Below are 72089 nucleotides of genomic sequence, written 5' to 3'. Positions count from 1 at the left end.
ATGCCCAACTGAGACACTCAGGTGCCATTGCCCCCCACCAAGAAACTTTTATATCCATCCCTTCTCAACTATACTTCTGTTATTAAGTCATTACTAGTGGGGGTTCCTCATGTATTATGAAGCACTTTACTACTTCATGATTTCCGGATTTCTGCACTTGCTTATTACACAATCAGGCCTCAATAGGGCTACCAAACCAATACATATAACACTTAATAAGCAATTGTTTGGGCACTATAGAAAAAGTACGTAAAATGGAGGTAAAAAATATAATCAGAGTATGATCTTCATGCTTAATTTACTTGAAGTTTACTATTTTATTATTTCTGTGTTGGTAAAAAATAGGTTCCCCAGAATAGTAAATAGGTATTTGATAAATTTCAAATATAGAAAAAAGTGAATGGGTGAGATGGGAAGATTCATAAAAACTATAACACAAAACAGTTCTCATAAGTGCCATAAATGATGCAAAATATAAAGAAAAGCCATGGAAGCAGAACTGTGGTTCTAACTGTGGGATCAGAAGGGCCTTCTTGGGAAGTGTTCTTCACCTTGCACTTTTGAAAACAGGTGTAAAATCATGCCCTTACATTTCAAAGTCTCATTGATCAGGTCAGTTACTTGGTTTCTGCTCCAGCCGTTTCCTGGAGGTCAGACAATGGATCCAGGTAGAGAAACACATTTTAAGCCATCTTCTCCATTCCCATTCAAAAGTCTCTGACTCATTAAGGGCTTCTTGTTCCCAAACTCAGCTCAGGTACATTTGAATCCTAACAACAAACGTAGTGTGGGCTCAATGTAGGAGCGCCACAATCACCACAACCACGCAGAATCTCAGAGCTGGAAGTGAGTTCAATGATCAGTAGAAGAGGTAATGAACACAGATTTTTTTACACCAAAACACCTGAAGTTGGATCTCAGGTTAATCCTTCTATATTGTGTGAACCTTTGTGCTTCAGTCTCCTTTCTAGAAGGGGTAATAATAATAATAATAATAGGATTGTTTGAAAGATTAAGATACTTGTTATGTTAATAAGAGGCAAACTTATTTTAACAAAGACATTTAAAAAGAGAGTAAATGAAAAAATAGTTTATATTTCTTTTAGGGAAAAATCCAAAAAACAGGTAAGTTGACCATTATGGTTAGAAAGAAGACTCTTCTCCACCAAGTTACTTTGAGCCTAGGGAGGAAGGTCAACTTTGTATCCTAAACATGTGTCTTTCATCTGGTTCTAAAGATGCTCTGACAGGAAGGGCTGAAAAGCAAGTAAACTGCGTGATCAAGAAGATTGCACAGAAGCATCTACATCATTTGATTCCTGTTTCGTTGTCCAAACTTACCCATGCAACCATACAGAGCCACGGGGCCTGGGACTGATGTCCTTTGCTGAGTCTCCTCGTGTTATCCAGAGATTCCATTACTCATTGTTTGAAGTGAGAAGTAACTGTTTGGGGAAGGTTTACCAATCCCTCTGTTTCTATAATCTGCTGAAACAAAGCCAGGCACATCCTCTGTGCCCTGAGAAAGTACACTATTATTATTCTCTGCTTATCATTGTTTTTTAATCATCATTCTCATTCTTATTATCTGCCTCAATTAAGTATTTAAACACCTTATGAGTATTCCATGTCAGTTGATTGGCTAGATGCCTGATGAATTTCCGTAGTCTATTACAATATCCCAGGTTCAAATTTGGACTATTTTAAAAATTTCCCCTTACTTTGAGCAGAAATCTAAGGCTGTGCAATTCCTTTCTGTTGGTCTGAGTCCTAACTGGGGCATGAAGAGGTTCAGTGTTTCTTCAGCATGGCATTATCTCAGGTATACGACAGCAATATGTGTTCTTTCTCCTCCTCAAAGCTGTATTTTCCAAGAACAGGTTCCCTTTGGGAGTGACTACCAGTTCTTTGTATTATTTCTCCTGAGAACATCTATCACCAAAAACTTTTTCAATCACTTCTCTCAAAATACCTTTACTCTCTTCAGCTTAACCTTTGTTCAGAAGAAAAACTCGTTGTCCACATCACTCTGAATTCCAGAATTAAACCCATTATTCATTGATATTTCTTACAGAATGGATCAGCCTCAGGTTTCTTTTATCTTTGCACCTAAAGCCTTGAAACTCTACAGCCACGTGGCTGTCATCTATCGTTGCATGTGGTCTCTCGTTGACCTGCCTACAGTATAAACAGCACCATCTTTCCCTTTTGTTATATGTCTGAGACTATTAATTTGGAGACATGAAAACAATCACACATTGGGAAGGAATGTTATTGAAGTTAGAAAGTAGACTGCCTCTATCCCAGGAAGACATGCTCTGCTTCTAGATATCCTAGAAATGACTATGGCAGAGGGAATTGAATACCCAGTAGGGACACTGTGTAAGTTGTGCAGGGAATCTGAGCTCCCATACAGCTGCTCGGGTGACATGTGCTTTTTCTGATTGCTAGGCGTGTACTCTGTGTCTGCAGGAGACTCGGTAATAGGGAATTGTGATTTTGGCCTGGGTGATGTTATGTTGCTTTCTGGTCACCAATTACTGGATAACTGAGGCCTTGCTTTCTTCCCTCAGCTCATGGAGCTATACACAGAAGGATGCAGTGTCAGAAGATGGATGGTCGCTGTGAAGTTGAGTGCCTTTCCTTTGAAGATAAGATTGGGGGCTGTAGAGCTGAATTGACACCACTTTGCTGCAAAAAAAGGAAAAATAATTAAAAGCCAAGCAGGAGCTACAGAAAGTGAGAAGCAAAGATCCTTTGGCTGTGAGCTCCATGCAACAAACATCTCTGGATTTTTCTCTCTTGACCTCCAACATGGGCATTCTATGAATGAAGCTGTCAATCCAGCTTCTGACACTGCAGAGAAATACCCTCTGTAGGCCTTGAGGGGCCTGGGGGAAGGCACTGTGTTATGTTGGCCTTTGGAATCCCCACTTGCTGGTAGAGGCCTCATTAATTATTTTATGGATTGATAGAGTGAGCAGATTAACAGATGAAACAGGTAGAATGGAAAGGTGGAACCATGGTTGAAAAGTTCTAAAACCCTGGCTTCAGACAGAGGTGTAACCCTGGGTCTTTGTCGTTCAGACTCTGGTGTCTGTAATATGAGACGACTCAACCACATAGTAACTGGCCCATGTGATCGACACAAATTGTGGCCGCCTTAGCAGTACTGCTGGCTCATGCTTCTCCAGCTCCTTCACAGATAGCTGTTAGCATGGCTTCCCCTCCCTCTTCAATCTGGGACATCAAGTGTCATAATGAAAAGGGCCTGTGTCAAAGGTTAAGCTGGCCAAAGATTGGGTAGCATCTTCATGCTGGCCACTTGTAGTGAGAATGTAGCAGTCATGGCCTCTTCAAGAGCAGGGTTCCTAGAGATAGTCTAATTCAACACCTTCATTACAGCGGAGGAGATAGAGACCCAAGCAGATGCCACTGTTGCCGGGTTAGGCACAGCAACACTTCTGGCTTTTGGTCTTATGTTCTTAGCATGTCCACAAAATGGGGCCCTGGCTGAGAGCAGAAGCCTGAGCACGGAATACTTTTTCGCAGCTCCAGTGAGCAGCTGGGTGGAATAAGAAGTGGAAACAGCTGCAGAAGAATTGGACACTTCCCCAGATCCCTCCTGTGACCCTGTGATTCTTGCTTTTCTGGGCTGATAGTAATGGCAAACAGGCTGTAAAGTAAGAAATAAAAACATGTTTTTAAAAAATGTTCTGGCGCAGCTACATATCTTCATGGCTAATGGGCTGATTTTTTTATTCTGAAAACCACGCAAGAGCCGAGTGGGTAGAGAAACTCTCTTTTTGCATGTAGCACAGGTCCTGGGGTCTTCCCAGAAGTTGTTTACCCAGGCCTCAGATAAAACTAACTGCCTTTGAGAATCTAAATGTATTTAGGTCTCATCCCCTGCTCTTTCTTTTTTTTTTTTTTTTCTCTCTCCCCTTTCCTTGCAAAATTAACAGTGGTGTGTATAATGTCTTCCTCTGCTTCTCGACTTACAGAAACATTCTCTACTGGGATTTCATGCTGCTGGGATTTCTCTTAATGAGGAGACCATGACCTCTTAGACATGTGTCGGTCACCATGCTCTTTGTAAAGACTCCAGGGGCACCCTCAGCAATCGATGGTTGGTATTTTTTGTTACCTTAGTACTTTCGTGAGCATTTCGCCATGTGGTCTGTCTCCTCCTTCATTCCTGTCTCCTCTGCCCTCGAGGATAGAAGTCTTCCAGCTACTTTCTTTCTCTTCTTCCCTGTTCTCCTATGTTCTCCCTTTCCTGGGATTGTGCACACCCTGGATGCATCAATCTTCATATTACACATGTCTCTAAGCAATTCCATGAGCTCCCGTGGTTTCAGCCTCTCCTGTTGATGTGGCGTGACCTACTCACCAGCCTTTCCAGGCTCCAGGCCTCCGTTCTCTACTCCACTCCACGGCAGTGCATGGATGCCCTGCATACTGCATCTGCTAGACCTGGAGACCAGTTGCTCCCCATTAGCCCGTTTAATGGAAGACATGGCAGTAGGCAGGAAATTAAGATGAAGGGTGAAGACTCTCCCTTCCATTTCCAGCTCTGGCAGCAGCACCCCAACAGCAACAGATGGTTGGCTCCAGGCTCCAACTCCTTTGGCTTTCTCAGAAGCCTTGCAAGATCCCTTGAAGGAACTAGCAGCACCCAGGGGGTGCACCCATTAAGAGGGCAGCGGGGCCACAACCTGTTTTGCTGCGTACCCTGGTTCTCTATGGCCCCTGTTTAGCCGTATCTTCTCCTCAAAAGTCTGAACATTGGCTGCAGGATGTCCACACCCCACTTGTCTGGGCCCCAGTCTTGGAGCACTCCTTCCTTAAAGTCTTAAGCATCATTCATGCGCTGCTCCTGACTTAGAGGTCTGAGCACCAGCTGTGCTGTGTCCCATACTCATACATCCAGCCCCAGCTGTAGGTAGCTAACACCAGGATTTCGGACCCTGCCGCTGAGAGCGCCTTTCCCATCTGCTCCTCCGGGCCCGTAGTTATTACTCTCTGTGGACTTTTGACCATCTGCTACCTGTGTAGCAATCCTTTGCATTACATTTCGTGTTCTGAATACCCAGCATGATTTCTGTTGACCTAAATGAGCTTTGTCTGATAAAAATCCTACACTGTATTTCCGACTTTAACTTCATGCTAGAGTTTTACAGGGCATTGGTCTTCCGTAACTGGATCTCTGATGGGCACCCCTAAATAACTAGTTTTTATTGCAGTTTATCCCTTCCTTTCCAAACCTGATCTTCAGTTAGTATTCTAGATCTTAGTAAATATTGTTACCACTTATTGAGGCACTCAAGTTAAAAATGACTTGTTCGGCTTACTCTCCTTACAAATCACACAATTCCCTGACAGCATAAATGTACATAGATTATTCCCCAGTATGTGCAAATTGTGCCATAACTTTTCCTCCCTTCTCTCTAACATTGTTCTCATTTACCTAGATTAGGGATTGGATATCATTCTACATTTCATGCTGCATACAATGCCTATACACACACACACACACACACACCGTGTTTGTTGTTCAATCATAAAAACTAAGTATAAGTGTCACACTCAGATTTACAAGAATTCTTAGAATGTTAAAATGTTAGAGCTAGAAGTGGCCTTGGAGGCAATATAAATCAGTGTTTCCAGATCCAAATTGATTCTAGTCACCTAGGGATGCATGGGTGGCTCAATGGTTGAGCATCTGCCTTTGACTCAGATCATGATCCTGGGGTCCGGGGATCGAGCTCCCCATAGGAAGCCTGCTTCCCCCTCTGCCTGTGTCTCTGCCTCTGTCTCGTTGTCTATCATAAATAAATAAATAAAATCCTTTTTTAGAAAGTTGATTATAGGGATCCCTGGGTGGTGCAGTGGTTTAGCGCCTGCCTTTGGCCCAGGGCGCGATTCTGGAGATCCGGGATCGAATCCCAAGTCGTGCTCCCGGTGCATGGAGCCTGCTTCTCCCTCTGCCTGTGTCTCTGCCTCTCTCTCCCTCTCTGTGTGTGACTATCATAAATAAATAAAAATTTAAAAAAACTATAAAAATAAAAAGTTGATTCTATTACCTAGAATATTTTTGAAAATCAGAGGTCTGTCCCCGAGTCTCACACTTTCATATTCAGAATTCTTAAATTAAAAATCTGAATTTTTAAAACCACATGTCCAATCAAATTTCCTGTATAGTGATGTTTGTCAACTATAGATCACCGACCAGAGGAGCATCTGAGATTTGAAAGTGCCCTGGTTCTGTGTCCCACACTTCCAGTTAGAAGCCAGAGTGGAGCTTCAGAACCCAAATCTAGAAGTTCTACTGTTGAGCCCAGTGGTATTTCACTGTCCTGCACTTTTTGAATAGGAGATATTGAGAGGAACTGAACAAATGGCTCACCTCCTTGCTCGGTGAACAGAAGTTCAGACTTTATAGATAGATTTTTATTTATTTATTTATTTATTTATTTATTTATTTATTTATTTATTTTTAAGTTCAGAGAGAGCTGGCATGCACAAGTGGGAAGGCAGGGGCAGAGGAAGAAGCAGATTCCCTGCTGAACAAAGCGGAGCTGGATCCCTGGACTCCAGGATGATGACCTGAGCCAAATGCAGATGCTTAAACTGTTGAGCCACCCCGGTGCCCTAGAAGCTCAGACTTTGATTGGAAGATACATGTCCAGCAAACTAACATAGAACATGGCAGTTTCCACAGCCTGATGGGAAGCCTGTGGGAGCTCACAACAGAATGACTGAGTTTGACTGTAGTTAGCAGAGTCTGAAACAAGTTCTCAGACAAAATACCCTGCCCTCGTTCAGACCAACTTCTTGTCAACCTAGTCAAAATCACTTTAACTGACCTGAAAGATTGCTGTTCCACTCTATTGCCAAAGTGTCCGTAGCTTATGTTCCCATTTGACAATTACTTCCATTCAAAACTGCCCACTTCCATGAGCATCGAAAATAACAAGGACTCTCTGTCCTCCTTTGAAGGCCGTTCTGCTCTCATAGGACACCCCTGTCCCCAGATACCTGTAGGAAGGTATTGAAATGTCCTCATTATGCAAACAGAGACATTCTACTAGTCTGGTGAGCTGCGGACTGAAATGAAGACATTTTCCACCAGTCTGTATGGACACCTTCACCCATGAGAACCATGATCATCTTCCTTTGCCAATCTATTCTTTTTTGAACCAAGTCTCCTCAGGTCACAAAACAAATCTCTAAAAGACTTATTCAGTTTGAGAAGCTGAGCACTTGAGACAATCCTACACATAGGCCAAAGTCTCCACTATTTACACTACCTACATCCCACTAGACCTGTGGGATAGTCAGTGTTGGAGAGAACCATAGTTCCCTGGTACCTGAATGCTCCCTTCTGATTGTGTGCATCACACCCTAGGTCTGGTAAGATCGATTTGGATGAACTGCAGTCAGGGCCTTTCCAGGTGTTTAGAACCATCTGTGCTTTATCACTGAAACAGAACAGGATATGGGTAACAGAAAATGGGGCATTTTCCTAATAGTGTTATTTGTCTCCAAACCTCCTCTGCTTATATTCTCCAAGAGTTAGTGACTTTCAGATAATAGCATGACAGAGCCATGATACCGCTCTTGGGCCCAGGCAGAGGGAAATGATAAGGATCTACTTATAAGGAAAACTGAGTCTAAGAAAATTGCTCCATACCACTGATCTTTGGGGCTTAACTATTTTTTTATGGCTTTATTCCACCGTTGGCTCCCCCTGTTACCTTTCAACTCTGGTCTTCTCAAATGGATTCCTCCTGAGATTCCAGCTGACTCCCCAACCGAATGTGCCCTCTACATTAAGGGTAGAAACAGGAACTAGAGGTCTTAACCATCCTGTCCAGCCATGCCTTACCATAGCCTGCATCAGACTCCCTGCTTTTGACCAAGGAAATAACTGGAAGTATAAAAGAGAACAGCCAGTATCTAAACGTCCTGGCCAAGGATATTCAAGGAGGAATAAGCAATATTATTACACTTGATTAGGATATTTATTCATTTGTTTTGATGAACAGAAACCTAGGGTTTGCTGAAATGTAAGAAGTAAACACAGAGGTAACAACAGCGCTTAATTACCAAAGGTAGTAACTCAAAATGGGGGAAGAGTAATGATGAAGGTGGTCCTGGAGTTTTTTATTAACACACATTGCAGACATATGGACAAATGGGGCACACTCTCTATTCTCAAGGAACCTACTAGATCTTCAATGAAACAATTTTGTATACATTACTTCTATATTTTCTCCATATATAATTTTACTCGGCAAAGTTATTTGATTTTAAAGAACCAAGGCCAATTGTGAAAACTGCAGCAAAATATTTTCATCAAATGAGACAATGAAGTATGTAAGAAACATAGTGAGTCCCCAGGGGTTTCTCCAGTGAGATACCACTACACGACTATAAAAATGACTCATTGTAGGTTTTAGGCCTCCATACTTGTAAAAAAAAAAAAGATATATTTTCTATTGTTTTTACATACTATGTGTATGGTAATTCATTACAGTGACAATAGGAAACTAGTGGAAAACTCAAGAGAACACTCTCGTGGGGATCCCAGGATGAGAGCCAAGAGACATCTCCACGTGCCAGTGAGCAACATGCACAGCTGGCAACAATATTGGTTGTGACACCTCAGGAATCTCTGAGACAGAGTTCTACAAGATGAAGAGATTGATAGACATACCTGATCAGACTGAACTTTTTAAGAGGGTCAAACAATAGGCAGAGAGATTGGGATTGAAACACAGAAAAAGGGGAAACAAAATCAGATATATTAAAAATGAGAAAAGAATGAGCCCTGGGGAGAATGACACGTTGAGCAGGACAGGAACTCTGTAGCGCTCTCTAGACAGCAGCACTTCCAAAGCAAGCACTGACCTCAGCTGTGCCTGAACACCCAGGGGAAAAGGACTGGGGGCAGGGGTGAGGGGTGGGGAGATGTGCTTGTCTACTCTGACAGTTGGGGTTGACAGTTGGTCCCTATTCATGGAGCTCAGGTTCCCTCCCCAAGTAGCTCTACCTTCTCTTTTTATCTCCTCCATCTCTACTGCATCCTCATTTCAGGGAGTTAACTGGGCTATGCCTGGTTTTCCCTCTGAACCCCTCCCAGAAACCCTCTCTACATAGCAAGCTGCGGCCATTTCCGGGCATCCTTGGTCCACCAGAACCTCCACAAAATGTTTAAAGAACCCTTGGGAGCCCAGGGATCACTCGCCTCCGTGAAGATGATGGAGAAAGTTATCCTGAACTGAAGCATCCTCAGAATTATCTGCTTCAGCTCAGACCCTGAGAATCGATCCTGTCAAAATTGATTCCAACCAGGCTTCCCGTGATCTAACTGAATCTCTAATAAAACTTTATGAGAGCTCCTGTTGGTCCAGATAACTCCTGTGATGAGCCTGAAGACATAGGGATTTTGTTCTTGGATGGCCAGAGTCGTCAAATGTTTTTGAGTCTACTTGGGAACCAAGGAGCAGCTCTTGTCTTCCTGGAGAGGTTTCAGTTGACACCTGCCCAAATATCCTTAGAATTTTGTACTTCAGCTCAGTGTCAGGGAACCTGATTGGGCAATCTCAGCCAGCTTGAGTCCCTGGAAATGTTTAAAGTCCTCTCCTTGTTCCAAAAAAGGGGAGCTTGTCTTTGAAGGCACTGGGTGGTGACTGCCCACCTACTCCAGCAACTTCAGCACTTCCTAGGTTCACTCAAAAGCAGTATGAAACTCCTCTGCTGGCCTTTGTCACCCCTGCTGGTCTGGTTGACAGAGGCTCACACTCCAACAGCCCAGAGCCTCTATATGCAAATATGGTTACCTGGACCTCCAGTCGCTGTATGGAAGAGGTGGAAGAAAGGCAATGGGATGCTAAGGCTAAGAAAATGCTGGGGTTTAGTGGGAGTCATAGCATGGTTCATGGACACTGGCTATGGGTCTGGCCCCTGCCTTCTTTGCACGCACCCAGGGCTGGCCAAATACTTGAAATCTGATGGGTATCATGTGGCTGGCCAGCCCCAGAGAGCCCTCCTTCCACCTCCATTCTTTAAAGCCCCCCCACTGGGATATGCACACAAGTTCCCAACATCCCCAATGACCTGGACCTAGTTGGTTTCACTTTCTATGCCACAGGCTGCCTGTTTTTGCCTTATGAAATAATTTTCTTGGTGAGAACATAGGGCTCAGAGCCTGAGATACCCCAGGAAGAAGGTCCTGATACCTTGTCATTTGACAAGGAATTTGAGAAATATGTACTGGAATCTCCCAACTTCTTAGGTTTGTTGTAGTAGAACTGGCAGTATTAATTGTTTTAATAGTGTTAAAGTCATTGTGATCATCCTCCTATCATTACATTGCTCTTCATTATTACTTTTACTGTTACGTCTCTTATTATGGATTGTTCATGGGTTGTTGTTATAAAACACTGACTACATTTTCTATTCAAGAGGAGTGTCCGATATGTGGAGACCATTTCTAATTGTTCCCCAGAAGATTTCACACAACGAGGCTACAGTTCTCCCACTCCACTGCTTGGTTTCCTTTCATGCGGAAACCCTCTCAGCATGTTCCACATTTCTCTCCTGAGGCATATACCCTCCATGAGGGCAGGGAAGCCAAGTGGATAATGTCCCCAGGTTGGCAGATCCTAGAAAAATGTACACGTTCCGTCCACAGAGCAGCACCATACCCTGTAGACCTGGGAGACTCACACAACCCTCCTTGTCTCACTAGAGCCAGCATAAAATTGCTAATGCCATTTGGGTGCCCTGGAAGTGCTCTTGCAATCCAAAAATACTGGAAAACAAATTAGCAGGGGCCTGAGCACCCTCAAAATTTTGTAACTTAGCTCAGAGCTCAGGGCCCAGCAACGCCAAAACTGGAGTCAAAGAAGGGAATCCTAAGCCCGTCACATCCTCTGCAAGTATTCATGTCCCCTCGGGGCCCCGGGAAATGCCCACGCTGCAGCCCAAGGCATGGAGAGGCAGACTTACCAGCCTGAGCAACTGCACAATGTCCAGTCCTCCTGGAAAACTAGGGAATGCTTCTGCTGGCCAGTGGCGCTCCCTGCTGGTCTGAGAGCTCCGTGCAAGACTCCCTCTTGTGACTTCTGGGGATCCTGAAGGCAGGTGTATGGACTTCATCAGGTGTGGGTGGAACACAGAGCAGAAGGTCATGCAGGAGGTGCCAGCCGCAATCATGCAGGGAGCTGAAGGGTTGCTAATGGATGTCCCCATGAGGTCCATGTTAAACACTACGTGTGTGTGTGTGTGTGTGCACGGGCTTGTGTGAATGCAGATGTAATTCCAGGAGGAAAATGTTAGATAACAAAATTTCCACAAGTTGACTGACATTTGTTGATTTTTCTGTGGAGTTTTCCTTCATGGCTCACGTGCAGTGCACCGATTTCCATTTTACCAAAGTCTGCTCAATTAAGGTCAAAACAACAATAATAAAACTGATATCATTGGATAACTTCAATCCAGACTTGAAATCCATATGTCAATTTAAATTCTTCGAGTTACAAAATGAAATGTCATAAAGGCCATCTTGGTTACGATTCTTTTTTGTTTCTGCGGATGCATAATCAATTACCAAAAACCTGGTGGCTTAATAATAGACACATTTATTTTCTCACATTCTAGGGGCCAGACTGAACATCAAGAGACCAGCAGGGCCACCTCCCTTTGAGCCAAGTCAGTGATCGAGGGCTGGAAAAATGCTCATGTATTTCTTGGCCTCTGTTTAGCAAAGAAGAGAAATAGACTGTGGTTCCCCCTTTTCTAAGATTTATGCATTCTCAGAAACCTCTCTTCCATTACAGTTTCTACAGTGCACCACGATACCTCCTTGTCCAAGGGAACTGATCATGGTCACAAGTAAGAAATAACTGTCTCATCCATTCAAAAATATTTCAGCAGACACTGCCCATTATGTAAGCTGAACAAGACATACTGACACATTCAGACCACAAGCTCAGCCCAGTGCATTCCTTCCTGCACATTCAAACACAAAAGCCATGATGTTTACAAACAGCACAAGCCTACAACAAACACCAACTGAAACAAGAGGACATAAAGCATATGGCTGTGGCATTTCCAGAGGGAACAGTGAAAATTAGGCAAATACACAGTGGATTAGGATATATACTCATGTAGGAAGGAGAGATTCACAAGAAATGTCTTCCCAAGAAGTATGAAACCAGCCACTGGATTTCTATTGTTGTAGATTCCAACCCACAACTAGGGAGAAAATCACATTCATCAAAACTTTCATAATCTTTGTAGATAGGAATCGTATTAGCAAGAGATGGAAGTGTAGAAACAGAGCTAGGGATGCCATATTCTTAAATTGTGATTCTGAATTCGCTTTCTGACACTGAATTGTAAATCCAAATTTTGTAACTGTGGGAGAGAGGACTGTTTTTGATTCTTTGTTTTGAGGTGAGTTTTTCCTTCTAGTTATTTTGCTCACTCCGGAGTGGCCAAAAACAAGTAGTACTGGAAAAAGAGGAAAAAGAAAAAAAAAAAAAGAAGGAGAAAGAATAAAAAAGGAGGGTGGGGAAACAACAGAAAGAAACAGAAGAAAAAAAGAAGGGGGAGTATCTTTGATTCTATACACTGTAAATCCCTCCACTTCCCCTGGAACTTTCCACTGCTGCTTGGTCAATAACCGGCTTTCCCCTGAACGTCTAGCTGGTCTTCTGGGGGAGGGGTCTGCTGTGCCGGTTCTCAGGTGTGTGTACCTGGGGAGCTGCCCCGCCCCTTGTCAGGTGTATGGCTCAGTGGGAGTTGTTTATCCTGTGAGGCCCCTGCTCAGGCCCAGGTACAGGGTGACACCTGGAGGGACAACCACAGTGGTGGCGGCCAGCTGTGCAGCCCTAGAGTCATCTCCCGCAGTAACTACCACAGCTCCCAGTGCGCAGGGGCCTGAGTACTCTGGGGTCGGGGCGTGATCTGCACAGCTCTGGGTCCAGCGGCAGGAGTGACCTGGCTGTCCTGTGTCCTCCCAGCTTTTGCGTGTACCAGGGGAGCACCAGATCCTGGGCTGTGTCCCCCGTTGCCCTGGGCTCCGGGCCTGGCACAGTGTGACAAGACCTAAAGTACAACGATGTATCATTTAAAAGCATCAGAATCAATTTTGTGTGAAGTTAAATTATCCTTTATTACAATAAAACTCATAAGCCATTATACAGGTTAAAGAAAAACTCAAAATATAGAAACAGTGAAATGTCAGGGGAGGGCAAGCCTCCATTGGGCTGCAGCCATCACGAGCCCTGTGGTGGGAGCTGGGGCGGGCTCCCGAGGTGGTCACGGGGCTGTTCAGGGGTCGATGCCAGTTGTTCCGCGGCAGGTGGTGGCTCTGGCACTCTGAGGACCCCGATGGCAGGCACCGGGGCCTGCTCCTCCTCTGGGGTGGCCGCGGGTGCAGGGGGCTCCTCCAGAGCGGAGCAGTGAACTAGAGCAGTGACCACTATCTGCAGGGGCTTCGCCTCCCCAACGGGCGCCTCAGTGTGGGCCGAGCCCTCAGCCCCAGCTGCCAGGACGGCCTCGATCCCTTCAGGCCCCAACGGGGCAGCAGGCCCCACGGTCACAGCTGGGGTGCACTCCTCAGCTTCAGGGTGTTTTCCTTGGGCCGAAGCTGTAGCTCCAAGAAGACAAAGTATCACCATCAGGACTTTCCACGTCCCTCCCAAGTCAAGGCTACTCTTCCCACCGCTCAACGTGTGTGAGGGCAAGAGCCCTGGGAGGTGTCCCCAGCCTGCAGCCCGTGGGGTGAGGTGTGAGCCCACCCCCTGCTCCTGGCCAAGCTGCACAGTGTTTCGATCCTCACCCCCCCCATCCCCAGCTCGGCCACCCCTAGGCGTCCTCACCCCCAGCCTCTGGCTCCGCTGCATGGAGGCATCTGAATTGCTGGAGGTAATGCTGGGCCCGGAGTTCCACGTCTGAGCCTGGCATGTGCTGTCTTAGGAATTGCAGAAGTTTCATAAGCGAGGGAAATTCTGGGAGCTGACAAAAGTCGTCCCGATAATAATCCAGCCATATTTCCAGCATGCAGGAGATGGCCCTGGGGAGGGACAGGCGGGCACAGGCATCAGAAGACAGGGTTCTGTCACATGCAGGTGTCCCGGGGAAGCCCTGCAGGACCTGGGGCCCCGGCCTCCCACGTGGTGCTGTCGGGGCCAGTCCTGCTCCTCGTCCCCCTGCCACCTGGCGGTCCTGCCTGCCACTGGCCTGCTCCCCGAGGAGGGGCTGGCACGCAGCCTCTGTGCGGGGAGCCCACACCGAGCGGGGTGACCATCACCATCTCTCCTGGGGAAGCGGGGCCCTCCTCAGCCTAGAACCTCCCCTCCTGCCCCAAGAGTCTAGCGGCAGACGTCCGGGGACGGGGGGCGTCTGGCCTGTCTTTGCCCTCACTGCACACACTGTGCCTCTGGGAGGCGCCAAGCCAGGAGGGCTCGGGCTCTGTGTCCTGCCAGGCCTTGCCAGGAACCGCCCAGAACTGCCACCTTCCCTCCTGTGGCTCTGTGCTGCCTCCCTCCCGAGGGGCCCCTGGGTTGTCCTTCCCCTGACTCTAATCTCCCTTCTCCCACGGGGTGGGGGCCGCCTGGTCCAGGAGCCCTCACCGGCCCTCCTGAGCACCTGCTGTGCCCCCGGGTCCAGGTGCCACCAGATAGGGGAGTGTGAAGCTCCCCACCCCCTCTGTTCTGGGTCCCAGGTGTGGGGCAGAGAGAAGGTTGGGAGGCTAATGGAGTTGGTCTCCTTAGGGGTCCCAGTGCCTCCCAGCAAGCCCGCACCCCATCCTGGATCTCCTTTGCTGTTTTCCAGAAGGGGCCTTAGACCTCTACCCTGTCACGGGAATTGCAGATATATGGGGTGAGGGTGCAGCCCCCCCGCCCCACAGCCCCCTCACTGCCCTCCTGGAGAAGGAAGGCCCTCCTGCAGGAGACGGAGTCACTCACAGTTTCCAGCGCTGCAGGACCGCATCATTGTCAGCACATGCAGCTACGATGCACCCATACCTAGAGGAGGGCAGGGGATCCCATGAGTCGTCCTGTGGATACCACCTCTCATCATGGGGGCTGTCACTCTCTGACCCTCAAGTAGGCGGGATCCCTGGGGGCCGTCAGCTCTGTGCATGGGGCCGCGGGCAGCTCCTGGAGAAGCCCCCGCACCTGCGGAGCCTCCTGAAGGCTTGAGCATGAAAGGGCTCCGGCTAGGCCCATGGCCCATATCCAAGTGGGCCCGGGGCATCCCAGGGTCCCCCAGTCTGGTTGCCCCAGGACACAGACCCCCGATGGACTCTCAAACCTCCCTTTCAATGGGGAAACAGGCCAGCTCAGGACCCTGGTAACGGGGGGGGGGGGGGGGGGGGGGCGGGGGGAGGAGGAGGTGGCACAGGCCTGGACACGGGGGAGGAGGACGGCTGCTGAGCACAGACACAGCTCTTCTGGCCGACCTGCCACCAGCCAGGCCCGGGTATGCTCTCCAGGACCCCGCGAGGGCCTGGGTGACCCTGCTCCAGGCGAGGGAGCAGCCCGAGGCCGGGAAGCTCACACCATCCCCAGCCTCCCCACCAGCAGGTGGCCTAGCCCTGGGCTGCAGAGGGGCAGGTGCTCACTCGGTGAACAGCAGGTCCAGCACCTCGTCCGTGGTGGCGAATCCACGATAGTCGTCTAAGAAGCTGCAAATGGAGATGACGTCCCTGCGCTGCAAGGCGAGCTGCAGTTGTCGGTCTTCGTGCTCCAGCAGCTCTGTCCGGCTGGGCTTGGTCGGGCAGATCGGACGCCCCTTCCCAGCCGAGGCCCCTGCACCCTGATGTGGGACAAAGGGGACGTGCAGCCTGCAGGGAGCCGCCGGGAGGCCTGGGATCCTGCCCTGGCAGGCCCTGCGCTGGGGGCCCAGTGGGCTTGAGGAGCTGGGGCTCCCTCTCCCGCTCAAGCTCCCTGCCTGTCTCTTACACAAGCAGGACAAACTATCTAATAAAGAAACAATCTTAGAGGATAAATGTTCAGAATATTTGGATCAATACAAGGACCTCAAGATACAGAGAGAAAGAGACGGAGAGAGGCAGCCACACAGACAGAGGGAGAAGCAGCCCCGTGCAGAGAGCCCAGGCAGGACTCCAACCCGGAGCTCCGGGATCAGGGCCTGGGGGAAGGCAGGCGCTTATACCCGGGCGACCAGGCCTCCCCTGAAGGCTCTATTCTGATGTTCCTACACATCTGTGTGCAGGGACTCTGCATCTGGCCCAGGCAGGGGCAGGGCCATGGGGGGTCAGGTGTGGGGAGGAGGGGATCCAGACTCATGTGGGAGCAGTATTGTAGGGGAACCCAGGGGGTAGCAGGCTGGCTTCTGGGACCCGGGGTCCTTCCTGCCGCATCGGGGCCCCGGGTGTCGGGGGGCCCAGCCCCTGTACTTACCTTGAGCCCGTGCTTGCCTCTGTTAGCTGCGCAGGGCACCTCCCTGCTCCTGGAGGCTGTGGGGCAGATGACCCATTCCTCCAGCTCCCGCCCCATGTCCTGGTTGGAGCTCTGTGGAGACAGTGCCCGGCAGCCAGGCAGGAGGCCTCAGCGCCCGGTCTGGCCCCTCGGCCGGGCCCCACCCCCAGCTGCCTCCACCCAGACACACCACATCGCAGGCGGCACCCACCTCCCCTAGGGAGAGCAAAGGGATGCGGCTGCAGGGCCTCGGGGTGACTCGGGGGTGGGTAAGAGGACCTCAGGAGCCCTGTTTCCCCCTGCCCACCGTGACATCCTTTGCGTGAATATAGCACAGCACATTCTTGTGATCATCCTCTCTAGGGATTTGGGTCATTTTTAGCATAGTTATCCCGTAAGTCAGCCCGTCCACTCCTCACTCCGCCCTCAGAGTGAGACACACATGTGCACCCGTAAGCCCCAGTGTGCACGGCACCATCACTCACAGCCCAACGCTGAGAACAGCCACAGAGACTCTGAACCGATGAACGGAACAGCCACAGAGCGGAGCACGTTCGCTGTAGGCACAGTGGGGGTCCTGGGGTGGGGACAGTGTGCAGTCCCCGTGCGCAGGACACCGAGGGGACGGAGGCGCGGGAGCACGTACTGTGGGACCCCGGGTGAAACACCACTCCAGGGGGAGCGGGGCCTGTGCTTGGCAGGCCCAAGAAGGAGGGCGGGACAGGCCCTGAGGGGGACGCAGGGATTGGTGCTGCAGGTGCTGCTCTGCACAGTCTACACGGGCTGGCGGGTGTGGCAGAGGCAGGTGGAGACCACAGCCCCCACGCGGGCACCGCCTTCCTTGTCCCACGGTGTGTCCCCGGCTGAATTGGCCAGCCACCGGCTCAGGAAAGGGAGCACAATGCAAGCCTGGCAAAAACTATCACTACATCATACAGAATTTCATGATTTTTGTATTTTCAGTAAGTGTAGATTACTTTTACAAACATTCAAAACTAGACAGATTGTCATGATAGACACCAGACAGGTATTCTCTACGGTTTTGACTATTGCACTGGTTTTATTAATGTTTTACTAAAGTGTATTCCTTGGGTATAAAACTGAAGTAGCCTCTGTAATTGACACCTACCCATGGGAGAAAGTTGGACGGTGAAGAAAAAAATCAGGAATCTGTTTCCTACTTACAGATTTTCCTGGGTTGCAGCAAAGCACACTGTGTTGCAGTAAAAATTGATCTTATTTGCTTCCCTCTCTTTGATTAACTTTTTTTTTTTTTTTCTCATTCACTTAATTTGTTATTTTTCCCTTCATGGCTGAAAATCTTTTGAAAGACTCGAGAATCCGCCCCCCGGTTTGTCCATTGTGACTACAACATGTAGTTATCTTATCCAGACAATAATTTTAAGTGCAGCAGAATATATGGCATTCAATGGTTAGAGGCTCCAGATATTGACTCGTTAACACAATATAATTCATAACAATTATCCCAAGTATTTGAAAAGAAGTTACTGTATAGAATCACCCATTCCATTTATAACATGGATTTTTTAGCATTCATAGCTTCAGTTAGAAGTTAAAAACAGAAACAAAAAGCCTAGTCTAAATGTTTTGATCTCTCATTTTTACAGCAATAAAACGTTGAAATTTAATCAACTTTATCAATTATAATAGTGATCAATAATAATACACATGTGAATTAAAACTCTTTTCTAACTGACGCTCAGGCTGTTATATTATGTGTTTTTTTCTAGACTTTTCTAAAGGAATGATAATGTATTTGCGTATCAAAAAGTGCATTTCCCTTATTCTAGTTACTATACTAGGTGATTAGATTAAGTGAATAAACATGAATGAGCAAACCAGTGTGATCTAATTTGTTTTAAAACTTAAAATAGCGGCGCCTGGGGGGCTCAGAGGTTGAGCATCTGCCTCGGCTCAGGGTGTGACCCCAGGGTCCTGGGATGCAGTCCGGCATCGGGCTACCTGCATGGAGCCTGCGTCTCCCTCTGCCTGTGTCTCTGCCTCTCTCTGTGTTCTCTCATGAATAAATAAATAAATCTTTAAAAAAAACAAATTTGTTGCTCAACAATTAGTTTTGGATGCAGAAGTCAACAGAAACACAATATGCTAACTACAGGGGTTTCAAAGGGTTGAAAGGGCAACCAAATAGGTACCCTCCTTGCTACTTCTGCAGTGGAGGATCATATTTCTCTTCCTTTGAAACCAGTCTTGTTTTCTGTTCTGAGCTACTGGACCAAGTACAGTGGTATTCTGGGTTTTCCGAGGCTACACGATACAAAATCCCACATCATTTGTCCATGGGCTTTAGGAAGCCTCTCTTGTAAGCGCTTCCAGATGAGCGCAGGTGCCCGTCCATTTGAACCAAGACATTAGAAACAAGTGGAGTCATCGGGCCCTACGGATCCCCTGTGCTGTCGGAAGGCCACCGTGAGGTTTCATTCAGTGCCAAGGGCTACAGAGGCCCCTGGCTGAGCTCTGCCCAAACTGGTCACCCAAAAATTGTGAGGATCAAAGAAATGGTTGTTGTTTTAATCTCCAAAATGTGTGCATTTAAGAAGCACTAGGTATGCAAGTTATGCATCTCCTCTTTAACCTTCTCCTCAATCACGTGTTAATAACGTCTGATAGTTGACTTGAAGCTGTATTTTGCAGAAAGTGCAATTTTTCATCTTATTCCTCACCAGTCTGCTATGACCCCACCTGCTATCCTAACTGATCATCCCAATGACTTCTTGCTAATCCCATGTCATATGGATGCTTTCCAAATTTCAGCCCTACTCTGCTGTATTCAGGTTTTCAGCATGTTATGTTGCCCGAATGGTCCATGACAACCCTACCATAAATGCACATAGAGACACACACAGGCCCAGGTAGGAAATGCGGTCACGGACTTTCACTAGTTACGGCCAATGCTCATTATTCACAGATTCCCTATTTGTGAATTGGCCTAATCTGACATGGATTTGTAATCCTAAATCCAACACTGCAGCACCTTTGCAGCCATCCCTGGACACGTGCTGAGTGAGGAAAAACTTGAGTCCCCAGATGTACATGTTTCCAGCTGAGGTTAAAAAGGCAACAATGCAGGCAGCCCCTGTGGCACAGCGGTTTAGTGCCGCCTGTAGCCCGGGGTGTGATCCTGGAGACCCAGGATTGAGTCCCGCTTCGGGCTTCCTGCATGGAGCCTGATTCCCCCTCTGCCCTGTGTCTCTGCCTCTGTCTTGCTCTCTCTGAATAAATAAATAAATATTTAAAAAATAAAATAAAATCCAGATTTTAAAAAAAGGCGACAAGGCTTTGCCTTGTTGGTTCTCATTCTGTAAAGAAGTGGTTTTGGTGGTCTATGTGGTCTCATTTTTTTTTCTTTAAAAAGTCCCCCAAGCAGGGCACCTGCGGGGCTCAGTTGGTTCAGCTCAGATCACGATCCTGGGGCCTGGGATGGAGCCCCGCATCAGCGTCCTGCTCAGCAGGCAGTTTGCTTATCCCACCCCCCTCCCTGTTCATGCTGTTTCTCTTTCTCAAATAAACAAATGAAATCATTTTAAAAAATGTCCTCCAAGCAGAGTGCAGTACCCTATTTTCCCTAAGCTCAAGAAGGCTACAGTGAGTCTCAAGGAGAAAATATACCTGTTAGGTGTGTTCCATTCAGGCACTAGCTATAGTCTGGGAGGTATGGAGTCCAATGTTAGGGAATCAGCAGCGCAAACTAAGTAAGTTGTTGATAAACAGAGACACTCATAAGACAAGAGTGTGGACTGATCCATTGGTGAGAACGTGTGGCCAGGGAGTGTGAGGAGGCAGCCTCGATCTACCGTAGGAGTCCAAGGTTTGATAATCCAACATTGGCCGGACTTCAAGGAACATGACCACCACCAACAATGACCCTCAACCGTACATCACAATTCACTAGAATTGCATATTTTGTTAGGGGGACAAAAGACAAAGACCAAGAAGACATCATACGTGTGCAGGTTACTTGATAAACCAAGCAACCTCAGAAGTCCAGCCATGGGTGTACCTTTGCTGACTTCCAGCTTGGAAACAGAAAAGAATCACACATTCTGTTTTTGCTCCTGCCAATTGGCTGCACACGGTTTAGGGATGAGAAATTCAGAACAGATTTGGCAATTTTATACATACTTCCTGCTGACACCAATCACAGCACCTTTTCATGTTTAGTTGCAAATAGATCTTCAGATAAATAATTGGTACATAGTCATGCTAAAGAAATTGTATTTATCTTCAAGCATTATTCACGCTACTATTGGCTCTCAATATTCAACTCTGTGACCTGAATTGTATATCACACTTTTTCAGACTGAGACTTGGAATATTTTTTAAAAGAATGTATCTACCAGATCGCCACGGCTATCTACTAGAGCTAAGTCACTTTTGAGGGCTAATATGAAGACTGCTTTCTGGAACTCGGAGGTTAACTGAGCAGGTGGCCTGGAAGGTCAGATAACTAGTTACCAAGACCAAGTGCCCAAGGATCACAGACTCCTAGGAAAACACCGATACAGGGTTCTCTGACATGTACTTTACGGCTTAGTACTCTAAAAAGTTGACCGCGTTTCATTATGGATGTTTGCCTGTATATCTAGCCTTTGTGGAGATTATTGAAGAATTTGGGAGCTGGAGAGACAGAAGAAGTCTTGGTTTAAAAAATCTTGGGCACTAGAAGTAACGTAGAAGTTTCTCAAAGTTGAAGAGAAAGGATGAGCTCTGAGATCATGAAGGCTTCTAGGAGGCCTTAGATCAGGGCGTGGGGGGCAGAGGGAGGACCCACAGAAGGTCCACGGTTTGGTTCTTGAATCCAATACATTTTTAAATCTAGTTGGAAAGGACCTTGGATGAATGCCAACAAGGATGAGCTTCACCCTGTGGGCTATGAGTCCTGATCAGAGTCCAGAGTTTAAAAAGGAGAGGGCGGGTATGAGCATCCCTGAGATCAGTCTTGAATTCCTACAGGAACCTAATGATCTCTCTTGAAGGCGTTAAGGTCTTACAACTAACTCTTACTTTTTCCAGTTGGCAGATGGCCTATCCTCCTGCCCATCACCTACTGAAATCACACATCAATGATCCTAACCCCCATGCAGCCTGCCTGACCCCCGAACAATGAGAAGGTGCAATGGATAAATGCCCCCCCTGCTCCTGGACGGCCCCGCTCTGGTAAACACAAACTTTCTCCAAAACGGACTGGACGTGCAGGTCATTCTTGTCACTGCTAAATTAGCTATTAAAAAAAAAAATGAGGAGGTAATCAATCTGCACCAGGGACTGTTGGGTAAGGTCAGTTTCTTCAAGTCCTAATGCCTTAATTAATCGTATCTCGTACTACAAAGGAGAAGAAAAACTACCGTTCTTGAAACAACATAGACAAATTCAGTAACATTCATTTATTTGAATAAAATTTTTTATGAACTATTCTTAAGTAAACTAAACTTTTATGCTGAAGCCATTCTTAAGGTGTGAAAACAAAGTTTGCATAAATAACCTCTGTTTTACAGGGAAAAAAATACATATATAATAATTAACCAAAAGTTGTATAACTGGTGGGTGTCAGGGCTTATGCTTGCATGGGTCTATGTCATCGTATTATTTTTTGAGGTGTTTAATGTGCTTGTTTTCAACTCCTGGTTTTGAGCCAGTTGTTAGTGGGGGAAGGAGTGTGGCGGGCCACGCTCGAGATGTTCAGCAGACTTGAGGTTTTGTGAGAAGTGCCAGTTGACAACCAGCCCTGAATGACACCCACAGACCTGCAGACACTTGCCCCATTTCAGCACTGGGGATTTTCTTAGCTCCCTTTGCAGACACCTTTTGATAAGAGAACTGCATCCGTATCTCACTACTCCTGCATCGCCGGCTCATGATGCGTAAGTGCAATGACGTGGTGTCATCGAAGAGCTAGAGGGAGAAAAGCCTGAGAATGTTTATCGCAACAATGTAGGCCACAGGCAGGGCTTTTCAACCTCCAAATGCAGTGCCGTCTACGAGGCACCTGACTATCTCCCTGCAGCCACAAGCATACCTGGATTTCCTGGGTTTGCATCAGCTACCTGGAGTAGGATTTTACCCTCCGCACCCCTGGAGCTGTAGGATTTCTAAGGCCGCCCTTCTGCATGGAAGCATCTCCCCTGAGGTCCTGAGGATGGCATTGCTGGGGGCAGACACCTTCTCCCTGCGACCCCTCCAGCACTCCAGCACTACCTTCCCCGGAGCACGCCTCCGTCCACACCTGGGTGCCCGACAGGTGTCTGGAGGTGACTCATTCTCTGGAGAACGTTTGTCTCCAGGATGTTTGGGAAAGTCCATTTAAACGAGGCCGCACAAAGTCAGCCTTAATAACCTTGAGGGTATAAATATAGTTTTGTGAAGCACAGAGCTCTGCAGAATTGGATCCTCAGCCTGGAGAGAGGCTTGCACAGAGACGAGGAGAAGGGACCTCATGCTAGCCGAGCAAGCCGTTTCAACGGTAATTTTGCCATAATACGGTCCTTGTGGAAAAGCCTAGGAGAGACTTTGGGTAGCTCTAAGGCCGTAGAGCAGTGTTGAAGAGGATAGAAAGAGGTTTTTAATTAATGTGATGGCAGAAAGCTGTGGTGGGCCTTTTCTTATTCGAATACCCATCTTTGTTTAAGCTGTCGTATTTCACTTTTTGCTAATTGAGAATGGTCATTTTATGCCACAGAATATAAGAATCCTGGTACATCAATAAGGAAAATGTGTTGGATAAAGGCTTCCTGTTACATGAAAGCTGGGAGAGAGAACTGGGATGACGAGAAACATCTAGCAATTTGATTATTGTTATGTGACTTAGAAAGGAAGCAATAATTACTGATTCTGTCCATTTAACACAAATAAAAATCAGGAAGACATTCATGACATTGAGATGTTTGTATAAGAAATTTATTTTGTGGTTGTGGGATAGCTAAGACACTGATGTGTCAACTCACCTTTCTCTTCTTGTTTTCAGAATTAAGACCCGTTGCCATTTGGGTTTGGCTGTGTCCCACCAAAAACGGACCTGTGGGAATCCTAACCCCCCAGCAACTGAGGATGTGATCTAATAGGCAACAGGGTCTTTACAAAGATAATCAAGTTAAACATGTGGTCTTTGGGGTGATCCGCCACTGACAGGAGTGAAATCCTTAACAAGAGGGGCATGAGGACATAGGCCTGCACAAAAGGACCATGACGGGACAAACGGTACGGGGTGATGGGGCCGCGAGGCAGAGGTGGCTGGGCTTCGCGTAGCTAGGACGGGAGGAAGGAGCCCCTTCCTCAGGGAGTTTCAGGCTCTTCGCCCATCAGCCCTCTGGTCCCAGACGCCCAGCCTCAGAAGGGCGAGACAACACGTTTCTATTCCAAGCCACTGGTTTGTACTCGCTAACGAGCACAGGGGCACTTAGGATGACCTAGACATGCGTCTTCGTTATGAAAATCATGTATATAGTCATAGGAGAGTCCTAAAAGCAAGACAACAGGCCCAAAATGGAGTTGCTCATGCTAAGCCCTATGTCATCAAACCAAGACGTAGTCCTAGTTAGGCCCTCCCCAAAACGGAGCCGTAAGCCAGCCAAGCAGGATCTCCTGATCATAGCCATGGGGGACCTCATCGATGGCCGGCGGCCGCCCCATGAAGGAAATGACCTTGTAGGAACCTGCCCCCGCTCTGCCTGGGACGCCTTCCCCGTCCCCTGGGAAAGTCCTTCCTTCCCTCCATATGCTAGATTAGATGCTGCCTGGTTTGAAGCCATTTTCGCCAAAACGAACTCTTAAAAACGTAGAGCTGTTCTAGCGCCAGGGAGAGAATGGAAAGGGCAAGGAGGAAGCAGGGGGAGGTGCCCAGGCGCCCAGGGACTTCACCTTTCCTGCAGGGATCGCAGGGGCTACCCAGGCCTCGCCCACCTCCGAGCTCAGCAGCTCTGGTGGGAAAGCTTCCAGACTTCACCTGAGCATCCGTTTTTCTGGATGGGGTCAGACTGGGTCTGCCTTTAGCTGGGCTGGGTCCAGCGTGGGCCTCACGTGACTCAACAGTGCTTTGTTTTAAGGCTGCACGTGCACGTTAACGTTAGCAAGGATAGTCTTGAATTACAGGGGCCCCCGGGGAGCACTTCCAAGCTGAGTACATGCATCCTTTAGGAGCTGTCCTAGAGCAGAAGGGGCCTCAGCTGGGCATAGCCATCAAGGGGACGAGAAAATTAGTTTTCTTCCTCTACCATTTCTGGGGGGGCCAGGATGGGACCTGTGAGGACACTGGCTCCAGAGCCTGCAGACAGGAACCAGGTTTTTTCCCAAGACCATTTATTGAAGAGACTGTCTTTCTTCCAATGGATAGTCTTTCCTCCTTTATTGAATATTAGTTGACCATAAAGTTCAGGGTCCACTTCTGGGTTCTCTATTCTGTTCCATTGATCTATGTGTCTGTCTTTGTGCCAGTACCACACTGTCTTGATGACCACAGCTTTGTAGTACAACCTGAAATCTGGCATTGTGATGCCCCCAGATATGGTTTTCTTTTTCAATATTCCCCTGGCTATTCGGGGTCTTTTCTGATTCCACACAAACCTTAAGAGGATTTGTTCCATCTCTCTGAAGATAGTCCAAGGTATTTTGTTAGGGATTGCATTGAATGTGTACATTGCCCTGGGTAGCATGGACATTTCCACAATATTATTTCTTCCGATCCATGAGCATGGATTATTTTTCCATCTCTTTTGTCTTCCTCAATTTCTTTCAGAAGTGTTCTGTAGTTTTTAGGGTTTACATCCTTTACTTCTTTGGTTAGGTTTGTTCCTAGGTATCTTATGCTTTGGGTGCAATTGTCAATGGGATTGATTCCTTATTTTCTCTTTCTTCAGTCTCATTGTTAGTGTATAGAAATGGCACAGATTTCTGGGCTTTGATTTAATATCCTGCCACACTGCTGAATTGCTGTATGAGTCTGAGCAATCTTGGGTTACTCAGGTTGTACTACAAAGCTGTGCTCATCAAGACAGTGTGGTCCTGGCACAAAAACAGACACATAGATCGATGGAACAGAATAGAGAATCCAGAAGTGGGTCCTCAACTCTATGGTCAACTAATATTCGACAAAGCAGGAAAGACTATGCACTGGAAAAAAGAAAGTCTCTTCAATAAATGGTTCTGGGAACATTGGACAGCCACGTGCAGAAGAATGAAACTAGACCACTCTCTCACACCAGACACAATGATAAACTCAAAATGGATGAAAGATCTAAATATGAGACAAGATTTCATCAAAATCCTAGAGAACACAGGCAACACCCCTCTTGAACTTGGTCACAGCAACTTCTTGCAAGATACATCCATGAAGACAAGGGAAACAAAAGCAAAAATGAATTATTGGGACTTTATAAGGATGAAAAGTTTCTGCACAGCAAAGGATACAGTCAACAAAACTAGAAGACAACCTACAGAACGGGAGAAGATATTTGCAAATGACTCGTCAGATAAAGGGCTAGTATCCCAGATCTAGAAAGAACTTATTAAACTCAACAGCAAAGACACAAACAATCCAATCATGAAATGGGCAAAAAACATGAAGAGAAATCTCACAGAGGAAGACATAGACATGGCCAACACACACATGAGAAAATGCTCCGCATCACTGGCCATCAGGGAAATAAAAATCAAACCCACCATGAGATCCCACCTCACCCCAGTGAGAATGGGGAAAATTCACAAGGCAGGAAACCACAAATGTTGGAGAGGATGCAGAGAAGGGGAACCCTCCTGCACTGTGGATGGGAATGTGAACTGGTGCAGCCACTCTGGAAAACTGTGTGGATTTCCTCAAAGGGTTAAAAATAGATCTGCCCTACGACCCAGCAATTGCACTGCTGGGGATTTACCCCAAAGATACAGATGCAGTGAAATGCCGGGACACCTGCACCCCAATGTTTCTAGCAGCAATGGCCACAATAGCCACACTGTGGAAGGAGCCTCGGTGTCCATAGAGAAGCTGTGGTCTCTGTATACAGTGGGATATTCCTCAGCCGTTAGAAATGACAGATACCCACCATTTGCTTCGACGTGGATGGACCTGGAGGGTATTATGCTGAGTGAAATAAGTCCTTTGGAGGAGGACAAACATTACATGGTCTCATTCATTTGGGGAATATAAAATAGTGGAAGGGAATAAAGGGGAAAGGAGAGAAAGTGAGTGGGAAATATCAGAAAGGGAGACAGAACATGAGAAACTCCTAACTCTGGGAAACGAAGTAGGGGTGGTTGAAGGGGAGGATGGCGGGGGGTGGGATTGACTGGGTGATGGGCACTGAGGGGGCACTGGATGGGATGAGCACTGGGTGCTATGCTATATGTTGACAAATCGAACTCCAATAAAAATATACAAAAAAAAAAAAAAACATGACCGATGCTAATTGTGAAGTTACATCAAACCCACAAATACGTATATTGTGCTTCAGCAGATACCTGTGGTTTTCACCGGGTTGATGTGACAAAATTATGGGCTTTTCTTATTGTTGACAAGACAGGTTGGATTCAGATTAAACAACAGCCCCAAAATCTTTGACCATGAGACATAATTAAAGGCGTTGAAACTCTCCAATGTGACAAATTGCAATGTCATGGGAGACAGCACATGGCAAAAACAGCACATGACGGTTGTTTCTGATCGTACGCTGCTGGGCTGGCAGCGTCTGTGGATCCTCACTGCTGCAATTATCAGTTACCCAGCGAGATTTCAGTGTTCCCAGCAAATACTCTGTACTATTTTGCAGACTTTGTTCTTTGTTTGGAGGCATCGATTCTTTTTTTTCCAGTGAAACAGACCTATTGAACCATTTGCTGTAAATCCTATACATATGCCCAGTGTGATTATTTCCTAATGCCTTACTTACTATAATTAAATGTAAAACAGTTATTTTTTTTAAATCAGAAATACACCAGAAATAAGGCAATTCCCCTTTAAACACCAACCAAGTGACTTTGCTCAGGTCAGATCGATAGTCACTGCACCGAGGAATTTGTGCTTCGCACCCGTTCACGCACGTTGACAGTGGTGGCCGGTTTTGAGCTCGTCGTTATTTGTGCACGTCGGATGCTGGGCTCGGACATGCTTCTTATTTTAATTAACATCTTTATTAAGATGTGATCGAGAGAGAAACACAGCCCATTTTTAACGTGCGTGGTGGGTGAGCTTGGGTGGGGACTATGCGGGACAACGTACCAGCACCATCAAGGGAAAGAGCAGCCCAGTGGCCCCAAGGGTTTCCTCCTGCCGCCGTGGGGGGAGCACAGCCTCGAGGGCGGGCAGGGCTGTCCAGCTCTCTGAGCAGCAGCAGCGCAAGCAGGAGAGCCTCCAGGACGGCGTCCTCCGAGGCCGCTGCCCGCCTCTCCTGTGGGTGCCCACTGGCAAGGTCCAGGCTGTCTGATGCCATCTGTCTGCTGTCGCCTCCGTGAACAGGGCTGCGGGTTCTGTGCCCCCCTCCAGCCTCGAGGTAAAGACCTGCACCCCCTCACTAGCTTCACCTTGGTTACCCTCCCTCCGTTGTGCACGGGAGCCAAGGTCCCCAAAAAACGTGTCCCGACTCCTGTGCACGTGGCCTCAGCCCCGCCTCCCAGAGCAGGTAAGTGCTGGTGCTTTGAGCGAGCTCTTTCCCGTCGCCTCGCATGAGGCCCTATTTCACAGATAGGAACGCGCTGGGTCTGTGCGAGTGTGCGGTGTGTGCGGGTGTGCGCGTGACGTGGGGATGAGACTGTAATGATGCTCACACACACAACCAGAAACCAGACCACAGCGGCATGTCAGTCATCCCTCTAGATGCCTGAGTCTATGCGGATCATACACGGGTCCTGTGACTGTGCACGGAGGTGACACGCCCGGGCTTCAGCACACGTGCTCCCCAGGATGCCCAACACGCAGCGGTCCCTCAAGAAGTGCTCCTGGTTGACACACATATGGGCTCGCCCACCAGATAGACAGCTTCCCGGGGCCGGGATCATTCAGTTTACTTCCACGTAGTATCTCAGGTCGCGTTGGTGGCCTAGAACTAAGGTCCCGACGGATATTCATAAAACTTCCCAAGGGACGCCACAGGTCACCATCGTTTTTTGAGCGTGACGGAAACCTCCGCCTTGTCCATTAAGAACTCTGCACTGCCTCCATCCCTCACAACAAAAGTGGCTTCTTCACGGCATCCATGGAGGTCCCCCCTCCGCTCGGCTGCCCCCAGAAGGCAGGTCCCCTCCCCGGGGCTTCACGCAGGTTGCTCCTCTGGGCCTGGGCCTGGGGTGGCCCTCGACCTGCGACTCCCTGCCACCCAAGGAGGGTCTGAGCACTCTCATCAGCGCAGAGGCCCACTGCTACCATTTCCCGTCTTTCCTTTTCTTTCCGTTTCCTTTATTTTTGCACATAGTAGTCATTGCCCTGCAACGTTCTATAAACTACAATTTTACGATCTGCTACTTGTCTCCCCAAAGAGAACAAAGTGTCCGTTTCCTTTACTGCTCTCGTCCTGGATTCGGAAAATGCATCTACTCTACAGTGCAGAACAGATATCTCAACAAATATTGGACAAATAGCAAGATGGGTAACCGTGCTAAGGACCCCAGGGGCCGGTCGCCCCGCAGTGTGCAGCCTGCATCAGCTAGAAGGTCATTAGAAGGGTCAGAGGACCCAAGGAAGGAGCCCGCTATTTTCTTTTCTTTTCTTTTTTGTTTTTTTTTTTTTTTGCTTTTTTCTTCTAATGAAAATAAATTAACATTCTTCTAGTTAAAATGAATTTCCCATATTTCTCAAGAGCAGCTTTCTGTGGATGATCAAGAACTTTTTCTTACCCAATTCATATTTAGAGGGTTTTTTATTATTATTTAATGTATTTTCTAAACATTTGAAAAATGTAATGTTTGCATTTTTTTTTTACAGCAAGATGAAATTACGCCTCTGACAGATTGCAACAGATTTCACCTTGAGGCCATGTGGGCTTTAAGGACGTTGGGGCTGAGGCATTGTTTCTGCACTTCGCTCAGAAGGAAATCTTGGGAGAGAAATCAGATGTAACAAAAGCACATCAGCAGCATAGATTGGCTCATGCAACCGTTTCATTATTATGGATGATTTTTAGAAAAAAAATGTATATTCACTTTATGGCTTCTTTCAGAAAACAAAGGTACTAAATGTGTGTATTTCTCATGGCTGAAATAAAGAAACAGAAGGGATGATCCCCTGTGTCTCCAAAATCAACCACCAGCATTCGGACGCAGCGTGACCCCTTCTGACACCTGCAGGAAAGGAAGCAAGTTCAGTTCTCATCCTCCCCATGATACGGTCGCCATCCATCGTGCTTGGACATCCCTCTCCTTTCATGGGTTGCGTGCAAGAGGTATTTCTCTCTGCATTTGACCGATCCCCTCTTTATGGTTTTAATGCTGTATGTAAAGAACTCTTCTTGTTTTAGGTCTCTGACGAAATGTTATTTAAAAATCGCATTCATGAAGCCATTTTAGTGACACGCATGACTATTCACCTACCCCTGAAGGAGAGGAGGAGGATGTAACCACTGCAGGAAACCGAATTTGACTTCAGAAGGAAGCCCAAGAAGGGATCTCTCAAACGTCCAATGTCCATCAAATTGTCCGCAGCGATTCGCTCTAGATTGAAATATTTTACATGAGTTCTATGCATGTTTACTTCTTTGCCAATGTTCTGTCCTATGCTTCTTTCCTATAAATTGCACCATGTGATACACAGTTGAAAAAGAACAAGAAACAAACCAGAAAAGGAAGAGAGGACAGGTGAGGCATTTCTGCAAACACCTGCTTAGTTGGTATGAAAGAGCGTTTCGGGCGGCGCCAAACAAAAGATGGGCATTCCGGCCGCCCAGGCTCTGGCTGCAAGAGGCACAGACGCAAAGTGGCCCCTGGTGGTTCCCACAGATGCCTGCAGCACCTTCCATCTCTCCTGGTCCTCGGCGACGTGACCTGGATGCTCCTCAACCAAGAAGTGAAGGCTGTACATCCTGCAGCGTTGCTGGGACAGTGGGCTCGTGAATCTCTGGAAAAGAAATGTTATGAGATGCTGTCTGGTTCCTGGGCCTACTACAGAGACGGTGATGCGGGTGGCACCTGGTCCCTGGGATCCTAGCACTTGGCCTGAAAGCTAGAAAAAAGATGTCCCAGTGTCCCGAGGCCACCCCCGTGTGAGGAGAGCAAGGGTCTATAAAGGCATGAAGGCCATTCTTGAGTCCCTCCAGCCCACGTGCCCCTGGAGGGGTCCGGGACCCCAACTTCTGGGCTTTCTTTGGGCCCGAGACCCTAGGCATTGTGTGTTTGAAGCCAGCCACCCTGCTGCAGCCCCCTGGCTTCCTGACACGGAGTCTGTGAGCACGACTAGTGTTGCTGTTCCATTGTCCCGACTCCGGGGTGGTGCGTCACACAGAAATACACCCTGAGCACGTAAGTCAAGCTGGATTAAGGAAAAAGGAATTCATTGATTGACCTCAGTCACTTATCCTGAAGCTTCCTTCCTGTGCACCCTCTCCACAGCCAAATGCCTCCAATTCCCTCGCACCTCGGGTCCTCTTAGGGCTTTCTGTTTTATTGAGTCACTTCTGTACCTCAGATGTGAAGAACTGTTCTCCCTCGTGCCCACCGCAGCATCCAATTCATTACAAATGACTTTCCATTTTGCATTCTGACTTTCCACCGGATTCTATTCTCTCCGTTTCGACACACCGTCAACAGACTCTTAACGACCTTCATCCCTGGATGCGTCTACTCTGCCACCCCTGTCTTGGCTTCCTCGCCACGCTTGCCATAGTCCTCATCACCATGAAGACCTCATCATCTTGCATTTCCTCGTACTCCTCAGTCGCCCCGCTCCATCCCTGCATGGGTACTGACATCCTTGGCAGGACTCACATGCCCTAAATGGAATCGAGCCATCTGTTCAGCCTGGTCTCAGCCTACTCTTGGTGCTGGCTTTGCTCTCATGGGACAGTCCCAAGGGCCTTCTATTTCTTGAATGAGTTACACCGTTTCCTACCATGGGGTCTGCATGCATGCTGCTCCCTCTGGAGCGCTCCCTCGCCCCTTCCCATAATGGGCTCTTTGACCTGGTTACATAGAAGTAATCTTTCAAGTCTCAGCTTCTGCTATTTGCTTGGAGACTTCCCCAAAACCATCTCCCTGAGTTTAAAGAAGAACAAAGTAATGTTTTATTCACTGAAGACAAAATTTACTGAAACCGGAGAAATACACCTTATTTTATGAAAAAAGGCTTTTCTTAGGAAAAAGCAAAAGTGCACTGACATATACGTTAACCCACAAAGGAATGCAGTTATTTTGAAGTCAGAGAGAAAATAAGCAGCCGGATTTTGATTGGCTTGCAAGAGGAGGAAGGTCTTTCATCAATACTTAATAGCCCACGTGGACCAGGCCCCTTTTTCTTTGAATCTGATAAATGCTGCTGATAGACGTCATTTGGATGAAACTCCTAAAGTAGAAATAGGAACATATGCAAATCTCCTGTGGCACTCAGTTGCGACAGCGCCTTGCCGTGTGGACACTGTCCTACTTCCGCCGCGGGCGCTGACGCCTGCCATCTTGTTCCTCTGCACCAGGAGATGACAGGTGGGCAGCTCTCCTGGGCTGCCGGGCTACCTGCCGCCACAGCGTCAACTTGGAAAGCAAGGATCAGCTCTTGTCTTCCTGGAGAGGTTTCAGTTGACACCTGCCCAAATATCCTTAGAATTTTGTACTTCAGCTCAGCGACAGGGAACCACCATTGGTCAATCTCAGCCAAACTGAGTCCCTGGAAATATTTAAAGTCCTCTCCTTGTTCCAAAAAAAAGGAACTTGCCTATGAAGGCACTGGGTGGTGACTGCCCACCTGCTAAAGCAACTTCAGCACTTTCTAGGTTCACTCAAAAGCAGTATGAAACTCCTCTGCTGGCCTTTGTCACCCCTGCTGGTCTGGTTGACAGAGGCTCACACTCCAAAAGCCCAGAGCTTCTATATGCAAATATGATTACCTGAAACTCCAGTGGTTCGATGGAAGAGGTGGCAGAAGGGCAATGGGATACTAAGGCTAAGAAAATGCTGGGGTTTAGTGGGAGTCATAGCATGGTTCATGGACACTGGCTGTGCGTCTGGCCCTGCCTTCTTTGCATGCACCCAGGGCTGGCCAAATACTTGAAATCTGATGGGTATCATGTGGCTGGCCAGCCCCAGAGAGCCCTCCTTCCACCTCCATTCTTTAAAGCCCCCCCACTGGGATATGCACACAAGTTCCCAACATCCCCCATTACCTGGACCTAGTTGGTTTGACTTTCTATGCCTCAGGCTGCCTGTTTTTGCCTTATGAAATTATTTTCTTGGTGAGAATATAGAGCTCAAAGCCTGAGATACCCCAGGAAGATGGTCTTGATACCTTGTCATTTGACAAGGAATTTATATCTAATCAGACCAAAATTAAAAATCAATTAAATGAGGGATCCCTGGGTGGCGCAGCGGTTTGGCGCCTGCCTTTGGCCCAGGGCGCGATCCTGGAGACCCGGGATCGAATCCCACGTCGGGCTCCCGGTACATGGAGCCTGCTTCTCCCTCTGCCTGTGTCTGTGCCTCTCTCTCTCTCTGTGTGTGGCTGTCATAAATAAATAAAAATTAAAAAAAAATATTAAAAAAAAATCAATTAAATGAGATGCAATCCAAACTGAAGGTCCTAATGACGAGGGTTAACGAGGTAAAAGAACGAGTGAGTGACATAGAAGACAGCTTGATGGCAAAGGCAGATACTGAGGAAAAAAGAGAAAAACATAGGCCATGAGGATAGGTCAAGGGAAATAAATGACAGCCCCAGAAGGAAAAAATCTACGTTTAATTGGGATTCCCGAGGGCGCCCAAAGGGATAGAGGTCCAGAAACTGTATTTGTACAAATCATAGCTGACAACTTTCCTAACTGGGGAAGGGAAACAGGCATTCAGATCCAGGAGATAGAGAGATCCCCCCTAAAATCCATAAAAACCGCTCAACACCTCGACATTTAATAGTGAAGCTTGCAAATTTCAAAGATAAAGAGAAGATCCTTAAAGCAGCAAGAGACAAGTAAGCAGTAGTTTTTATGGGGAGAAGCATTAGGACAACAGCAGACCTCTCCACAGAGACCTGGCAGGCCAGAAAGAGCCGGCAGGATTTAGTCAGGGTCCTAAATGAGAAGAACCTGCAGCCCAGAATACTTTATCCAGCAAGGCTCTCATTCAGAATACGAGAGATAAAGAGCTTCCAAGATAGGCAGGAACTGAAAGAATTTGTGACCACCAAGCTGGCTCTGCCAGAAATATTAGGGGGACCCTGGAATAGAAAGAGGAAGTCCAAGGAAACAATCCACAAAAAACAGGGACTGAATGACGAGACTAAATTCCTATCTTTCAATAGTAACTCTGAACGTGAATGGGCTTAATGGCCCCATCAAAAGGCGCAGGGTTTCAGACTGGATAAAAAAGCAAGACCCATCTATTTGCTGTCTCCGAGAGACTCATTTTCGACATAAGGACACCTGCAGCCCGAAAATAACAGTTGGAGAACCATGGACCATTCTAATGGTCCTCAAAAGAAAGCAGGGGTAGCCATCCTTGGAGAAATTAAAGATTGTCCCAAAGACTGTAGTAAGAGAAGAAGAGGGCACTATATCATCCTTAAAGGATCTATCCAACTAGAGGACCTAACAATCATGAATATTTATTCCCGAAATGCGGGAGCTGCCAAGTATATCAATCAATTAATAATCCAAGTTAAGACACACTTAGATAATAATACACTTATACTTGGTGACTTGAATATAGTGCTTTCTACAATCGACAGGTCTTCTAAGCACAACATCTCCTAGGAAACAAGAGCTTTAAATGCTACACTGGACCAGATAGATTTCACAGATTGTTACAGAACTTTATGTCCAAACACAACTGAATACACAGTCTTCTCAAGTGCACATGGAGCTTTCTCCAGAATAGACCACATACTGGGTCCCACATCAGTTCTTAACCGATACCAAAAGATTTGGATCATTCCCTGCATATTTTCAGACCATAATGCTTTGAAACTAGAACTAAATCACAAGAAATTTGAAAGGATTTCAAACACGTGGAGGTTAAGGACCATCCTGTAAAAGATGAAAGGGTCAACCACGAAGTCAGGGAAGAATTAAAAAGATTCATGGAAACTAATGAGAATGAAGATACAACCACTCCAAATCTTTGGGATACAGCAAAAGCAGTCCTGATGGGTAAATACATCACAATACAAGCATCCATCCAAAAACTGGAAAGAACCCAAATACAAAAGCTAACCTTGCACCTAAAGGAGCTGGCGACAAAACAGCAAACAGATCCTACTCTTAGCAGAAGAAGAAAATTAATAAAGATCCAAACAGAACTCAATGAAATGGAGACCAGAAGAACTGTGGAACAGATCCACAAAACCAGGAGTTGGTCCTTTGGAAGAATTAATAAGATAGATAGACCATTAGCCAGCCTTATTAAAAAGAAGAGAGAGAAGACTGAAATTAATAAAATCATGAATGAGATAGGAGAGATCACCACCAACACCAGGAAATAGAAACGATTTTAAAAACTGATTATGGGCAGCTATACGCCAATAAATTAGGCCATCCAAAAGGAATGGACACATTTCTGGAAAACTACAAACTACCAAAACTGGAACAGGAAGAAATTGAAAACCTGAACAGGCCGATAACCAGGGAGGAATTTGAAACCGTCATCAAAAACATCCCAAGACCAAAAGTCCAGGGCCAGATGATTTCCCAGGGAAATTTTATCAAATGTTTAAAGGAGAAACCATACCTATTCTACTAAAGCTGTTCCGAAAGATAGAAAGAGATGGAGTGCTTCCAAACTCGTTCTATGAGGCCAGCAACACCTTAATTCCAAAACCAGACAAAGACCCCACCAAAAAGGAGAATTAGATGCCAATATCCCTGATGAACATGGATGCAAACATTCTCAACAAGATACTAGCCAGTAGGATCCAACAATAGGTTAAGAAGATTATTCACCATGATCAAGTGGGATTTATCCCCAGGATGCAAGGCTCGTTCAACACTCATAAAGCAATCAATGTGATTGATCAGATCATCAAGAGAAAAAACAAGAACCATATGATCCTTTCAATAGATGCAGAGAAGGCATTTGACGAAATACAGCATCTATGCCTGATCAAAACTCTTTTCTTTAATAAATTAATTTTTATTGGTGTTCAATTTACCAACATACAGAAAAACACCCAGTGCTCATCCCGTCAAGTGTCCCCCTCAGTGCCCGTCACCCATTCTCCCCCACCCCCCGCCCTCCTCCCCTTCCACCACCCCTAGTTCGTTTCCCAGAGTTAGGAGTCTTTATGTTCTGTCTCCCTTCCTGATATTTCCCACACATTTCTTCTCCCTTCCCTTATATTCCCTTTCACTATTATTTATATTCCCCAAATGAATGAGAACATACACTGTTTGTCCTTCTCCGATTGACTTACTTCACTCAGCATAATACCCTCCAGTTCCATCCAGATTTTTTTTTTATAAGAACAAATCTTTATTTTCTTTTTATTTATTTATGATAGTCACAGAGAGAGAGGGAGAGACACAGGCAGAGGGAGAAGCAGGCTCCATGCACCGGGAGCCTGACGTGGGATTCGATCCCGGGTCTCCAGGATCGTGCCCTGGGCCAAAGGCAGGCGCCAAACCGCTGCGCCACCCAGGGATCCCAGTTCCATCCAGATTGAAGCATATGGTGGGTATTTGTCGTTTCTAATGGCTGAGGAATATTCCATTGTATACATAAACCACATCTTCTTTATCCATCATCTTTCGATGGACACCAGGACTCCTTCCACAGTGTGGCTATTGTGGACATTGCTGCTAGAAACATCAGGGTGCAGGTGTCCCGGCGTTTCGTTGCATCTGAATCTTTGGGGTAAATCCCCAACAGTGTAATTGCTGGGTCGTAGGGCAGGTCTATTTTAAACCTTTGAGGAACCTCCACACAGTTTTCCAGAGTGGCTGCACCAGTTCACATTCCCACCAACAGTGTAAGAGGGATCCCTTTTCTCCCCATCCTCTCCAACATTTGTTGTTTCCTGCCTTGTTAATTTTCCCCATTCTCACTGGTGTGAGGTGGTATCTCATTGTGGTTTTGATTTGTATTTCCCTGATGGCAAGTGATGCAGAGCATTTTCTCATGTGCATGATGGCCATGTCCATGTCTTCCTCTGTGAGATTTCTCTTCATGTCTTTTGCCCATTTCATGATTGGATTGTTTGTTTCTTTGGTGTTGAGTTTAATAAGTTCTTTATAGATTTTGGAAACTAGCCCTTTATCTGATATGTCATTTGCAAATATCTTCTCCCATTCTGTAGGTTGTCTTAGTTTTGTTGACTGTTGTTGTCATTTGCTGTGCAAAAGCTTCTTATCTTGATGAAGTCCCAATAGTTCATTTTTGCTTTTGTTTCTTTTGCCTTTGTGGATGAATCTTGCAAGAAATTACTGTGGCCAAGTTCAAAAAGGGTGTTTCCTCTGTTCTCCTCTAGGATTTTGATGGAATCTTGTCTCACATTTAGGTCTCTCACCCATTTTGAGTTTATCTTTGTGTATGGTGAAAGAGAGTGGTCCAGTTTCATTCTTCTGCATGTGGATGTCCAATTTTCCCAACACCATTTACTGAAGAGTCTTTCTTCCAATGGATAGTCTTTCCTCCTTTATCAAATATTAGTTGACTATAAAGTTCAGGGTCCACTTCTGGGTTCTCTATTCTGTTCCATTGATCTATGTGTCTGTTTTTGTGCCAGTACCACACTGTCTTGATGACCGCAGCTTTGAAGTACAACCTGAAATCTGGCATTGTGATGCCCCCAGCTATGGTTTTCTTTTTTAAAATTCCCCTGGCTATTCGGGGTCTTTTCTGATTCCACACAAATCTTAAAATAATTTCTTCTAACTCTCTGAAGAAAGTCCATGGTATTTTGATAGGGATTGCATTAAACATGTAAATTGCCCTGGGTAACATTGACATTTTCACAATATTAATTCTGCCAATCCATGAGCATGGAATATTTTTCAATCTCTTTGTGTCTTGCTCCATTTCTTTCATAAGTGTTCTATAGTTTTTAGGGTATAGATCCTTTACCTCTTTGGTTAGGTTTATTCATAGGTATCTTATGTTTTTGGGTGCAATTGTAAATGGGATTGACTCCCTAATTTATCTTTCTTCAGTCTCATTGTTAGTATATAGAAATGCCATTGATTTCTGTGCATTGATTTTGTATCCTGCCACACTACCAAATTGCTGTATGAGTTCTAGCAATCTTGGGGTGGAGGCTTTTGGATTTTCTATGTAGAGTATCATGTCATCAGTGAAGAGGGAGTGTTTGACTTCTTCTTTGCCAATTTGAATGCCTTTAATGTCTTTTTGTTGTCTGATTGCTGAGGCGAGGACTTCCAGTACTATGTTGAATAGCAGTGGTGAGAGTAGACATCCCTGCCTTGTTCCTGATCTTAGGGGAAAGGCTCCCAGTGCTTCCCCATTGAGAATGATATTTGCTGTGGGCTTTTCTTAGATGGCTTTTAAGATGTTGAGGAAAGTTCCCTCTATCCCAACACTCTGAAGTGTTTTGATCAGGAATGGATGCTGTATTTTGTCAAATGCTTTCTCTGCATCTAATGAGAGGATCATATGGTTCTTGGTTTTTCTCTTGCTGATATGATGAATCACATTGATTGTTTTACGAGTGTTGAACCAGCCTTGTGTCCCGGGGATAAATCCTACTTGGTCATGGTGAATAATTTTCTTATTGTGTTGTTGGATCCTATTGGCTAGTATCTTGTTGAGAATTTTTGCATCCATGTTCATCAGGGATATTGGTCTATAATTCTCCTTTTTGGTGGGGTCTTTGTCTGGTTTCAGAATTAAGGTGATGCTGGCCTCATAGAACGAATTTGGAAGTACTCCATCTTTTTCTATCTTTCCAAACCGCTTTAGGAGAATAAGTATGATTTCTTCTTTAAACGTTTGATAGAATTCCCCTGGGAAGCCATCTGGCCCTGGACTCTTGTGTCTTGGGAGGTTTTTGATGACTGCTTCAATTTCCTCCCTGGTTATTGGCCTGTTCAGGTTTTCTATTTCTTCCTGCTCCAGTTTTGGTAGTTTGTGGCTCTCCAGGAATGCGTCCATTTCTTCTAGATTGCCTAATTTATTGGCATATAGCTGTTCATAATATGTTTTTAAGATTGTTTGTATTTCCTTGGTGTTGGTAGTGATCTCTCCTTTCTCATTCATGATTTTATTAATTTGAGTCTTCTCTCTCTTCTTTTTGATTAGGTTGGCTAATGGTTTATCTATCTTATTAATTCTTTAAAAGAACCAACTCTTGATTCTGTTGATCTGTTCCACAGCTCTTTTGGTCTCGATTTCATTTAGTTCTGCTCGAATTTTAATTAACTCTCTTCTTCTGATGGGGGTGGGGTCCATTTGCTGCTTTTTCTCTAGCTCCTTTATGTGTAAGGTGAGCTTTTGTATTTGAGTTCTTTCCAGTTTTTGAATGGATGCTTGTATTGCGATGTATTTCCCCCTCAGGACTGCTTTTGCTGCATCCCAAAGATTTTGAACGGTTGTATCTTCATTCTCATTAGTTTCCATGAATCTTTTTAATTCTTCCTTAATTTACTGGTTGACCTTTTCATCTTTTAGCAGGATGGTCCTTATCCTCCATGTGTTTGTGTCCTTCCAAACTTCTTGTTGTGATCAAGTTCTAATTTCAAGGCATTATGGTCTGAGAATATACAGGGGACCATCCCGATCTTTTGGTATCGGTTCAGACCCTATTTGTGACCCAGTATGTGGTCTATTCTGGAGAAAGCTCCATGTGCACTTGAGAAGAATGTGTATTCAGTTGAGTTTGGATGTAAAGTTCTGTAGATATCTGTGAAATCCATCTGGTCCAGTGTATCATTTAAAGCTCTCGTTTTTTGGAGATGTGCTTAGAAGACCTGTCAAGGGTAGAAAGAGCTAGATTGAAGTCACCAAGTATAAGTGTATTATTATCAAAGTATTTCTTCAGTTTGGTTATTAATTGGTTTAAATATTTGGCAGCTCCCACATTCGGGGCATATATATTGAGGATTGTTAATTCCTCTTGTTGGATAGAGGCTTTGAGTATGAGATAGTGTCCCTCTTCATCTCTCACTATAGTCTTCAGGATAAATTTTAATTTATCTGATATGAGGATGGCTACCCCTGCTTTCTTTTGAGGACCATTTGAATTGTAAATGGTTCTCCAACCTTTTATTTTCAGGTTGTAGGTGTCCTTCTGTCTATAATGAGTCTCTTGTAGACAGCAAATAGATGGGTCCTGCTTTTTTATCCAGTCTGAAACCCTGCGCCTTTTGGTGGGGTCATTAAGCCCGTTCATGTTCAGAGTTACTATTGACAGATATGAGTTTAGTGTCATCATGATATCTATTCAGTCCTTGTTTTTTGTGGATTATTCCACTGAACTTCTTCTTAAAGGGGAATTTTAAGAGTCCCTCTTAAAATTTCTTGCAGAGCTGGTTTGGAGGTCACATATTCTTTCAGTTCCTGACTGACTTGGAAGCTCTTTACCTCTCCTTCCATTTTGAATGAGAGCCTTGCTGGATAAAGTATTCTTGGTTGCATGTTCTTCTCATTTAGGACCATGAATATATCCTGCCAGCCTTTTCTGGCCTGCCAGGTCTCTGTGGAGAGGTCTGCTGTTACCCTAACATTCCTCCCCATAAAAGTCAGGCACTTTTTTTCTCTTGCTGCTTTAAGGATCTTCTCTTTATCTTTGGAATTTGCAAGCTTCACAATTAAATGTGGAGGTGTTGAACGGTTTTTATTGATTTTAGGGGGGGGGGATCTCTCTATTTCCTGGATCTGAATGCCTGTTTCCCTTCCCAGATTAGGAAAGTTTTCAGCTAGGATTTGTTCAAATACATATTCTGGCCCTCTGTCCCTTTCGGCGCCCTCGGGAACCCCAATTAAACGTAGGTTTTTCTTCCTCAGGCTGTCGTTAATTTCCCTTAATCTGTCTTCATGGTCTCTTAATTGTCTGTCTCTTTTTTCCTCAGTTTCCCTCTTTGCCATCAACTTGTCTTCTGTGTCACTCACTTGTTCTTCCACCTCGTTAAGCCTCGTCGTTAGGACTTCTAGCTTGGATTGCATCTCATTTAATTGATTTTTAATTTCTGCCTGATTGGACCTAAATTCTGCAGTCATGAAGTCTCTTGAGTCCTTTATGGTTTTTTCTAGAGCCACCAGTAGCTGTATAATTGTGCTTCGAAATTGGCTTTCTGACACTGAATTGTATTCCAGATTTTGTAACTCTGTGGGAGAGAGGACTGTTTCTGAAACTTTTTTTGATGTGAGGTTTTCCTTGTAGTCATTTTGCTCAGTGCAGATTGGCCTAAAACAAGTTGTATTGGGAAAAGGAGGAAAAGAGAGGGAAGGAAAGAAAAGAGAAAAAAAAAAAAGAGAGAAAGAAGAAAAAAGGGGGTAAAAGAGAAAGAAAAAGAAAGGTGAAAAAAAAAGGGGGGGGGGAGTTCAATCAGAAATCAAAAGAACCAATCAGAAATGAAAAAGAAAGAAAGACAAAAAAACACAAAACAAAACAACAACAACAACAAAAAAACAAAAAACAAAAAACACGTGGGAGTATCTTCTGATTCTGTATACTTTGAAAAGAAATCAACAGAAGCCATCAGAAATACTTTGAAAAGCAATCAAAAGAAGCAATCAGAAATCAAAAAGAAAGAAAGAAAAAAAACACAAAACAAAACAAAACAAAAAACCCAAAAAACACGTGGGAGTATCTTCTGATATCTTTGAATCAGAAATCAACAAGAAAGAAAGAAAAAAAAACACAAAACAAAACAAAACAAAAACAAAAACAAAAAACAAAAAACAAAAACCACGGGGGAGTATCTTCCGATTCTGTATACTTTAAGTCCCTTGACTTCCCCTGGAACTGGTCAGTCTAGCTGGTCTTCTGGGGGAGGGGCCTGCTGTGCTGATTCTCAGGTGTTAGCACTTGGGGGAGCTGCTCTGCCCCCTGCCTGGTGCAGGGCTCAGTGGGGGCTGTTCACCCCGTGAGGCCCCAGGAGGAACAACCGCAGTGGCGGGGCCAGCTCTGCAGCCCTAGAGTCAGCTCCCGCAGTAGCTCCAGGGCTCTCCTTCTGCAGGGCCTGGGGGCTCCGGGGCGGGGCCGCTGATCTGCTCAGCTCCGGGCAGGAGCGTCCTTGCTGTCCTGGGCCCTCCCGGCCTCTGCCTGTCCCGGGGGAGGCCAGATCCTGGGCTGTGTCCCGGCGCCCTGTGCTCTGGGGCCTGCGATGTTGGATTCTCGCTCCCACCCCGCAGCCCCCTCCCCAGAGCCGCCACCCGAGCGCCTCCGAGCTGCTCCGGGTCCCGCCCTGCGCGCTGCAGCCCTTAGGGAGCTCGGCGCACCCCCCGGGGTGCAGGTGTCTGTTACTGTCCCAGGGAGCCCGAGGGCATCCCCGCCCTCCTGGGTCCTGCTCTAACTCCCTGGGAGCCCCTTTCCGCCCGGGAAGGTTGGTGCAGCTCCTGCTTCTCCGGGACGGGGCTCTCCTGTCCTGGGGACACTCGCCCCGGCCTCAGCCCGGCTCCTCGCGGGGCCCTTCCCCCTTGGAGGCCTTTTGTTTCTTTATTTCTTTTTCCCTGTCTTCTTACTTTGATAGAAGCGCGAACTCTTCTCACTGTAGCATTCCAGCTGTTCTCTCTTTAAATCTCAGGCCGAATTCGTAGATTTTCAGGATGATTTGAAGGTTATCTAGGTAATTTGTTGGGGACAGGTGATTTGGGGACCCTACTCTTCCGCCATCTTCCTGATCAAAACTCTTGAGAGTGTAGGGATAGAGGGAACATTCCTCAGCATCTTAAAAGCCATCTACAAAAAGCCCACAGCATATATCATTGTCAACTTGGAAGCACTGGGAGCCTTTCCCCTAAGATCAGGAATGAGACAGGGATGTCCATTCTTACCACTGCTATTCAACATAGTACTAGAAGGCCTAGCCTCAGCAATCAAGCAGCAAAAAGAAATAAAAGGCATTCAAATTGGCAAAGAAGAAGTCAAACTCTCCCTCTTCGCCGATGACATGATACAGTACATAGAAAACCCAATAACTCCACCCCAAGATTCCTAGAACTCCTACAGCAATTCGGCAGTGTGGCAGGATACGCAATCAATCCCCAGAAATCAGTGGGATTTCTGTACACTAACAATAAGACTGAAGAAAGAGAAGTTAAGGAGTCAATCCCATTTACAATTGCACCCAAAAGCATAAGATACCTAGGAATTAACTTCACCAAAGGGGTAAAGGATCTATACCCTAAAAACTACAGAACACTTCTGAAAGAAATGGAGGAAGACACAAAGAGATGGAAAAATATTCCATGCTCATGGATTGGAAGAATTAATAATGTGAAAATTCCAGTGCTACCTAGGGTAATTTACACATTCAATACAATCCCTATCAAAATTCCATGGACTTTCTTCAGAGAGTTGGAACAAATCATCTTAAGATTTGTGTTATGCTGAGTGAAATAAGTCAATCGGAGAAGGACAAACAGTGTATGTTCTCATTCATTTGGGGAATATGAATAATAGTGAAAGGGAATATAAAGGAAGGGAAAAGAAATGTTGGGAAATATCAGGAAGGGAGACAGAACATAAAGACTCCTAACTCAGGGAAATGAACTAGGGGTGGTGGAAGGGGAGGAGGGTGGGTGTTGGAGGGGAATGGGTGACGGGCACTGAGGTGGACACTTGACGGGATGAGCACTGGGTGTTTTTCTGTATGTTGGTAAATTGAACACCAATAAAAATTAATTAAAAAAATAAAATAAAATAAAATTGTTTAAATAGAAAAAAAAAAAAAGATTTGTGTGGAATCAGAAAAGACCCCGAATAGCCAGGGGGTATTAAAAAAGAAATCCATAGCTGTGGGCATCACAAGGCCAGATATCAGGTTGTACTACAAAGCTGTGGTCATCAAGACAGTGTGGTCCTGGCACAAAAACAGACACATAGATCAATGGAACAGAATAGAAAATGCAGAAGTGGACCCTCAGCTCTACATTCAACTAATATTCGACAAAGCAGGAAAGACCATCCACTGGAAGAAAGACAGTCTCTTCAATAAATGGTGTTGGGAAAATTGGACATCCACATGCAGACGAATGAAACTGGACCACTCTCTTTCACCATACACAAAGATAAACTCAAAATGGGTGAGAGATCTCAATGTGAGACAAGATTCCATCATAATCCTAGAGGAGAATACAGGCAACACCCTTTTTGAACTTGGCCACAGCAACTACTTGCGAGATACATCCATGAAGGCAAGAGAAACAAAAGCAAAAATGTACTATTGGGACTTCATCAAGATAAGAAGCTTCTGCACAGCAAAACTGAAAGACAACCTACAGAACGGGAGAAGATATTTGCAAATGACACGCCAGATAAAGGGCTAGAAACCAAGATCTATAAAGAACTTATTAAACTCAACACCAAAGAAGCAAACAATCCAACCATGAAATGGGCAAAAGACATGAACAGAAATCTCACAGAGGAAGACATACACATGGCCAACAAGCACATGAGAAAATGCTCCGCATCACTGGCCATCGGGGAAATACAAATCAAAACCACCATGAGATCCCACCTCACACCAGTGAGAATGGGGAATGTTAACAAGGCAGGAAACAACAAATGTTTTTTTTTTGGATAGAGAATATTACTGCTGCTTTAATTTATGTAAACATTCATTATTGCTGTGTGAGACAAGTCCACAACACTTTAACATGAAGAGGAAATGACAGGAAAATGTCCATTCAAAGCTACTATAAAAAGAAAACAAAGTAGGAATTATTACTTTTATCTGATGAAATTATTACCTGAAAACCACTGTGAATCAAGGAAAAGCTGTAACACAGTATCACACATGATTTAGAGGCCATCAGGCAAGCAAATTCAAATATGAAAAAGCAAATCAAGTTAGAAATTCTGAAACCTCAGAATAGAAATATATTTAGGGGGGAGGGGCAAGATGGCGACAAATGTTCTTTTGTGTCTGCTTTTTTTTTATTTAAAAAAAGACCATGATTCTTTGAGAGGTGATACAAGATTGCTTTCCAGTCAGATCATAATTTCCACAATTTCTGTAATAACTATAAATTTGAAAGTTTCCCACTCTCCCCACCCCAATTCACTTTTGGCATTGTGTGTGAAATGTCACTTCCAAAAAATGGGGGAAAATATGCTGAATACTGGGTTTTCATCACACAGGACTCCTTTCCTAGGAAAAATTTTCTGGTGCTAAATTGAGAATATTCATACAACAATGCTTAACAATATCTCATCAGTAAAAGCCATTTTCTAACCAACTCTATGGCTGTCTGAGAAGAAAATTACATAGAATAGCAGCCAATTCTCAGAGGTAAAAAGGCAATGGCTTATCTTATCCTTTTCCACTTCTCCTAATTTTACATTCAGAATTAGAGCAAATCTATGAGAGGTAGCAGAAGGTCTGACACAGGCTCTGGCTTCATGATTTGAAAATACAATTTCAACTCACCACATTCTTCAGAAGAACTCATTATACTTAAAAGAAACACACAAAGAGGCTCTCTTAACCTCTGCATGCAGAGGTTGGCCAGAAGGACATACATTGGTTACCAGCAGAGAAGGATGGGCCTAACCATCTGGCAATTAGGAGATGGTGTATCCAAAGATATAGTCTTGATCTGGTTAGAAAACTGTGTCATTTGTAAAGTATATTACTCTCGAGTCTTCACTTACTCTGCTAAAAAGAAGCTTCTACACAAAATCAGGATGCTACAGGAGAGAAATAGCTAACACAGGCTATCATTGGCTAATATTTAAATGCAAAGAATTCAACTTTCATTTTCAATATGTGGGAAGGGTTTGTGAGCTTGTTACCGACGTATTTGGCCCAATTCATATTTATTTTTATTTTTTCACTGTGCTTCAGATCTATGGGGTATTGCCAAAAAACTTATCCCAAAAATCTCTGAATTTTTATTAGAGCTTAATGGATTTATTTGAATACTTCTGTTAAGCTGATAAGAGTTAGGGAGAATCTTATCCTACTCCCTCCCCCAGACCTAATTAGACGTTTTTATTTCAAAACAAAAGATGGTGATATTATAAAACTAGGGAGGGAAATAAGATGCTATGACAGTACACTTCTTTTTAGTTAACACTTATTTCTTACCTATAGCACTACGTATGTGATAAAACTTTTGGGAAGCAGAAGGGAAGAAGGTAATTCCAAAACCTCCCAACAAAGTAGCCATTCCAATGCATGGACAAGGGCTTATTTCTTCTGCCAGCCACTGATTCACAAATATTTTCCCCATATAAAGTAGTATGTGTGAATGAGGTTGGGGAGAGCAAGGAATACATCAAGGAGTCAACTCTACTCTTCTCTTAATGAGCCCGCCCTATGTCCTTAGTGGTGACTGACTTCATCCGCCATCTTGGCTTTCAGATTAAGCAACATCTTTCTTTAAAACTTTCTTGTTCTTGCTGCTTTTCTTGCCATTCTTGTCTTTGTTCTCGGACATTTTTTTTGGCTCTGATTTCTTTCCTTAGGTCAAAGAACACCTTGTCCACATTGGCTCGTGTTTTAGCCGATGTCTCCACGTACTGCACGCCCCACTCCTCTGCTTTAGTCCTCGCCTCTTCGATGGGCACCTGCCTCTCTCCTCTAGGTCGGACTTGTTTCCCACGACAAGCAATGGACTTGCCTTTTTTTTTTTTTCTGGACCACATATCCATAATGGACATACAGTGCCCAAGGCCCTCAGATACAAGAAAATATCCTCCTTGTCTACACTATACACCAACCAAGTAACAAATGCTGCCCACATCCTGGGCTCTCCTGGAAAGAGAGGTTCCTATAGACACTGGCGTGTGACCCTCCACATCCAGCTGTGCATTGAGCCTTGGGAGGCATAGCTACTGAGGTCTCCTCAATGCAGGAGAGACTCAAGCTTGAGGCCACTGGCTTATCCCACCTGCAGGGGGAGGTCTCCCCTGTTCTTCCTCAGTCCCTTGCTGGATGCCACCATACCAGAGGAGGTCACCCCTCCCCAGTCCCCTTGGCTATGTAGGGAGCCCCAATGACATCAACTGAGTGAACTGCAATGGAGTTTGTCTACTTTATGGATGGTATGAGCACCATGCTACAGGGGGGAGCTCATGTGGAATATTTACGTCCCTAATAAAGGACACAACCCACCCAACAGTCAGCAAAAGAAGCCAAGCTTTAGGCTGCCATTTAGCACTGGATGCCCTGGTCAGCAAATGGCTCCATCAGCACCTCTTACAAACTCTTGGGCCACTGTCTAAGAGTTGTTCCTTTTAGGGTAAGGAACTCAGGGCACTCTTGCCTCAGAGACACCCCAAATATAAACCAAAATCACAGATGGCCCCCACATGCAGTAAGGCCACAATGCAAGGCCTCCCTGTGACACCACTTGTCCTCCTTGGTGTTCCAACATTACAAATCATGGCCAGACCCTCATTTTGCTTCTCAGGATACATAGTGCTGGCCTTACAGGAAGGACTCAATAAATAAAATCCCACCTCCCCTGGAGACCACAAGCAGCCAGGGGAACTGAGAGGCACACACTGTCTCCTCAAACCACTCCTATTTAAGCTACAAGGTGTCAAATGAGCCTCCAGTGCAGTTATCCACAAGCCGAGTTCGGACTGCCCCTGGGATGGGAGACCAGAGTGGCTGCTATCACACCGATGGGAAAGAGGGGCACTGGTCAAAAGAGTGTCCAGTAGATTGTACAGGTCATGTGGCGGACTTTACCGAGCAGTATAACGGACAGTATGGAGCAGTGCGCACGCCTTCCCCATGGGCTGCGGGGAATCCATGTGTTACAACGATGCATATGGAGCACTCGACTCCTAGAAGCGTTACCGGGTCCGCTCTTATGAGGCAGTGGCAGCGGCAGCAGCAGCCTCTGCGTACAACTAGGCGGAGCAGTCCATGTCCCATCTGCCTCAAGTCCAGAGCACAGCTGTGACCAGTCACCTCAACCCCACTTCTGTTGATCCCTACGACAGACACCTGTTGCCGAGCTCAGGGGCTGCTGCCACTTGGGCTCTATGGCTGCTGCCGCTGCCAACACCTCGTCCTATTATGGAAGGGACAGGAGCCCCCTGCGTCGCGCTGCAGCTGTGCTCCCCACGGTTGGAGAGGGCTACGGTTATGGGCCAGAGAGTGAGCTGTCGCAGGCTTCAGCAGCTGCACGGAATTCTCTGTATGACATGGCCCGGTGTGAGCGGGAGCATATGTGGACCGAGCGTGGTGCTCAGCCTTTTAAAAACTGGAGGTAGGGGGATCCCTGGGTGGTTCTGATGTTTGGCGCCTGCCTTTGGCCCAGGGCTCGATCCTGGAGACCCGGGATCGAATCCCACGTCAGGCTCCCAGTGCATGGAGCCTGCTTCTCCCTCTGCCTGTGTCTGTGCCTCTCTCTCTCTCTCTCTCTCTCTCTGACTGTCATAAATAAATTAAAAAAAAAAAACTGGAGGTAGGATCATTGCGGACTGAACCCTCGGGCTGCGGTCATATATGAGAACTTGCTCCGCGCGTCCCCCTTGCCGGGATGTTTCCATTGCTTCATGTTTCAGTAAACAAAGGAGTTTCTGACCAACTGTGTTTTCTTTCTTAATTTAATTCTTCTAAGTTGACTTTTCTTTCCTCTTGATACTAGTCCCTGTAGCCTTTCACTCCATTCCTTATATTCTCAGCCTCTGAGCAGCCCTAGGTAAGGATTATGCTGGCATCCCCTTTTTCCTGTACAGTGGAACCCCCTCTTATCTTGCTTTCCTTAGGAATTGAACCCTTCTCCCTGTCTACCTGCAACATCTCCTTTCCCTTTAAAATGACCATGTAGTGGCAAGAGACCTTTTACTCTTCTGTTAGCTCTGGACTCTAACATTGAAGCTAATCTTCTGAAACTGCTAGGACCATTGGGGTTTGGGGTGGAGGTTGTTGTTTTGTTTGTTTGTTTTCTTTTATGTCTGACCTGTGATCGTGGTGCAGCATTAGCTGAAATTTAGCCTTGTTTTACTTCACCCCTCCCACTTTTCTTTAATATTTTGACAAATAAACGTTTCTAACACTTAAAAAAAAGTGAGAGAAAGAGGGAGAGTACGAGCAGGGGGAAAGACAGAAGGAGAGACAAAGCGTTCCAAGCAGACTTCTTGCCGAACATGCAAAGCTTGGCATCTGGCTTTATCCGACAACCAAGAGATCATGACCTGAGCCAAGGTCAAGGTGGATGCGTAACCGACTGAGCAACTCAGATTTTATTGATTTATCCATGAGAGACACAGAGAGAGAGACAGAGACACAAGCAGAGGGAGAAGCAGGCTCCATGCAGGAAGCCCGAAGTGGGACTCGATCCCGTGTCTCCAGGATCATGCCCTGGGCCGAAGGCAGGTGTTCAACCACTGAGCTACCCAGGAGAGGAAAAAAGGGGTTTCTGAGGCAGAGCAGCATAAAGAGAAACAAGGAGACATGAAATTATATGGCTTTCTCACACAACACTGGTAGTGAACTATGGCTGAAATCTCAAAGGCTGCAGGTGGAGTGTTAATATGTTTTCAATGATGCATTTACAAGTTTTGACTTATTCTATAGTCAAAGAGTGAGTTATGAGCAGAAGACATGATTCTTTCTGTATTTGTATTCAAATTAAAATGGAGTGGAAGCAAAAAAAAAAAAAAAAAACAGGGAGATTACTGTCTCTCTAATTTATTTGTTACTCCTTGCTGTTTCTTAAACTTCAGAATACAATTACTACTATCATTTTTTTTACAGTTTTTTTAATGTCTTTTATTTTTTAGTTTATTTTTAAGTTTTTTTAAGTAATCTCTCTGCCCAACATAGGGCTTGAATTCATGACCCTGAGATAGATAAAGAGTTGCATGCCCTACCAACTGAGCCAGCCAGGAGCTCCATCATTTCTTGATCATCTTCATAACTACAAATTTTTATATTCTTTGTTTTCCTCATCATCACTTAGCTGCTTTGTTTTCTTTGCAGCCTGTTCCACTAAGGAGCAGTTGGTGGTCTCTCTTATTCTTTAACTTGAACAAAGAGAAGGAGTAGCAATGTAAAAGGGTCCAGGGCCAACTTGACTTCAAATTCTTCCTCATTTCCAATTTGTTTTACAAGACCTCTCTTTTTGTTTCATCCTCTAGGATTAGAAGAAAGCCTTTGTTGTAATTTTAGTTAGCCTTATTAATGACACCTTTCCTTTATTTCAAATATTTGAGAATGTTTATATTATATGTAGGGATGAAGTTGAAGCCCACTGTTTGGGAGCCAAGACTGTATAGGAGAGACAGTATATAATACTCTGTGATATAAATGATTCATCTACCTCAGATTTCAGGTTACTGTTAACACTATTCTAAGAAGACAGTATCCATATATAGAAACATTTCTTATTGATAATGTTTTATGTAACTAAGTATTAGTAAGATGAGTCCTTTTGGGTTTGATCTATTTTTCCCAAATTAGGAACGAGTATTAAGACTTAGCATGAAGTTTATGATATATTTGAATTTTTGCTCCATGAATGCAACTTAATTTTTGTAGGTTAATACTGAGTTTTATAATATTAAAAACGGGTGTCAGCCTCACATGCCCGGCTGGTGACAATGTGGGAAGCTAGTAGGGATGGGTCAGCTTAGAGCAAGTTACGTACTGCATGAAGGTATTCCAATTCAAAAGAAGAAAAACCATTCTGTCTGCCAAACAAAATATATTCTGAAGGCTGACTGTTTTGTAATACTTGATCTGAAATTTTTGGGGTCTGAAATTTATAAAAGAATTAAATTATAAAATGCTAAATGGCTTGCCTTTATTATGAAGTAATCTGTTAGTTTAAAATCAAAAGAGAAGCATTAAGGAGTAAAGCAAATATCATGAAGCCTAGTTATTACAAATTGCCATCTATATTTACAATAACATTCGTAGCTATTTTTTTTCTAATAAGATGAGTGGAATTTCCTTGATTATAGGTTTATTTTTATTATTTTTTATTTTGAAACGGCCAATATGCTTATGAGTAAGATTTGTGTGGTCAGCTTCTGTTCTTTCATAAACTTCAGATAAAAATCATTTTAGCTGTAACCAAAAACTGAAGTCTTTAAAAAATGGCAGATGTTAATTTAAAAACAGCAGAGACTAATTTAGTTTGCTGTGTGATTATGGTCTAATGGAAGTTTCATAAGCTTTCTTTTCTCCTAACTCAGAAAAGTATATGTCAGAGTATGTCCTTAGCCAAGAATTTTATCCACTCAACATATGTTTACAAACTTATATAAAGCAAAAAAGAATGTATGTAACTCTAGTGAGCAAGAAATATGGTTTTGCTCATATTATCTGATGTTTGCCAAAAGAAGAATAAAAGATGTATGAATTCAATCATCCAGAGAAAAATACACATTTGAGGAAATTCAACAAGAAACAGATATCCCTGAAAGAGACCTTGCTAGAGCCCTGCAGTCCCTCGCCTGTGGTAAACCAACACAGCGGGTTCTTACAAAAGAACCCAAGTCCAAGGAAATAGAAAATGGCCACATATTCACAGTTAATGATCAGTTCACATCCAGACTACACAGAGTCAAGATTCAAACAGTTGCTGCCAAACAAGGTGAATCTGACCCAGAAAGGAAAGAAACGAGGCAGAAAGTAGATGACGACAGAAAACATGAGATCAAAGCTGCTATCGTGCGGACAATGAAATACAGAAAGAAGATGCAGCACAGCGTGTTAGTAGCAGAGGTAACTCAGCAGGTGAAGGCTCGATTCTTACCAAGTCCAGTTGTTATTAAGAAACGTATTGAAGGACTTATTGAAAGAGAATATTTGGCATGAACACCTGAGGATCGCAAAGTATACACATATGTAGCATAAAATGCGTTCAGAAATTTGATTTATCCTTGGACTGTACTCTTCGCAAGGACTGAGAAGTTCTTTTAAATCATTAAATATTAAGACGACCATCTCTTCTATTAAATTACAGTACATGGGATCCCTGGGTGGCGCAGCAGTTTAGCGCCTGCCTTTGGCCCAGGGCGTGATCCTGGAGACCCAGGATCGAATCCCACGTCGGGCTCCTGGTGCATGGAGCCTGCTTCTCCCTCTGCCTATGTCTCTGCCTCTCTCTCTCTCTCTCTCTCTGTGTGACTATCATAAAAATTAAAAAAAATAAATTATAGTACATGTTCTAGACCATTCAGATCAAGCCTTTACTCCCTTTAAGAGTTTTCAACATCAATTGATTGAGCTTCAGGCTTTCCAGCATTTATCCCTGTAGAGATCATCTTTTTTTTTTTTTTTCTGGTTCTTCAAAATTTTATTAACAAAACCAGGGAGAGGGGAGGCAACAGTGAGCAAACTGCACAGTCCCACCCAGGCACAGAGAATGGAGAGACAGAGGGACAGAGAAGGACAGAAGAATATCCAGAGAACCTCTGATAAGGGCAGCTGGGTAGTCAAATGGTGGATGGGCACAGGGAGAAACTCAGGGACCATTGGAGAAACAGATGAATGGCAGAGCAGACAAACGGGGGATTCGGGGGGGCTCCCGGGCCTGGAATGCAGGGCCTGGGGACTTCGGGGCCAGTGAGGCTCAGTGGTCAGCACTGGAGCGTGGGGCGGTAGTGAGCGGGTCATGCTGGATCGTGTGGTGCAGCATCAGGCCAGTAATCCTGCCCGGTCAGTCACGGCCGTGCGAACGGTGCGTTCCTGCTCAAACAGCTCATCCAGCTTGTGCCACACGCGCACACGCTCCAGGTCCACTCCAGCAGCCGCAACTTTTCCCAGCAGTAATGCGGGTACACTGGCATTTGGGCAGGCGGCAGAAGTCACCCGTGAGCTCAGACATCACGTACAAGAGACATCACCCACATATCTCATCAGCTGGCACTTTGGGGTCCCGGGAGTGCTTGGGCACAGCGCCTGGAGCCGTTTACAGGATGTCTTGCTCTGAGGGTTGTAGACATCACAGAAGAGTCGTGTAGCTCCCTCAATGCTTGTGGGGTACATGGACCCAAAGGACGTCTGGCTCTCATCCTTGGCGTAGCAGCGCTCCATGTGGCGCAAGGCAACACGTGGGTTGATAGGGTGCCCGTGGAGACGCAGAAGATCTGCAGGTCCGTGTCACCACTGTCACCCTCATTGCTTTTCCAAACAAGGGGCCATTCTGGGATTGTGGGTGCACATGAAGTTGGGGACACTTGTCGGCCCATTTCACAGAAGCCTCCAGGGCTCCACTTCTGTTGGCGGCTCCACACCCCAGGCTTCCCTGGCCTCCTACCTTCTCCTCCAGCCTTGTCACACTTTCAGTGTGGGCTGCAGGGGTTGTTTCCATACCCCTGTGGAGGCAGTGGGGTGAGCAGGGTCACCGTGGATCCACGGCTGTTCTGAGGGATGGATACCTGGTGTGGGAACGCTTCCCTGATGCCACATCTTCCAACCTCCCCCAGCCCGTGAGGCGGCTTGTGGATTTGACTGGCCTTGCCATCTGCCCCGGGGGGAGGCCAGGCTTGCCTTTGCTCCAGCCCCAAGTGGCCAGGACAGAGGCAGCCTTGGCTGCCCCACTTTGTCACGGACAGGCCTCTGACCTATTTACATCCACTCTCTCCAGGGAAGCTGAGGGGAGCCGTATAGAATCCTTGTTCCATTTCATCATTACTGGAGTCTTGGGGCAGCTGCTAAAACCACTCGGTTTTAGTCTTCCGTGCAGTGAGTGGGGCAGTTTCCCATGGTGGGCTGGCCTGGGACCTTGTGTTGTGCTCCGTTCTGTCACCCAGTCACTGTAGATATTTTCTACCTTCCTGCATAACCCAGGTTCCAGGGTACGTGATCTGTTCTTGGTTCCCTAATAAATAAAGTCAGTCCTCCAAAAAAAAAAAAAATAAAATAAATAAAAAATAAAGAAAGATGATCATCTCCCTTTTTTTTTTTTCCCACAATACCACCTATTGGCTTCTTTATTGAGCACCACATTTTCAGCATGCGTCACTATAGGAGGGAGGCTTCAGATTCAACCAGACTCTGGCCCGTAGTCAGGAGAGATGTGGTGTGCCCAGGTATTCCTGTGTAGAGAAAGGCACATGGCTTCAAGAGCAGCAGAAGTTGACTATGGTCATCATCGTCCTCCTTGAAAGAGTAAAGGTGAGTGCCGTTCAACCCCAGAGAACTGAGGCTCCGTCCCCAGGGGGAGGGCTTGGAGAGGTGGCCATATGTCTGCAGGGATGCTGCAGCATCCAAAGATAGCATCCCATAGGCTTTAGAGAGCAGATCAAGAAGCTGCTTCTTTTCATCTTCTGGGAGGAAACTAAACTTTGCCACATTGATGTTCAGTCTCTTCAACTCCTCCTTGGTAAAGTCCATCCCTGTTTGGTCATCTGATAATCCGTGTCCAGAGTGGACTTGAAGATGAGTGGGTCATCCGTGTTGAGGGAGTAGTTAGCCTGGTCATTTTTGAGCCGAACCACCGTGTGCTCCGTGTCCGACTTTCAGGCGCCTGTGAGGTAGCTGGACCGGGGGCAGATCTTGAAGTGCATGTTTTCCTGCCGCAGCCTGGCATAAAGGGCCTCGTCCTCCAGCGTGTGGTAGCCGTGGCCCAGCCTCTCCGTCTTGAGCGCGTCCACAGCCTCTTGGACCACCTCCGCCAAGCCCACCTCCCCTGCGTGCACAGTGCGGTGGATGCCTCTCCTCACAGCCTCCTCGTCGGCCTTCACGTGTCCCGGGAAGACACTGCTCCCTTTAATGGTCTCATCTCCTGCCAGGTCGATGGCCACCACAGTCTGCTGGTACTTCGGACACAGCTCCACCACCTCCAGGGACCAGTTGGGCTGGTGGTGCAGGCAGCACAGGATGGACCTCACTTTCACCTTGAAGTCCCGTTCTCCCTCCTACAGGCTCTGGCTCACCAGGGCCACCACCTCCCCTAGGATTTGCAGAATCTCTACATTAAAATTGATGTGGCAGTTTTAATACAATGTATATGAAATAGTCTAAAATTTACAATACAGGAAAATATGATTTTTTTTTCTCCTAAAGTTGAAAAGCTTGGCATGTATGTCCAACAGTGAGGTAAAACATTTTGTCTCTCAATATAAAGAACTGTGCAAGGATAACATTCAAACACATTCAATTAGGGCACTTTTCAATTTTGACAGGAATACTGAATTACTGTAGCCAACAAAACACAGTTAGAAAATGCCAACATTTCAAGTTGATAAGAACGAGGCTGATAACATCAAACAAATCTTTTAAAAAAACTTTTCTTTTGAAACAATTTCTTTCAAGACAAAGGGCAGTTTGCTTCACGTGACTGTAATTTCTTGTGCCGGGGAGGAGTCTGACCTAGAGAGCATCGGACGCCAGCCACTCACTCATTCCTGCACATTGCAAAAGGGCAAGGGAATAAGGTTCGTGGAAGGCACTACTTGCACGTGGAGGATGAAAGGCACTACTTTAAGATTTTTCTTGTTTGAGGTTTTTAAAATCACGCCACCAGCATTTGTTAATCCCACTCTCGTGCACGGCCACAGTGGCCCCTCGGCCTCCTGAGGTGCACAGCCAAGCCGTCTCCCCTCAAGGACTTGTCTGTCCCATGTGCCTGGGCCAGTGTGGCTGTGTGCAGGACGCAACAGGGAGGCCGCGCTCCACAGGGTCCTGGGGCCATTCAGGTTGTGCCAGGTTCTCTCAATGGGCTGAGTGTGGACATAAAAGCAAACCTGTATGAAAACAACAACAACAAAAAACCAAACAAACAAACTTCCGAACAAAAAAGCAACAGCGTCAGGAGTCTCTAGAGAGAAGAACTTCAGGCACAGGACACATCCTCTCACCGGGTCACCCCTCATCTGCAGCCAGCGCCCCCTTTCATGTAGCGGACCCCACCCGCCCATCCCCTGTTCCACCTCCACCTCCGGGGCCACCCCCCGCCCCCACCCCCACCGCCAGCCAGAGGAGAACAGGGTGTTATTTTATATGTTGGCAAATTGAACATCGTTAAAAAATAAATTTAAAAAAGAATTTATTAATAATCCAAAGAAAATGGAGAAAACAATCTTATATTTTATTTCTTGGTTAGAGGAGAAATGAAAACAGTATCATATGATAAAATATGGTCAATAACTTTGTTTCCAGGCCATTCACAGTCAATTTACACATTTGAGTGGGATTCTTAACAGCTGTAGAGATAGGCTCTTCTGGCTTAAAATTCCTTAAAATTTCCAAGAGGAAATAACTACACCAGAGGACATAGTAAATATTCCATTGTATGTGATGTCATTTTATTTCTTTCTCCAAAAATGCTTGGCAGGCCTAGTAAGCCACGCATTCCAGTTCCTTTTCTGCTCGTCAAAGAGTATGTCAGACCTTTGCCATTGTCATGTAGTCCCCGTGGATGCTACTTTCACCTTCATCAGATGGTGTATAAATTATTTCATAAATGAAGTAGATAATTTGGGATGTAGATGCTTTCAACCACTAGATTTAACATTTTTCACACTTTCAGTCATCTCCCTCAGAACAGGAAAGGAATTACCTTTCATCTCAGGCAATTTATTTCTACATTTGTGTTGGGTTCCTATTCTTTCTGTATCATGAATTTTAGATATATTTTCTGTATACTTACATATATCTGTATAATTTAAAACATATACACTTTATTTGAAAGTACTCCTCCCCAATCCGATTCTCCCTCCTAATATTGCAACAAGTGATGGCATCACCCAGACTGAAATTTGCATTGAAAAACAAAAATGCTTCAATCTCCATATATTTCCACCTACTTCTCTCTTATCTTCTTTGCAATCCAAGAAGAGGTAAGGTCCCCTAATCAACTTGTCTCCTCCGCCCACACCCATCTGATTTTTTGGTCCCCATTAATTCGTGGACCTCTTCCTTGTTCACAATTCAAATGCTTCAATCAACAAAACACTGTCACACACAGTGTCATCAGTCTTTATGTTAGTTTCAGCCTCAGTAGAATTTGATTCCTCTTGTGTGCAGGCCCTGTCTTCCCTGGAGTCTTTCCTCTGTTGTCCCCGACTGCAGATGAGATGGAGTTCAGGGAGCTGGGTGTTTCCTAGGCAGTGACATCAAGGCGAACATGGTTGGAAAGGGTGGGGAGGAAGAAACACAGGCAGAGGGAGAAGTCTGACCACTGGGCAACCTCACAGCATCAGCCCACCCCACAGGGTGCTGAGGAACAAGCAGGACCCATACACTTATCCTAAATTGAAGCCAAGTGGCCTCTGTGAATAATCATTGCCTGTCACTCACTCTGGGGAGCAGTTGCCTTGAGGCAGGTGGCTCTTTGCAGCTGAGTCAAACTCTGCCTCTGTTGACAAAGTCCTCCGGGAAGCTTATGCATGGATCCTACCATTTCGCGTCCCACCCTGCAGGTCAGAAGGGAATAAGTTCTGTAATAACTGGCCCATACAGGGACCTCGAGATGTCTGAAGCTGATGGGCCTGGCAAAGAAAAAACAGGTGGCAGAGAGGCAGCTAGCATACAAAGGGTAACAGAACACTAGGAGCTCAATGTTGGTTCTAGTGGGGCTTCTGCATACCGGGTGTGGATTGGGTCCCGTGTCTGTCCTTACATGGAGCCACACCCTGTCAACCAGCTGTCCTTGCTCCTGGAAGGTGGGAGGGGTCTTCAGGGCCCCGGACCAAGGTCCTTCTACCTTTGCCCACAGGCCCTTCTTCCATGGTTGGCACACTAGACCTAATGCCCACCACTGGGTTGGGCTTCTTTTTTTTATTTGCTAACAGGCTTTGCCCACATGGCACATATTTCACTGTTGAATCTAGAACAGTGACTCCAACTACCTCAGGAAAAATGATATTCCTGGGCAGCCCCGGTGGTGCAGCTGTTTAGCGCTGCCTGCGGCCCAGGGCCTGATCATGGAGACCCGGGATTGAGTCCCACGTTGGGCTCCCTGCATGGAGCCTGCGACTCCCTCTGCCTGTGTCTCTGCCTCTCTCTCTCTCTGTCTCTCTCTCTCTGTCTCTCTCTGGGTCTCTGTGAATAAATACATTCTTTTAAAAAAGAAAAAAAAAAGAAAAAATGATATTCCTGTGCCCCTCACTTAGGGAAACCTGTCTTCTGATCCCCCATCTCGTTAGGTTATGATTATCATTAGCAATGACAATTCCCTAACTATGATCATTTCTGTGATCTTGTTATTCATCATTATTTTCATTATGTTCTTGCCATGAATTGTTTTTGCAGTTGTTTGATATACAACCTTCAGTAGAGTTTCTCCACAGGAAAGCAACCCCTTCTGCACTACATGATATTTATTTTGCTCAGGAGCAGCATCTTGAAATATTCCAAGTCAGCCTCCAGAAGCAGGACCAGCCCTCGATACCACAGGAGCCTCCTGAAGGACATCCTTTACACATATGCCTCTGTTAAAATTCAAAATTCCCTCTAGGGCCCACTGGCTGCTTGTGCCAGCCTAGAAGTCCTGGAAAGTTGTCCTTGGATGAACAGAACTGCCACAACATTAGTCACATCAGGGGTCCCCATAATCACTCTTGCCTTCTTGGAAAGGTGGGACCTGGTGTCTCTGTCCATATGAACAGCCACATGAGGTTATCTGATCTGGAATCCTAGAGCCACTGTAGCTAACATCGTAGGTACAGAAAAGGCTCCCTAGGCCAGCCCGAAACTGGAGATCTAAGTCCTCTCAGGTACACAGGAGAGGCTGCTGGTGCAGTACCGGAAGGCACAGAGATTGTGAACGCCCATCCTGTCCATCCCACGACTACTCTCCGTCTTCCAAGGGAGCTTGGCAACCACTCGGAAGGCAATGTCCTCCCTGCTAGTATGGGAGTATCGTGGGTGACACCCTCCTCCAGCCCACGCCCATCTGATCCTCTGCAAATACTTTAAGTGACCTCGGAGATGTGAACTTAGAGTCCTGGAGCTCCAGGGTCTAAGGGGAAAAGAAACAGAAGGGATGTTGGGCAGAGAGGGTGGGAATAGAAAAGGCAGCTTGAATGTCCACTTGACGCTGGGCTCTTCTGTGCAGGTGTGGACGTGGGGTCCTGCCTGGCCTGCCACAGACCAAGCTCCTGAAATCTGGTGGCTGTCCTGCTGCACCCCCTCTACCCCACGGGCTTTCCCTCAAGGGGTCTGCATGCAATTTCCCAAGTTGGCCTAGACCCTCATTCTGGCTGGCTTTTTCCCTCCTGTTGCTCATCTCTGCCTCCTGTTACAGATGTCATGTGCACACGCAGGGCTTTAAACTCTCCACCCTGTAAGGCCCAGCACAGTCACGTTATCATTCACTTAGAGGATTCTATACCCAACCTCCTTATTTATCATTATGTCCCATATTAATAGCAGTGGAATTACGATTATTCATGATGACTATTATAATTGATTATTTTTATCAATAATTTTTATCATGGATTATTTTTGTTGTTGATGCCATATGACATTGTATAGTCTCTCTTTTCATGAAACATGTCAGATTTTTTGGAAGATGATTATGGAGGGTTCTCCAACAGACCTATAATTCATAATTTACACACTGCTTCATGTCCCCAGTGTATGAGTTTGAGTGTGTTCCTCCAATGAGCCCCTTGAAATATTGCATGTCCCCCTCTAGAGACAGTGACGGGGTCTGTGATGAAGGGGAGCCCTGAGGAAGATTTCCTTTGCCAGCGTGATCCTCTAGAAAAATACCTGATTATGTTTTTTTGCTTTGTTTTGGTTTTGTTTTTGTTTTTACAAAGTGATATATTTCCATAGAGATGGTAGACTTATATCCTCCTCGCCTCTCCGGATCCCTCTCCATCTCACCTAGGCTAACAATTTGTCATCATTCACAGGGGTAGAACCAACGCATTTAAGAAACCTCCACATTTTTAGAAACATCCATTCATATTATGTGTTTAAGCTAAACCATAGGCTACCGATAAATTGATAAGCAAGATGAGATATATCCATATAATAGAGTATTGCTCAGGCTTACAAAGGAAGGAGAGTATGATGTACAGATTCCAGAACATCGGTGAACCTGCAGGGCATTATGCTAAGCGTAATAAGCCATTCACAAAAGAAAAATACTGTGTGATTCTTCTTATACACGTCAGGTTCACAGAGGCAGGGTGCTGTATGGTGGTCCTCAGGGGATGGGGTGCAGAGAGGCAATGGGGTGTGTTCAATGGGGACAGTTCTAGTTCAGCAAATGAAAAGAGCTCGGGGCCCGCACGCCCCGCCCCGCCCCGCCCCGCGAGGCCGCACGTCCCCGGCGGCGGCCTCGGGCTGTCCAGGCTCCGGGAGGTAATGCCCCGAAGGCGGGGACCGTGGAGGAGCCGGCGGCCGCGGCCGGTGCTGCGCTCGGGGAGCCCGGGGAGCCCGGGGAGCCGGCCCAGGTCGTCTTCTGCATCCGCTGCCCACGCCTCGTGCTGCGCGTGTGGCTCAGCTCCACGGCGACCCGCAGCCCTACCCCACGCTGCCGCCGGGCACGGGCCGCATCCACAGCTACCGCGGTCACCTTTGGCTCTTCCGAGATGCCGGGACATATGATGGGCTCCTGGTTCACCCAGCTGAGCTATGTGTGCCACCTCTCAATGTTGAAGGGCAGCCAATTCTTGGCGACACCACCCTGCCAGGGGATACTCTGAAGGAGCGGTGCCTCCAGGTTGTCCGAAGCCCAGTCAAGGCTGAGAACCACAGGAGCCTGGACCTCGTGAGATCCCTCTAGGACGATTTGGAAGACCACCCGAATGTAAGGAAAGACCTGGAGCGGCTGGCACAGGAGCACATTGAAAATCAGCAGATGGAAGGGGAGACTGAGTACTTTAATTGAAATCTGCACTCCTGAGTCTCAGCCTTTGATGGTACTGACTAGTCTTGATCTATATTTAGGACTGGTCACTCATTCTCAGATTCAAGGGGTCTCATTCTCAGAGTAAAAAATCCTCCATCGCTTAAAGGAAAGTGAACTGACTGCACTAGGCATTATGATGTTTCGGGGCAAATATCACAAGACGTAACTTAATGCCTGTCCCTTCTAGAAGTATTCTTCAAATAGTTGCGTTTTTGCCTCCTAGTAAGTCAGGAAAGTTTCTATGTGAGGACTTCTGTGTAAGTAATTCAATAAGAATTGCAGCATATTCTTTGATTGTAAGAAAGCAGTGGCATCTGCTTTCAATTGCTGTATTGTGGTAGGTGATGTGTCTGCCTCCTGCTTTCAGAAGACAGAGATGTCCTTAAGGCAGGGACAAGTCTGTCTCCTCCTTTGAGACCCCAGTGCCTCACACATTATGAGCCTTCAGTCAGTGTTTGTTGAATGAACAAACCAGCAGATACTTTGGTAGAAAGTGTTTGAAGGTTTTGCCCTTTTTGGGGGGTGGGGAGGTGGGTACCTTACAACGTATACAGTAAACAAATGTTTTAAAGGGAATCTCTTTTATAGGAAGAACTTTTTATAAATTTCTAAACTTTGTGCTTTTCTCTGCCCACTGTTATTGTAGTTTATTTTGTTTCTAAACCAGGATTACCTTTCTGCAGTTATTGTGGTGATTGCTTTTTTTGAAACTTGACATATGCACAGAAGATAGGAGAAAATAATTGTCCTCTTAGATGTAGTATTAAGGAGCTACTACTATATTGTAAATAAGTTATTGCTAAGTGTGAGTATTTCTGTTACTTTTGGTAAATCTGCTACCTTTCTGTTTGGCTTAGCATTGTTTTGTTTTGTTTCCTTAAATGCTGGCAGTGTTTTAACCAGGGGCCAGCAGTGTTGGGGCAGCAGGGACCACTAAGGGGAGCCACTCACTGGCTCATCTGGACTTGCAGGGCTGCCTGGTTCGGCATTTTTCATCAGGCAGGAGGATCTGGAGACACTTTACACCTGGGTGGGGAGAGGCGGTAGCCCTCTACCTTTTGGAAGTTACTCATTATACACAGTGGATTCAGGGAGTAGCCTGGAATGTTTCATAGTTTTATAAATGTACAAATCCTTTCTTATAGGCCCCGACTTAAATTGATTAACTGAAATTCAAAAGTTCTATCAGGCTTTCTTTTTTTGGTAACTAATAGTTAAAAAAAAAAATTGCCCCCAATCGAGAAAATTTTGGTAAAGACAGTTAAGTAAAAGAAAAGAAAAATCATTGCAGATACACTACTTGAATACAGCCCCTAACATTTTGACTTTTGGCCTTCTTAGGGCATCTTTTGGTTAGTTTGGTTTTACATAGTTGGGATCATATAGAATATAACAGTTTTGTATTCTACCTTCTAAGTCATGTCTTTATAACTGAATGTTTTCCCATGGTAATGTAGACATTAGTGCAGTCTTCCTTTCATAAACAATTCGATATTTCTTGGTATGCCCCGAATGTGGGAGCTGCCAAATATTTAAATCAATTAATAACCAAAGTGAAGAAATACTTAGATAATAATACACTTATACTTGGTGACTTCAATCTAGCTCTTTCTATACTCGATAGGTCCTCTAAGCACAACATCTCCAAAGAAATGAGAGCTTTAAATGATACACTGGACCAGATGGATTTCACAGATATCTACAGAACTTTACCTCCAAACTCAACTGAATACACATTCTTCTCAAGTGCACATGGAGCTTTCTCCAGAATAGACCACATACTGGGACACACATCGGGTCTGAACTGATACCAAAAGATTGGAATCATCCCCTGCATGCTCTCAGACCATAATGCCTTGAAATTAGAACTAAATCACAACAAGAAGTTTGGAAGGACCTCAAACACGTGGAGGTTAAGGACCATCCTGCTAAAAGATGAAAGGGTCAACCAGGAATTTAAGGAAGAATTAAAAAGATTCATGGAAACTAATGAGAATGAAGATACAACCGTTCAAAATCTTTGGGATGCAGCAAAAGCAGTCCTGAGGGGGAAATACATCGCAATACAAGCATCCATTCAAAAACTGGAAAGAACTCAAATACAAAAGCTCACCTTACACATAAAGGAGCTAGAGAAAAAACAGCTAATAGGTCCTACACCCAGCAGAAAAAGAGAGTTAATACAGATTCGAGCAGAACTCAATGAAATCGAGACCAGAAGAACTGTGGAACAGATCCACAAAACCAGGAGTTGGTTCTTTGAAAGAATTAATAAGATAGATAAACCATTAGCCAGCCTTATTAAAAAGAAGAGAGAGAAGACTCAAATTAATAAAATCATGAATGAGAAAGGAGAGATCACTACCAACACCAAGGAAATACAAATGATTTTAAAAACATATTATGAACAGCTGTACGCCAATAAACTAGGCAATCTAGAAGAAATGGACACATTCCTGGAAAGCCACAAACTACCAAAACTGGAACAGGAAGAAATAGAAAACCTGACAGGCCAATAACTAGGGAGGAAATTGAAGCAGTCATCAAAAACCTCCCAAGACACAAAAGTCCAGGGCCAGATGGCTTCCCAGGGGAATTCTATCAAACGTTTAAAGAAGAAACCATACCTATTCTACTAAAGCTGTTTGGAAAGATAGAAAGAGATGGAGTACTTCCAAATTCGTTCTATGAGGCCAGCATCACCTTAATTCTGAAACCAGACAAAGACCCCACCAAAAAGGAGAATTATAGACCAATATCCCTGATGAACATGGATGCAAGAATTCTCAACAAGATACTAGCCAATAGGATCCAACAACACAATAAGAAAATTATTCACCATGACCAAGTAGGATTTATCCCCGGGACACAAGGCTGGTTCAACACTCGTAAAACAATCAATGTGATTCATCATATCAGCAAGAGAAAAACCAAGAACCATATGATCCTCTCATTAGATGCAGAGAAAGCATTTGACAAAATACAGCATCCATTCCTGATCAAAACTCTTCAGAGTGTAGGCATAGAGGGAACATTCCTCAACATCTTAAAAGCCATCTACGTAAAGCCCACAGCAGATATCATTCTCAATGGGGAAGCACTGGGAGCCTTTCCCCTAAGATCAGGAACAAGTTAAGGATGTCCACTCCCACCACTGCTATTCAACATAGTACTAGATGTCCTAGCCTCAGCAATCAGACAACAAAAAGACATTAAAAGCATTCAAATTGGCAAAGAAGAAGTCAAACACTCCCTCTTCACAAATGACATGATACTCTACATAGAAAACCCAAAAGCCTCCACCCCAAGATTGCTAGAACTCATACAGCAATTTGGTAGCGTGGCAGGATACAAAATCAATGCCCGGAAACCAGTAGCATTTCTATACACTAACAATGAGACTGAAGAAAGAGAAAGTAAGGAGTCAATCCCATTTACAATTGCACCCAAAAGCATAAGATACCTAGGAATAAACCTAACCAAAGAGGTAAAGGATCTATACCCTAAAAACTATAGAACACTTCTGAAAGAAATGGAGCAAGACACAAAGAGATGGAAAAATATTCCATGCTCATGGACTGGCAGAATTAATATTGTGAAAATGTCAATGTTACCCAGGGCAATTTACACGTTTAATGCAATCCCTATCAAAATACCATGGACTTTCTTCAGAGAGTTGGAAGAAATTATTTTAAGATTTGTGTGGAATCAGAAAAGACCCCGAATAGCCAGGGGAATTTTAAAAAAGAAAACCATATCCGGGGACATCACAATGCCAGATTTCAGGTTGTACTACAAAGCTGTGGTCATCAAGACAGTGCGGTCCTGGCACAAAAACAGACACATAGATCAATGGAACAGAATAGAGAACCCGGAAGTGGACCCTGAACTTTATGGTGAACTAATATTCAATAAAGGAGGAAAGACTATTCATTGGAAGAAAGACAGTCTCTTCAATAAATGGTGCTGGGAAAATTGGACATCCACATGCAGAAGAATGAAACTAGACCACTCTTTTCACGTTTTCACTCTTTAAACTCTTTTGAGTTTATGCAAAGATAAACTCAAAATGGATTAAAGATCTAAATGTGAGACAAGATTCCATCATAATCCTAGAGGAGAACACAGGCAACACCCTTTTTGAACTCGCCACAGTAACTTCTTGCAAGATACATCCACAAAGGCAAAAGAAACAAAAGCAAAAATGAACTATTGGGACTTCATCAAGATAAGAAGCTTTTGCACAGCAAAGGATACAGTCAACAAAACTACAAGACAACCTACAGAATGGGAGAAGATATTTGCAAATGACGTATCAGATAAAGGGCTAGTATCCAAGATCTATAAAGAACTTCTTAAACTCAACACCAAAGAAACAAACAATCCAATCATGAAATGGGCAAAAGACATGAAGAGAAATCTCACAGAGGAAGACATGGACATGGCCAACATGCACATGAGAAAATGCTCTGCATCACTTGCCATCAGGGTAATACAAATCAAAACCACAATGAAAAAAAAAACCACATTGAGATCTCATGTCACCCCAATGAGAATAGGGAAAATTAACAAGGCAGGAAACCACAAATGTTGGAGAGGATGCAGAGAAAAGGGAACCCTCTTACACTGTTGGTGGGAATGTGAACTGGTGCAGCCACCCTGGAAAACTGTGTGGAGGTTCCTCAAAGAGGTAAAAATAGACCTGCCCTATGATGCAGCTATTGCACTGTTGGGGATTTACCCCAAGATACAGATGCAATGAAACGCCAGGACACCTGCACCCCGGTGTTTATAGCAGCAATGTCCACAATAGCCAAACTGTGGATGGAGCCTCGGTGTCCATCGAAAGATAATGGATAAAGATGTGGTTTATGTATACAATGGAATATTCCTCAGCCAGTAGAAATGACGAATACCCACCATTTGCTTCAGAGTGGATGGAACTGGAGGATATTTTTTTAATTTATTTTTTTAATTTTTATTTATTTACGAGAGTTACAGAGAGAGAGAGAGAGGCAGAGACACAGGCAGAGGGAGAAGCAGACTCCATGCACCGGGAGCCCAACGTGGGATTCGATCCCGGGCCTCCAAGATCGTGCCCTGAGCCAAAGGCAGGCACTAAACCGCTGCGCCACCCAGGGATCCCCGGAACTGGAGGGTATTATGCTGAGTGAAGTGAGTCAATCGGAGAAGGACAAACATTATATGTTCTCATTCATTTGGGGAATATAAATAATAGTGAAGGGAATATAAGGGAAGGGTGAAGAAATGTGTGGGAAATATCAGACACAACAGTATGAATGTACTTGATACCACTGAACTCTACACCTCCAAATCGTTAAGATTGTTAATTTCATGATACATAATCTTATGAAAATAATGAAAAGAATCACAGGCTGAAATGCTGAAATGTTCTTTGGGTCCTCTGCCTGTGACATAATTCTTTTTTTTTTTTTTTTTTTTTTTAGCATCAGCGATAGGGTTTTCTTTTTGTTTTTAAAATTTTTTGTATATTTTTTATTGACATAACTCACTGAATTGACTGTCACCATGCAAAATGACCCTCACATTATTACACCACCTGCTCTGCTTGGCTAATATGCTTGTATCCTTTCTCTGCCTCTGGCAGTGATGTCAACATGAGTATCTTCCTTTACTTAATAAGAGGTTTGTTACTTTGAGGGACGGTCTACAGGCGGTGTTTTTAACGGTGGGCTTGCTTGTATTTTCAACATGAATAGGTTTTCCTGGTTGCAAAACCCAACATAGCACCCTCATGCTCCTATCTGCAGTGCAAGACACTGTCTCTTTTTTGTGCCATTCTATTAAGTAGTTTTACTGTGGTTAACGCTGGTAGGCCTGAGCCTCTGGGAAATATTATGAGTCACCTCTGGTTCCAGCAACCATTTGTGACTGCCTGCAAGACCCAGGGAAGGCATCCATGGCCCACCAGGCTCAATAAAATTGTTCTAAGACCCCCCTAAGGACCCAGGAGTAGATGCAGCAAGCACAGGAGGCCAGAGAGGAGGTTCTCACCCTCTGGAGCCTTTGCGGTATTTCTGGATATGCTCCAGAACCAGAGAACTGCTGCTCCCGCCTTCTCGTGTAGCCCCATACCCGATTGGAAGCACCATCCCCAGCAAGGAGGAACCAATTCAGGTACCAAATAACAGCCCCAGGCCCCAAAGTACAATCTCTTAAATCCTGACCTGAGGCATCCCCACATGCCTGCACATGCCTGCACATGCCTCACCTCATCAATACCTGAGTCTCAGGATCACCACAACCGAAAACACCCCTGACTCAATCCCAGTGGCACTCGGATGGGGTGTCAGGAAGGAGGCAGGTCCTCAGACCTAGACCAGGTAGGAGCCACCGTTGTTGTCTGAGAAACTACGAAGGCCTGGTGTATCCTGCCACCCCCATTCTCACCCTGGGTAATCCAGAAGACTTTTCAACTTGAACTTGGAGATCCCAGGTCGCCTTGGCCCCTCCATCCGAACACCCCTATGACCAGTCCCTCTTTCATTATGATTCCTTTAATAAGGGGCACACATGTGAAGGAAAACATTCTAAAAAAAAGGGGGGGGGAGACGCTCCATACATAGTCAAGGGAGAGCCACCCCCCAAAATGAGGCAAGAGCTTCCATTAATTTGCACGGAGGCTGTAGGGAGAATGGAGGTTTGGGATGCCGGATGTAGGACTTCGATTTGGGTTTCTTTGGGAGAAGGGATCCCCGTGGCTCCTAGTCCTCTAAGAGGATGGCGAAGTTGACAGCGATCCCCTGGAGTCAGGTTCCTGATCCTGTTCAGCCCTAGTGCTGATTGACCGCCCAGGATGAGCGTGGATCAGCGATGAACCAGGGGGTTGCGAGTGTCTGCGAGGGGAGGACAGTTTCTTTTTTTATGGGGGAATATGATGAACCACAACTCTGAGCGCACTCACTGCCCCAGGGGAGGCTGTTTGGCCTCCGGGCTGACAGGTGCAGGAGCGCGGGCCCTCACCTGAGCCTGCACACGGGGGAGTGTCCCGCCACCCGCTCATCACTACGGGGCACAGGCCTGCATGTCGGTAGGGAACCATCCTCATCCCTGTTAGGGCAGGAGTTCCTACGAGGCCTCCATCTGTGACGCGCTACACATGGCCCCTTGTCGCCGCCTCCTCCCTGGGCTCTCGCCTCCCAGTCCCCCTGCAAGGACACCTGCCAGCATCTCAACCAGGACCCTGCGACTTGGATCCTGTTCCTGCCAAGTTGCCCACCTACACCATGGCACGCTTATCCCAGGGAGGGGTGAATGGTATGCTAGGCCCTGAGACACCCCAACCCCAGATCTAGGTACATCTGCACTGAGTCCAAGCGAACAGTCGGTAGCCACTTTATAATCATTTCAGTGAGACCTTTTAAATATCCTATAAAGTCCATACTTTATTACATCTCCATGTAAAGATTTAGAAACAAGTTCAACAAACTAAACAACCGAGGTCACACACTTGCTAAACCAATCTGACTTTAGTCTACGTGGTTCAGTGCCCCCATCTTGCCTTCCCAAAATGAAGAGCAGAGCCTTGAATAAGCAGAGGCAATAGGACGGGACTCATTTGAGGGTACCGGGATATAAATGTTAATTTTGATACCCAGATTCTTGGAGAACGAAAAGGATGTGGTAATTATGCCTTCGTGCTGCCAGGTGACATTGGTACAGGCTCAGGGATTCAGAGCTCCTTTGGTGAAATGACTGCCACCCCTTTCCCTTTGCTCCTGGGGACATTCACAGGTAGCACAAAGGAAAGCCAGAGATGGAACAGTGCCTGCTTCTGGGCTCTTCTTACAGGGCAATCCCCGTGTCCCAAGCATGTCCCAATCATCATCACTCGAACTGGACACAGACCCTGAGGCTGGCAGAAGGAACTGTGTTGTCTCTCAGTAACCATAGTTGCTCCTTATTCTTTGGAGGAGAAAACTGAATTGTGAGAGAGAGAAGGGGAGTAGCAGGCTCCTACTTGCTGGGCCAGGAGGATCAGTGGGAGGCTCCTGCTTTTCCAGCTCCTGCCTCCTGTTCCTTGCACTCCCCCAGCCAGAACTCTCCGAAGATAAGGCTTTATGGAGACCATCACATCGGGCCTTGATCCTGGGAAATGGAGCATATAAATGTGCTTTCTTCATTGATTCACTTCACTGACCAAGAACGTTCCCCACTTCTTGCAAATATAAGCGAGTCTTCTGTCCTCCCAGAGGCCCCAAACCTCTGCTCTGAAGAGGCTTCCCTCAGAGGTGACCCTGAGCAGAACGATGTCTTGTGTGGTCTTTGCCTTTCTCTTCATTTTGGCTCAGTTTCTACCAGGTAAACGCAAATGGATGGAATGGTGAAGAGGCAGGTGATAAAGCCGCCGGCTCTTCTGTGGACCATCCTAAGACTGACGGGAATGGTCGGCTCCCCATTGAGCTTCTCATGGGATTTTCTTGAATCTGTGGTGGCATTTTCTAAGCAAACTGCTATTCCCACCCCTCCCGTCTTTTGTAAACCTCCCCCCTGGTTCCTGGGAGTGCTGGCCTTCAGAAATAGAATAGAGAAGCAGCCTGTGCTCTGCTGTCCTTCCACAGCAGATGGGTGGAGCTGGGAATACTGTTTTACACAGCGTTATTTCCTGCACTAATTTTAAAATCCAAAATGTGATGATTTGAATTTAGGGTGCCAAGCAGGACTTGAATATTCCCAGCCATTTCCAGGAGTTTAGTTGAATCCCTCACATATAATTTCTACTTTTAGGACCTATAGCCGGTCAGCTTCCTCTGACTTCTGGAGACAAGGAGTGATGGCAATGACAGTGAGAATAGAGTTGTCTGAAATCCCAGATTTCTGCCTCTGCCTTCTCTTCCTCTGGTAGCCAGCATCATACCTGCTTTGCCATTTCATAGAGAAATCTCTTTGTTACTGGAATGGAATTTTGGCCATAGAGATTTGGACCTGGTGGCTGGTCTCATTAGCTCAGGGTGCTAACTAAAGCAGGTTTAGAGGATCAAGCTTGTACCAGCCAATAAGCAATGTTTGGGGAACATGCTCATCCATCTCTTACCGGATCTGCTCCCAAACCCAGTAAAATGCATCCCAATCTCTGCTATTGGTCTAGGAAGGATCAAATAAAGGAGATCTCATTACCATTATGGAAGATCTGTCCAAGATGAAGAGCCCCCAATCCCTCTCTGTGCTCTCATCTTCTACAGGAAGAACATTAACAACAGAAATAACTAATGGGCTACATAGTGTTTGGTGAAATAGTCTTACCTAAATTACTCCATGTGACCACTAGAATAGTTTACAGTGTAGACAAGCATTTCTAGAATGTCTATATGACAAATAAGAAAGCAGAGATCGAGCAGTTACTGAGGACACACTACCACTGCCAGGCCCAAACCAGAACTAAACCTAACTTCACTTCTACTTTCAAGGATCTTTTACAACCAAAAGGTCGCCCTTCCACCTTCATCTTATAACATTTGCAGAACTATCAGGTTCAGGGAGTCTGCTTCTCCCTCTGCCTGTTTCTCTGCCTCTCTCTCTCTTTCTGTCTCTCATGATTGAATACAAAAAATTAAAAAAAAAAAAAATACCGCTGGGCTGAAACCATCCTAAAGGGAATATTCCCAAATAATGTGACCTCCTAAATCAAAGGGGCTCAGTAGTAAGTCATTTTTGGATACATTGCTGGGGTGGAGGAAAATTCATATGATCAACCAGAAAGAACATCAACCATTCACGAAACTGTGCAATGCCATGAACCAACAGGAGCCTTGCAAGAACACATTAATGTGCTCCCCCAAAGAGATCTACCTTGGAAGACTGCTGGACTCATTTATTTCACTGTGTCACAAAGTACCACAGAAGTTAGCTGCTTAAAACAGCACACCCTCTCGAAGAGTGCTGTGGGTCCAAAGTCCAGGCATGGTGTATCTGGACCCCTGCTCAGGGTTTCAGGAGACTGACAACATTGGGTCAGCTGGGACTTTGATGTAATCTGAGGCAAGAGATCCCCTTGCATCCCCCTGGGGCTGTCAGGAAAAATTGTGTCACTTGTGTTGTTGGCCTGCAGTGGGTTGCTGTCTTCTTGCAGGATGTAGGCCGGGCATTGTGCTGAGCACACAGAAGCTGCCTGGCATTCCCTGACCTGTGGCTCTTTCCATAAAATGGCAGGTTTCTCCTTCAGGGCCACCCAGAGTGTGTCTTGTACTTTAAAACTCCTACTTCTATCTGACAGCACAAAAGAAAGGGGAGAAAACCCAGCTAAACAGAATAATGCTTTTGTTCACCATTGGAATCTAGTTGTTTAAAATTAATTGCAAATTCATTTACAACATAAACATACATAGTGCCATAATTAATTAAACAAGGGAAATATCACTAGAGAACAGAAAATAGAAAGAAATGTTGAAACTGAAAGTTTTAATACCTGAAAAAGATTCACTGAATAGATTCGAGAGCATAGAAAATATGACAGGATCAAGAGTCACTGATATTTGACAAGGAAATTCAAATGGTACCTCAGGAAATATCTCTTTAACACAAAAGAAGTCAGTAATGCAGGAAAGGGGGGTGGAGGAGAAATTTGGAAAACAAAGAGCGGGGACACCTGGTGGCTTAGCTGGTTAAGCTTCTGACTGTTGATTTTGGCTCAGGTCATGATCTCAGGATTGTGAATCTGAGCCCAACACAGAGCCTTATTGGAATTCTCTCTCTCCCACTGTCCCTGCCCACCCTCCACTTTAGCTCTCCCTCTCTCTCCTGCCCAGCCATAGATAAATAAATGCATAATAATAAAAAAGAAAATTACAATAGCAAATGGCAGATATAAATCCTACCTCATCAATTATGGTATTAAATGCAAATGAATTAAATACTCCAGTTAGTGCCTAGCAGAAAGGTTTTTTAAAAATCTTTTTAAAGATCCAACTATATGCTGTGTGCCTGTGTGAAAGGGATACACTGGATTCAATGAATGAAGAGGTCAAAAGTAGAAGGATGGAAAAAGATGGAGCTAGAGACAAGAGAACTGCGTACCGTGGTAGACAGGTCAACCCCTTAAGAAGACATGACCATTATAAGCGTGTATAAAGCTAACAAGAGCCACGAAATACATGAAGTGGGAACTGACACATTGAAGAGAGAAATCAATAGTTCAACAAAGGTATATGTGTTTTATAGCCTAGCATGTGATCTGTGTTGATGAATGTGTCATATGTACTTGAAAAAGGTGTGTATGTGTGTTTTGCAGTCATTTTGTGTTTTATTCCATAAATACCAACTCAGTCAACGTGGTGGTAGTGCTGTTTACATCAAACCTGTGTTTGTTAATTTTGGGTCTACCCTATGCTGGAAAGAATGACATCACAATCTTCTCTCTCATTGTAGAACTGTGTTTCCCCATTTTAGTCCATCCAGTTATTGTGTAAAAGTGTACGGCAGCATCCCACTCTCCATTTGATGATATTCTTTTTTATCTGAAATGAATATTGGCACTCCAGCTTCCTTACTCTAGATATTTTCATAGTTTATGTTTTTCCATTCATGTGTTTTCAGCCTGTC

The 72089-nt window shown here is 45.5% G+C and overlaps 1 protein-coding gene and 4 pseudogenes across 1 annotated transcript in view; 3 read left to right on the top strand and 2 right to left on the bottom strand.

Moving 5' to 3' along the window:
* LOC140599512 (beta-defensin 107A-like) overlaps positions 1–2716 on the top strand; it is a 3578-nt gene extending 862 nt beyond the window's left edge. The window contains exon 2 of the mRNA XM_072762659.1: positions 2574–2716. Within this exon, the coding sequence (XP_072618760.1) occupies positions 2574–2716 (143 nt within the window). The remainder of the gene's footprint in view (positions 1–2573) is intronic.
* A 25435-nt stretch (positions 2717–28151) lies between these two features.
* On the top strand, positions 28152–47942 carry LOC140599566 (RNA-binding protein 4B-like; annotated as a pseudogene).
* Positions 47943–52268: 4326 nt separating this feature from the next.
* Positions 52269–52887, bottom strand: LOC140599565 (CXXC-type zinc finger protein 1 pseudogene; annotated as a pseudogene).
* A 775-nt stretch (positions 52888–53662) lies between these two features.
* LOC140599564 (adenosine deaminase pseudogene) lies at positions 53663–57372 on the bottom strand (annotated as a pseudogene).
* Positions 57373–59962: 2590 nt separating this feature from the next.
* Positions 59963–60488, top strand: LOC140599563 (von Hippel-Lindau disease tumor suppressor pseudogene; annotated as a pseudogene).
* The last annotated feature ends 11601 nt before the right edge of the window (positions 60489–72089 follow it).

Source organism: Vulpes vulpes, chromosome 7 (assembly GCF_048418805.1).
Source record: "Vulpes vulpes isolate BD-2025 chromosome 7, VulVul3, whole genome shotgun sequence".
Classification (NCBI taxonomy): Eukaryota; Metazoa; Chordata; class Mammalia; order Carnivora; family Canidae; genus Vulpes; species Vulpes vulpes.
Note: the sequence above shows the minus strand (reverse complement) of the source record. Positions and strands in the feature narration are given on the sequence as shown.